Source organism: Physella acuta, unplaced genomic scaffold (assembly GCF_028476545.2).
Source record: "Physella acuta isolate Inbredline_101_S28 unplaced genomic scaffold, ASM2847654v3 ptg000004l, whole genome shotgun sequence".
Lineage (NCBI taxonomy): Eukaryota > Metazoa > Mollusca > Gastropoda > Physidae > Physella > Physella acuta.
The window spans coordinates 459,615-526,214 of record NW_026731524.1 but is presented as its reverse complement, the minus strand read 5'-3'; the positions used below and the strand labels follow the sequence as shown (position 1 = coordinate 526,214).

Sequence of the window (66,600 nt, the reverse complement as noted above, 5' to 3'; positions counted from 1 at the left end):
ATATATGTATGTATGTATATATATATATATGTATGTATGTATATATATATATATATATGTATGTATATATATATATATATATATATATATATATATATATATATATATGTATGTATGTATATATATATATATATATGTATGTATATATATATATATATATGTATGTATATATATATATATATATATATATATATATATATATATATATATATATATATATATTTATATATATATCCTATTAACTCTTCAGGTTCTGAATAATGTTTTAAAAGAGATGCTGAGACCTTCCTGTTTGCCTAAGCTCAATACATTATGAAATGGATGAGACAACTCTAGATCCAGAATACTTGAAACACTTGAAGCCTTCCTTTCTTCATCTGTTTATTAACTTTGTGAAAATATGTAATGTCATTAGTTTGTTTCATAAGTACAACATCAACGTATTGACAGAAATTGATGTGGTAAGTATTTAAATATTTATACCCTTAATACAATAACTAGTGAAAACAGTATTGAGATAATGTGTCTTTATTTATAATGTTTTTTTTAACTCCTAGGAGAACATTCAAAAATTATCTGATAAGAAAGGAGACAGAGAAGGAAGCATGTTGCTGTTTGAAAGACTTGTATTGTACAAGGGATGGTACGATTGTCTGCTACAAGTTCTTTGTGATAGAGATGTACGTCTGTCTCATGTAGCTCATGAAATGGAAGTGATCAAAGGTATAAACTTTCAGCATTTTAGAGTTTTATGGGTCATTTAAAATCTTTTAAAGTCATGTTGTAGGTCAATAATAATTATAATGTACTTTGCAATTAAAATTTGATCAAAGTATTTTAAATGTAAAAATTTGAAAAATTGCAGGTTTATTAGATGAAAAGATTTTGAGTGAGGAATCGGATGATGAGGTAACATGACATCTTAAATCGTGAATTAAAGCATTTTTATTAGCTATGTTTATTATTCTTTGTTGACGTTGCTACACAAAAACAAAACTCTTTGACATGTCTTGTTTTATAAGACAAAAGGCACATTCTTAACTCTAATTAATAAGAATCAAGTTGATGTGCTTAATAGATACTCTATTTTTATTGTCAATATTATGTATTACCAAAATATATTTGTTTAAATAAAATCCATACTTCGGCATGCTAATAATTTTGCTTCCATAAGACTCAAACTACAGTTGAATGGTTAGCTGGTATGTCAGTGTTGACAAGTGGATTAACTACAGTGTTGCGTGTTACTCCACACACAACAAATCTTAACAAATTAAGAGGTAACAGATAACAGTAAAGAGTTATAAACATTATAAATTAAATAGAAAATGGCATTGGACATCAAATATGAAAAATAATAACTGCATATGATTCATTATTTTGAACTAGAAATCATTAATATTCAATAAATAAAAGAGAAATAATACAAGGTCATATGTGAAAACAATTTGATTTGCTTAGTCTCTACATCCAATATTTAGTTCTACATGTAGACTAAAGAGATTTTATGTTAACAACAACTAGCTACCACTGAGAAATCTGATACATTATATTTATGAATCTGTATGTTGTGCTTAAAGACAAATTATTTTAATCTTATGTTTTTTCAACCAATAGTGGATCCAATTTTAGAGATGAGATCACTTAAACTGAAAATTGAACTAGGTAGGTGAAATAACATGTTTTTTTGGATTATTTTTTATTTGCATTTCTACTTATCAAATAATTATGATGAGTGTAAATATCAATGTTTGAATTCACTTGCCCAAACACTAGGCTATATAGAAATAAACAAATGGCTTGGATGTTTAAAGATAATTGAAATCAGATGGGACAAATATGGAATTAGTAGAACAGAAGTATTATGTTGCTAGAAAATGCTATTGGTTAATTAACCTTAGTATTTTATGCCTAATCTCATTTTAAAAGACTAATCCTTATCTTAGCATTATAATAGTTTACTTTAAAAGAAGTCATTCATTTGATATTTTAATTTACTAAACAGAAAGACTTAAAAAAGAATTAGAAGAGGTAAAACAAAATCTAATCGAACAAAACCAATCTTATGAACAACAACATCTTGAGGCAAACTCTGTTCTATCTAGTGATTCAAGTCATGTTGGTAATAAAAATATAACTCTCTTAAATTATAACTTTTGGACTTAAAATTGCATCTGTCGATTATCATCAATTTGAACTTTTTAAAAAAAAATTATAAATAGTTTTTTGTAGATTTTTTTTCTGATCTAGATATTTTTCCATAACGATTTGTCTTGGAAAGTCTAAAAGTTTGTGCTAATATGTTTGCTGTTTGGATGAATAAAAAACGAACAAGTACATCAATTACCCAATTTTAATATATATATATATATATATATATATATATATATATATATATATATATATATATATATATATATATATATATATATATATATATATATTTATATTTATATTTATATATATATATATATATATATATATATATATATATATATATATATATATATATATATATATATATATATATATATATATATATATATATATATATATAATATATATTAACATTTCAAAATGTTACAAGTACATTAAGAAGAAATAGTTTTTCTTTAAATTATTGTTCACAAATGTTAAATCTTTTATGACAAAGTCTGTTCATATACACATGTGATAACCATTCAAAAGTATTTAATTATTATTATCATCCCATAAACTGTTTATTTCAATTATTAAAAACACTTTTTGCTTATTAACTTTACAAATATTCAATTAAGAAAACAAATAATAGATCCTACATATAAGAAATTTCTAATAACAAACAACTACCCAACAGATCAATTAGCAGGAAAAATGTGTGAACTTTGCAAAAGTAGTAAAGCAATGCTCAAACAGAATGGTAGGTCATCAAAAACTTTAACACTATTTTACTATTTTTTAAAAGTTACTTATTTTTTTAGTTAAACATGAAAATTTTTCCTTTTCATTTTTTTTTAAATTTAATCAAACTGAATGAGAATGAAATACCTATTATTTTACAAGATTAGAAAAGTTATCATCAATTTTTATAAAAACAATAGGCGTAATTCATTTCTTTGTAATACTTAAATAATTCGTCATTTTCATTTTGATTTTTTCTAACATTGATAAGAGATACTACAAACTGAGCTCAGAGAAGCGTATTCTGATAGTAAGGCATTTTGTGAAAAACTCAACCAGGAAAAAGGGAGGCCTATAGAAAATTAATAAATCATATAAAATAAACATTTGTGTTTGTTACTTTTAAAACGTTTTTTCATTTCGCACATGTATGCTACTATTTTACATTCTACTTCAGACACTCATTAATTAAATTCTCACAAGTCTCTAATTTAAATTTTTTATTTTCAATTTACCTTGCAATTTTTTTTATTCTACCAGAAGTGCTACAAACTGAGCTTGACCATCTCAAAATGGAATGTTGTGATAGAAAATATTCATATGAAAAGCTCCACCAAGAAAAAGGTATGAACATATCATATTTAGAATATAATAAACATTAGTTTTGTGTTATTCCTTAAAATTCTCATTACTTGAAAATGTTAAACTAATGAATATATGTTATATTCTACTATTAATAATGTGTTTCTTAAAAATTCAGATTGGTTTAATTGTCTTTGTTTGTTTTTACAATTTCGACACATTTTACACATTTCTACAAATTTAGTTAGTATACAATTTGAAGCAGGTACATTTCAAACCAATAAACGTAATGTAAACAATCCGCAATAGCTGTCATATCATAGTAGTTTAAATATGTATCCATTCTGTACATTTATGATTGTCATTGTTGTGTATCAAAACAGAGAAACTACAAACTGAGCTTGACAATCTCAAAATGGAATGTTCTGATAGAAAGGACGCATATGAAAAGCTCCACAAAGAAAAAGGTATGAACATCTCATATTTAGAATATACTAGACTACCCGTCATCCGTTGGATAACTGTGGGTTTCGGGGGTCATCCATAAAAAACATCACGTCTAACACTCAGAGGGGTAGCGACCCTTCCCGGTGCCCGGGGACAAACTTTTCGATTTGACCCCCCCCCCCCCCGGAAGATTTGATTTGCACAGCCCCCCCCCCCTCAAACTTTCGATTTGCACCCCCCTCAACCATTCAATTTATTTTTTCAACCCATTTTGGCGCCCCCTAAGGTCGGCGCCTGGGGACATATGTTCCCCCCCCCCCCTCTTCCTCGCTACGCTACTGCAGTGTCACTTATCGTCACAAAAAACAGACCCCACATTCAAAAATATGTTTTTTATCTTTTAAAAACACCGAAAACACCGATTTCAGACTATCCCTTCATATACTGACTTCATAGGTGACCTACTCAACTCTACTTCACATGCCCAGTGTCCCGCCAAGTCTCAGACAACATGTTTTTATTGTTTAAAAAACGATTCCAGCCGAGCATGTCTCTGACCACACTATCCTTTCATATGCTTAGGACAAAGAAACAGATGAACTCTACTTCACCTGCCCTGTATCTTGCCAAGTTCAGATAGGCAACTTTATCATTCACATCTAAAAAAAAAATTGAAAAAAAAAATCATTGACATATTGGTCTAGAACCTATGCCACCCGCATGAGAGCCGATTACACTACCAACTTAGCTATTTACTCGTGACGTCACAAGTGAATTTTTATACTATACTTTGAGTCTCCTTATGCAACTTCATTTACGCGCATAGATCTAGAACTAAGTCTAGTAGCAGTAACTTTCAAATTAAATTTTATCTTAAATTAGCCAAACAAAGATTTATATAAAATAAAGAAGGTCTGAAATTATCTAGATCTAGATAGAATTATCTAGATCTAGATTCTACGACTCGTTTGCTTAAATCTTAAGTTTAGTTTTTCTTGCTAGATCTAGAATCTAGATCTAGATCTAATCATTAGCTAAGCTAATAATCCCGGAGCCAGCATTTCAAAATTACCATATTCCAAACAAAGATTTATATAAAATAATAAAGTCTAAAATAGTTTAGTATATAGAAAATCATTATTGACTAAATCTAGATAGAAAATTATCTATATTTTAGATCTACGACTGAGCTATATTTAGAATTTACGTTTATAATTTAGCAAAATTACCGGCATCGAAGCCGCGTATGAATCTTAAGCTACGCCAATAGGCCCGGGATCGAGCATTTCAAAATTACCATATTCCAAACAAAGATTTATACAAAATAATAAAGGTCTAAAATAGTTTAGTATATAGAAACTCATTATTATCTAAATCTAGATAGAATTATCTATATTCTAGATCTAAGACTGGTTTGCTTAAGTCTCGTTTTTTTTTTGGATTGTATTTATAACTAATAAATCTTTGATTTGACCTAGATTCTAGATTCTAGATCTAGATCTATAAATAACTTTCTTGGACAGATTGTAGATCTAGAGAAATTTATCGTAAAACTAAATGAAAAAGACAGTTGAAAATTGATATAAGTGTTGGAACGTATTGTTAAAGTTATGACCGACAGAAAATTAGATTTAGAACGCGTTTAACTTTTGAATGGGAACACAATTTTCTTCGATAGACGCCACCATTTTATTGTACTAAAGAGTAAACAAAAAACTGTGACGTCACGGTCCCGCCGAGTGTAGTGGTCGTTCTAATCTTTTTAAAAACATAGGGTTACTCTACCTATGAATAAATCAATAAATTAATTAACGTCTTTAAATAAATGTGTGATTAACAGTCTGTCTTAAAACAAAAATTTTTCTCTACCTACATACTATTTTACAGCTCTCCACGATGAGTGCAACCATGTACAATAGTCAATCAGCCAAACAAACAAACAAAAAAATAAATATTCAAACATGTAAACAAACTTGAGTTTTAGTAGTATATAGATGTAGATAATGACATTCATTTAAAAAATATTTCTTCAATATTTTTTTTTCAAAGCAAGTAATAAAAAAATTAAATAGTTAGTAGTATGACAGTTTATTATAACTGATATAATGACTGACATGTTGAGAATAAATATATTACAGAAAAAGAGGAGAACAAAAATAAACAGCAAGAAAATATTATGAGAGAAATGGAATGCGCGCTTCAACAATGTAAGTGTGTAACTTATTATTGGCAATTGTGTTAATTAAATTTGTTCAAAATTCTAAATTTAAATTAATACAGTTTATCAAATCTTAGGAAATAAGTTAGTACCTTTTTGGTTTGTCGAATTGTAAAAATATTGTGTGTTTACTAAAATCGAGAATAATGCTTATTTTTTATAAGATCATATTTAAATATATAAACAACACTTGTGCGTAAAAAATCATTGATACACTCCTTTAGAAAAGAACAAAATATACAAAGGATGTATAAACATGTATATAATAGTAAATGCAGTTCGATTTAAACATTCAAAATAAACCTTATAAAAATGATTGCTTCTTAATATAATTATTATGTTAATTATACTCTAAGCCACTTTTGTAGAGCAAATAAATAATTCTAAATTTTCTTAGATATTCTTTTTAAATAGATTGTATGTGTTTAAGGTGCAGTGAAAAAAGAAAAGTTGGAAGAAAAATTGAAGGCCTATCGTCAAGGTATAAAATATGAGTATTTTAAATTTAGCTGTATATGAGGGCTCAAAACATAGGGTATTATTACTTTTTAAATATTAACATACCCCAAGCTATGTTAGTGTATTATGTTTATCCTTTTAAATAAATTTATAATATTTTATATTTTCATTATTGGTATTTTCCATTTGTAAAACTATTTTATTCTATATTTTATACTTATATAGACATAAATATGCTTCCTAATTGTTTTCATACTTATAAAGATTTTTAATTATTTTTAAGAAAGCGCAGAGTTGCAAAACAAATTAGAAGCCTGCCATCGAGGTATGTACCTTGTATATTCTGTTTTTGACAAATAGAGAAATTGTGATTTTTAAAGGCCTGGGGATTCAGTATAGTACTAAATTTATACTAATTACCACTTTAGGCCCCAAATAGTAGAAGAAAAAAAGCACCAACAAATACAGAGATGATATTTTTACCACTAACCTTTCAATTTTAACACAGCAGTTGGACATTGCATAGCATAAATAATCACAAAGGCTATAGTTCTACAGAAAAAGTAGCCAAATTAAATGTGACCTCTGATTGTTCAAATTTTGGAGGTATCAAAATTATAAAATTTAAGTCTGAGGTAGTCTAAACACAAATTGTATAATTATAACAGGTAAAACTAAAAGCGTGGTTTTATACCAACTCTGGTTTAGAAAACTTTCATTATGCTGTAATATTTTAGCATTATGATGACAATATATTTAATTCTGAATGTGGTCAACATATTATTGTAAAAACGAATAGAGTATAGCTACGATATTACATTCTAAGCATTTATTGGTCTGTTTTGACATTTACAATAAAATGTGTTGTCATTTTCATATCTATATTAAGAGAGTAATTATGTCCCGTAGTCCTCTTGACTTAATTATTATTCCAGGAATCATTATGTCACATTTTTTACAAGGATTATCTAACACATTGTGTTGCGTTTATTGCTTTTTATTGTAATGTATATATATATATATATATATATATATATATATATATATATATATATATATATATATATTGTTAAGAGTAAGATTATTATTTGTTTTGTCGACCTACATTGTGTGCTCTTGTTTCTTCAGAAAACTACTACCAATTTATTTTACATCATAGCGAAGCAATGACACACAACTAATATATATATACATATATATATATATATATATATATATATATATATATATATATATATATATATATATATATATATATATATATATATATATATATATATATATAGGATGCAGTTTCGACCCCGAGTCGTAGCAAGATAAAACACATGAGCACATGCAGAAAAAAAAGTTAAATGAATACCTGTTGTTATCGAAGGGATTAATAATGTGCACACATTTTAAAAAGCCTCAAGAAAGAGGTACATTAAATTCAATAATACATACGTTTGTCTCTTATTGAAATTTGTTTTTTAACACACAGCTCGTTGTGCAGCAGAAAAAATATTATCAGACCTCAAAAAAGAATTAGGTAAAGTATGCAGATATATTAAAGTCGTATATTTCGTTTCCACATTGTAAACATGTTTATTAGAAATATGAATATATTTTATTTTTATACTGACGTTTTTCGTACACCTTTTTAAAAATAGTTTTGTTTTATTTCTAAAGGAAAAAAAAAGATAGAAAATAAAAATATTAACCGCCTAAATTTCGTTGACGTTTTACCTAAACGCTTGAAGCATTTACTAATGCTTTGTATATTATATATATTATATTATATATATATATATATATATATATATATATATATATATATATATATATATATATATATATATATATATATATATATAATACTTAGTTAATCCTGTTGATCAAGGAAAGTAGAGTTATTCAGGGCATGCAAAGTAGTCGAATCTATGGAATTGTTATGTAGGGGTTATGCCGAAATCGACGCAACAGGGAACTTGGGCGGGATAGTGAAGCAGGGATTGGCGGAGTGCACGGCACTTTGTGACTATGAGTGGCAGTTGGAATAATAATTTAATATGTGATTTAAATTGTACTTTTTTAAAGCCGTAACCAGTGTGATCAGTTAACTAAATTATGTAATTCAATGTAACAAAATATTTTAACTTGCGTATTTACAAAGACTATCAAAACCTTGACACAAATTATTTTCCATCGAATTGTTTTATTTTTGTTCATTCATTCAGCAACAATTGATATTCCATCTGAAAAAAAATGGCAGCTAAAGGCCATACTAGATCCTAATCTACCTTGTAAGTATCGTCTGTTGTTAGTTATTGTATGGGTAAATTGACATTTTAGATAAAACCATTTTCACACATGCATAATTTATTTATATTGTTTTACTATTTAACAGTATTTATCTTGTACAATACACTTTTCATCATAAAACAATACTAAAATGGGCTGGCATTTTGGGAGTCGGAACGGAATAATGGCATTTTTATTGCTTTCAACTGAGAAAATTGCTTTCAGATACGAGCATCTGGCATTCGCGTAATGTTAGGGAACGCATTAAAATCGTATTTCGAGGAACAACTGAATCGCGGTGTGCTATTCAATGATCATAAAATTAGGTTTTAAGCATTTTATAATTGTGATATTTTCACAATTATGTTTATGATAAAGATTAAGATTATTTAATTGCTTTTATGTTTATTTAAAACATACATAATATTAAAGTGTCTGAAAATAAACTCTTACTATGTGTAGTTTTATTTTTGTAAAGCGTTTACAGATTACTAGATCGTCATTATCATTTGAACAACTATCTTTATTAAATCTAGACTTTGAGCTTCATAAGTTTATGTTACTTATCCTTCGCGGCTCCTTATAATCAAATATTAATATGAGCCATTTTCGTCAGCTCTATAAAATAGAAACCACTAGATGTTTTTACTGCTTTAAAATATTTATTTACTATGCGAAGTTTTGCTTTAGCAAACTATTTACAGATTACAAAGAGAACCGTACAACTTAAGTATTAATCCGTGTAAAGCTATTCAGGCATAGATACTGATATTTAAACTCTAAGTTTTCAAATTTTCTTTGTCAAAAGCACGACTACGGGTTCCATATATAGCTTTGAAAATTGTATAATCCTTCAGAAATCTCTAATGCTAATAAATGTCCCTATCATACAACTTGCGGAATATGTTACCTTCATGAACCTACATTGTTTTTTAACAAATAAACAATTAAAAACAACTCAGCAATTTTATTGTATAATTTAGAATCTTAGCACGTCAATTTTTATTATATTTACTAATATTTAAAATAGTAAGACTAAAATTGATTTTTTTACATTTTTCAGTTTCGGAAAAATTTAAGTAAAAATTAGCATTTTAATGTCTTCTTTAATTATAAGAAGTTTTGTTTTCGAAAAGATTTTGCAGGTTACTAATAAAACAGTTTAATACAGGCATTAATCTTACCTAAAACTATTTTGGTATTTTTTTAAAGTTGGTCTTGCGTTGTCGATTTTTATTATGTTTACTAAAATTGTTTATTTTATATTTTTCAGATTTAGAATTGCGTAAGTAATAGTTACCATTTTATTATCTTCTTTAATTATTAGCAATTTTGTTTTCGAAAAGTTTTTGCAGATTACTAGAAGGACAGTTTAATACAAGAATTAATCGTAGCTAAATCTATATTAGGATTTGTTTTAGCTGGTCTTGCTTTTCCTTTAAGACTCTATACGACAACAGAATAATGAGAACCATTTTTATGAGATATATTTGTGGAAGTCAAGAGATATATGTAACCATACGAACTAGGACATGCTAAGTATTTCAATACATACTAGGAAAAAATTGCTTTTTGCAGTTAAATGTTTACACGTCAACTTTAAAACCATGCGTTAGTTAACATCATCTTACAATATTCTACCTTTAACACTAGATCAAAATTCGTATTGCAATAACATAATGGTCATATTTAATATTTTGTTACAAGACAGCTAAAACTCGGCAAATTGTTAACATCGTACTATACACAAGAAGAATGAAAGTAGTCTTATTGCCATTTCTTCGTCAAAAAAAACGACAACATCGTCCAGATAGAGCTTAACCAAATGTAGGGTCCTCATGGAAACGTGAATGCTGATCAATATCCCTCTTAATTATATTCGATATTAATTAAAATAGTTACGGATAAACCAAAGTCATTGAGATTTACAGTAGACTATAAGGATTGTAACATCTAGTTCTATTTAACTACGTTAGACACCGATTTTATGAACCTATAGTCGTGGTATTTTCGCTATGAATTATGTTTATCACTTTAATATAGCATTACGTTCGAAACAAAATAAAACCTTACGAATGACTCGCCTAGAGAAATGATGGCAACATAATTTTGTCTTAGTTTGTCCCGACTTGTGATTGTAGAATGTGTCCCTTACGTTTGCAATAACAGGATTTTGTAACTAGTAAGCAAAATAAAAAAAACTCTAATGTTTAAGAGAACAAAACATGTGTATTCACCTTAAATTAGTCACCAAGAAGATACCAGATTGTCTATTTTAACTTAGATTCGTTGTATTTCGTTGTTTTCTCTTTTAATGTAGTATTGCCTAGGAAAATAAAGAAAGCTTTAATCTAATAATACTTAAACACTTTAGCTTTGTAGACGTATTTTTTAAACTAATATTTAACGAGTCCGACCAGGGCCGGCGCTACCTATAAGGCGAACTAGGTGGGGGTTGGCGCAAAAAAGTGAAATCGACAATATAAAAAATTACCTATTAATTAATAACTTCATTATCTTAGACTATACACAGAGGCGTAGCAATAAATTCGTCCAAAGACGAACTATCAACTTTGCGCCCCCTCTTCAAATTAGATTAATATTTAAGTATTCGCGTAGGTAAAAATGCGCCCCCACCTCCCTCATTTAAAAAAGTCGGGGCGCTTTTTACCATTCACTTGCCTTTTTATGTTGGTGTCACACAATTGCTGTAGATTACAATTAAATAAGTCCGTAACAGAGGCGTAGCGATGGGGAGGGGGGGGGGGGCAGGGGGGACATATGTCCCCGGGCGCCGACCTTAGGGGGCGCCAAAATGGGTTTTAAAAACAAATTAAAATGTCATTTAGCTGCATTTTTGCAGTTTGCTGGAAGGGGGGGGGGGGGGTGCAAATCGAAAATTTGATCCCAAGGGGGGCGCCAAATTGAAAGATTGTCCCCGGGCGCCGGGAAGGGTTCCTACGCCTCTGGTCCGTAATGCAAAGAAGCAGTCAACATTCTTTATTTCGACTGTACATAATTCGGTAATGAGCTCTTTATTTTATTGCCTATCCCGTTTGGCGCCCCCCCCCCCCCCTCACCACACCTCTGGTAACATAATATTTAATCTAGATCGTTTAATTTCGCACATTTCAGATTATATCTAATTTTGATTTTTAATAGGGCTTGTAAGTCTCGTTTTCTCTCAGTTTGAATTAGAAACCTCGTTATCCAGGGAGAGCTTTAGATTTTCAAACTAAGCGAATTTTTGGTAACCAGATATCCTAAACAGAATCTTAAGGTACAATGCTATAACACTATTTTGGATATGGGTATGCAGACTTTGAAAGAGAGGTTCTGACAATTAGCACAACATAACATTCTGGTTGGCTTCGTTTATGATATATCCAGTATCAACAATAGGACACCTGCGGATATACTTATTGACAGCAAACATTTAGAAATGTCCATGACGCTTAACGCAGGCCTTTTAGGGAGGGGGGAGCCAAATCCGACACACAATTATATTTTTTTTGCAACTTGATAGAATACTGGTTTTGTACAAACAAAAACAAGAAAACAAATCGACTGCGGCAGTGATTGTTCTACAGTAATTAACACACACCGTTGCGTAGAGAAAAAAGCTACACAATTTGTAGTATGAAATATAGGCAAACTTATAAGTCACTCATATGACTTATTGCTCTTCTTTAAATAGTGGTACCAATAAAGCTAATTAAAACAGTTCTGTACTAAGTGAATTAAAACAAATTTCTTCTCTTAATAATTATTAAAAGTAAATATCCTGACGAATGACTACGGTATAAAAAGGAATTATATATTTATATAACTATATATATATATATATATATATATATATATATATATATATATATATATATATATATATATATATATGGCTGTGTTTGTGTGTATATATATATATAAATATAACATTAGATGACCACATGTATATATATATATATATATATATATGGCTGTGTTTGTGTGTGTGTATATATATATATATAACATTAGATGACCACATGTATATAAAAATATATATATATATATAAATATATATATATATATATATATATATATATATATATATATATATATATATATATATATATATATATATATATATATATATATGTATATATATATATGTATATATATATATATATATATATATATATATATATATATATATATATATATATATATATATATATATATATATATATATATATATATATATATATATATATATGGGGACCCGAAAAAAATGCGGGGGGGGGGGGGTTGGCGTTTTAATTATTTTGCCTAAGGTGCTAAATAACCTGGCGCCGGTACTGAGCACGACTAAATTTGATTTTTTTTACATATGTTAGATGTTAGTGATAAGTAAATTTTGTTGTTTAATCCTTTAATTAAGTATGGCGTAGGGAAATAACTAAATTATTACGAAAGACTTAAAACTTTTTATTTAATTATAATTAGAAATTTTAGCATTGGAGATGGGTATTGTTTTACTAACATATTTACGAGTACGACTAAAATTGATTATTAAATTTATTTATTTTTCAGTTGATGAATGTAAGTACATTTTTAATCTAATCATCTTTAAACCCCGACATATAATGGCTCGATGTTATATTTTAGCAAATTCCTAATGATCACTTTAATGTAGGGTTTTGTAAGAAACCAAACAAAGCCAGACGAATGTTTGCCAAGAGTACTGAGCGCTACAAAACCATGCCTTAACGTGTATCGACTCACATTTTACCTTATATAAAACTAACTCACGATTCCGAAATGGATCCAGTATAGTTTGCATTAACAAGGTTTTGTCACGAGAAAATAAAATAGCTCCCATGATTAGATTTACTAATTGTGTTTTTCACATTAGATACCAAGAGAAACGGAATTATATACTCTATAAACATAAATTCGTGGTAACTTTATCCGGAAATATGTTTATACCTTTAATGTTGGATTACGTTCGAAACAAATACAATTTTACGAATTACTCGCCTAGAGCAATGAGGGCGACATAATCTTGCTTTCGTTATTACCGACTGACACTATACCTCATATAATAGTTACGTGTAATACCGATATATTGCCCGCACAGTTTTCAGTAACATGATAATGTACCAAGTAAAATGAAAACTCCAATCGTTTAGCAGAACAAATTGAGTTTATTCACCTTAGATAACAAGAATTGAGTATTTATGTTAACAACTTACATTCGTGATATTTCCAGAAGAAAGTTGTTTAATTCTTTAATGTAGGCCTAGTATTGCATAGGGAGTTAAATAAAGCTTTAATTTAATAATACTTACACATTTTAGCATTGTCTATGTATTTGTTTACTAACATTTTAACGAGTACGACCATAATTGATTTCTTTTCCATTTTTCAGTTTTATCTGGTAAGTCAATTTTACTATCTAGTTACATATTTTTTACTTTTTGTTTATATTACTACATCTGTTTTTACATTTGAAACATTTATAACGGCGTTTGAATTTAATTTAATGATAATTAAAATGGTTATCTGTTTAAGTTTTATTTTGATATTACGTTTTTGAGGTCGACTAATTAAATTTTTTCAGCTATAATGCCAGATAAAGAATGTGTACGGATTGAAAATATTCTCTAATTATTGCTAGTTTCGATTTAGTAAAGTGTTTGCAGGTTACAAGTAGGACAGTAAAATATAGGCAACAAACTAAGTTAAAACTATTTTTTGATTTGTATCTGTTGGTCTGGCTTGTCGTCCTTGGCTCTATTTGACCATAGCATAATATTAACAACTTAGTCAGCACCGTTGCCACTGTGAGAGGTTTGAACAACTTGTTCACTACCATGCGATAATATCAGACACTCTAGGTCGTCATTGTGCCATTTCACACCCAGACGACCAGGTGACAACTTATAGATAAGACGAACACATGATCCTCCATCTTCGAATTTATTCTGGTTTTTAACTTATACTAGAGTACCCGTCATCCGTTGGCTAACTGTGGGTTTTCGGGGGTCATCCATAAAAAAACATCACGTCTGTCACTCAGAGGCACAGCGACCCTTCCCGGTGCCCGGGGACAAACTTTTCAATTTGAACCCACCCCCCCCCCCCCGCAAGATTTCGATTTGCAACCCCGCCCCCCCAAACTTTGATGTGCACCCCCCCCCTCAAGATTTTGATTTGAACCCCCCCCCCCACCCAAACTTTCGATTTGCACCCCCTTCAACCTTTCAATTTATTTTTCCAACCCATTTTGGCGCCTTCTAAGGTCGGCGCCCGGGGACATGTGTCCCCCCACCCCCTCCTCGCTACGCTACTGCAGTGTCACTTATCGTCACAAAAAACAGACCCCACATTCAAAAATATGTTTTTTATCTTTTAAATACACCGAAAACACCGATTTCGGACTATCCCTTCATATACTGACGTCACAGGTGACCTACTCAACTCTACTTCACCTGCCCAGTGTCCCGCCAAGTCTCAGACAACATGTTTTTATTGTTTAAAAAACAATTCCAGCCGAGCATGTCTCTGACCACACTATCCTTTCATATGCTTAGGACAAAGAAACAGATGAACTCTACTTCACCTGCCCTGTATCCTACCAAGTTCAGATAGGCATCTTTATCATTCACATCTAAAAAAAAAATTGCAAACAAAAATATCATTGACATTGGTCTAGAACCCGTGCCACTTGCATGAGAGCCGACTACTCTACCAACATAGCTATTTACTCGTGACGTAACAAGTGAATTTTTATACTATACTTTGAGTCTCGTTATGCAACTTTATTTGCGCGCATAGATCTAGATCTAACTTCTAAGTCTAGTAGTAGTAACTTTAAAATTAAATTTTATCTTAAATTAGCCAAACAAAGATTTATATAAAATAAAGAAGGTTTGAAATTATCTAGATCTAGATAGAATTATCTAGATCTAGATTCTACGACTCGTTTTCTTAAGTCTTAAGTTTAGTTTTTCTTGCTAGATCTAGAATCTAGATCTAGATCTAATCAATAGCTACGCTAATAGGCCCGGAGCGAGCATTTCAAAATTACCATATTCCAAACAAAGATTTATATAAAATAATAAAGTCTAAAATAGTTTAGTATATAGAAAATCATTATTATCTAAATCTAGATAGAATTATCTATATTTTAGATATACGACTGAGCTATATCTAGAGTTTACGTCTATGATTTTGCACACTTAGCGGTATAGAAGCCGCGTATGAATCTTAAGCTACGCAAATAGATCTAGGCCCTGACTCCAGCATTTCAAAATTTGCATAGGGGCCTAGTCAAAACAAAGATTTATACCAAACAATAAAGGTCTAAAATATTTTAGTATATAGAAACTCATTATTATCTAAATCTAGATAGAATTATCTATATTCTAGATCTACGACTGGTTTGCTTAAGTCTCGTTTTTTTTGGATTGTATTTAGATCTATAACTAATGAATCTTGGATTTGACCTAGATTCTAGATCTAGATCTAGATCTAGATTCTAGATCTATAATAAATAACTTTCCTTCGACAGCTGATCTTTAGATCTAGAGAAATTTATTGTAAAACTAAATGAAAAAGACAGTTGAAAATTGATATAATTGTTGGAACGTAATAAATACAGCAAACGGACGTATTGTTTAAGTTATAGCCGGCAGAAAATTAGCTTTGTAACGCGTTAAACTATTGAATGGGCCACAAATTCTATGATGGAGTCCGCCATTTTTATTGTACCAAAAAGTAAACACATCAAGGGACGTCACTATCCCCACAAAGTTTAGTTAATGTTTTAAAATTAAAAAAAAAAATATGGTTAATTTAACTATGAATAAATCAATAAATTAATTAACGTCTTTAAATAAATTTGTGATTAACAGTCTGTCTTAAAACAAAAAATTGTCTCTACCTACATACCATTTTACAGCTTTCCACGATGAGTGCAACCATGCGAGATAGTCAATCAGCCAAACAAACAAACAAAAAAATAAATATTCAAACATGTAAACAAACTTGACTTTTAGTAGTATTAAGATATCTACATGCACATCTCCCTCTCCCGACTGAGTCACACCGGTCAATATACATACTCTCACCACGACAATCACATACGATGCACAGCAACCACGTTTCTACACAAAACGTCCATATCTCTCCCCCCGCATCATCTTTTCAACAAAAAAACATTCGCACAGACATTTCCTCGCAACAGTCTTTAATTGAAACATGCATCAAAACATTACCCCCCTCTCCCTTCAAGTTAATAACATTAGCTTCTACTAATTGTAGCAGAGTCCAACATACTATATCTAGTAACAAAGAATAGTCAAAAATAGTTTCAACCTAACAGTATTAAATAGGTACTGTATACATGAAATATCATTCTATTGTCAAATCCTAATTAATTCCTACATTAAATCTTGTAGCTTTACTCCCACACAACTTTATTTCAATCACTAACATTCAACTCATGTTAAAAGTTTATCCTGGAATCTCTGTAGGCCTGCATCAGATATGGTATTTTTGGTTCTTGGTTTATTCTACATCATCACATTCAGAAGTTCTATGTAGGGTGTCATATTAGCATTGTCCATCTCTTCCCAAAAGTTTCTATAATAAAAATATAACCAACACCATATTAGTTCAAACCAAAACTCAGGCTCCTCTTCTTCTTCTTCGATACCACCTGATACGGCCGCTAGCACTGGATGTGTTTTGGACTTATCTGAACTCTTCCTATGGTGGTACAGTATTATGCGGTTTACGTGGAAGACTTTTGTCCTCTCACCGACTCTAACAACACAGTCTAGGTCTGAGATTTTGTTAACAACTTCGTAAGGCCCTGCCCGTCTAAGCTCTAACTTGTTCAGCAGTTGAGGCTTTAAGACCAGCACATGGTCGCCAATTCTAATGTCTTTTACTTTTGTTGATTTGTCATATTACTCTTCTATTTATCTTTACTCATATCTGTCTTTCTCGTAGCGTACCTACACGCAGACTGTAATTTTTATTTAAGTCAACTAGGTAGTCATATGCTAACCTAGTCTCACAGTCTCAGTTCCTTCACCTGTAAAAATGGACCTGAGTATGTTCATAGGTCTCCTAACTTTTCTACCGAACATGAGTTCGAAGGGTGAATAGCCAGTGCTTTCATTTGGGACTTCCCTATAGGTAAACAGAGCTGCCGGTATAAATTCGTCCCAGTCTTCCTGTCTATCTGCTGTAATTTTTCTCAGCATTTCCTTGAAAGTACCATTCCATCTTTCAACTGCACCATTTAACATGGCGTGGTACGCTGATGATTGCACAAGTTTAATACCGAGCTGCTTTGCAACCTTTTTGAAAATTTTTGACGTAAATTGGGACTCATTATCCGACAAGATAACTTCAGTGAATCCCATTCTAGTAAAAATTGAGACCAGAACATCTTGAACTTCCGATGCTGTTATATTTTTAAGAGGTACCGCTTCGGGCCATCGTGTACATAGATATATAACCGTTAGGATAAACCCATTTCTCTTCTTAGTAAGCCTTAAAGGTCCTACAATATCAACGGCTAACTTGATGAATGGTTATCAAACCACTTGTGATCTACCTCGCTGCGCTTTATTGCCGATGTTCTTCTTGCGTTTCTGACATGTGTCACAACTGTAGCAGTACTTTCTTATGTCACCAACTGCGCCTGGCCATCTAAACTCTGAGAAGATCCGGGCTCTGGTTCTAGCCAACCACATGAGGCCGGCCATGGGTGTGTCGTGGCCTATTTTTAACACAGTATCTCTAAACGAATTTGATCTTCCCCTCTAATGTGTCCAAAGACTTTGAACAACACGCCGTCTAAAATTGTGTACTTCGTATCGCCTTTTTTGCAGACTTCCATTAATTTTTTACCGTATCAGCGTTGGACTGTTGTTTCAGCCGATACAATTTTGCCTAGGATGTTGTAAGTTTGTTTCCCATCTAGTTTGTTTTTATTTCTGGCTTGCCCTCTTGTTTCTACAGCAGCGATAATACCAAGGTCTTCGTTAGATGGAGGCTTGGCTCCCCCTACATTGCCGACTATAAGGTCTGCAGGGGGGTCATCTAAAAGGACGGCTAGAAACTCTCCAGTAAGGTAAGGAGTTTCAATGCTCACCAACGCTCTAGGCACTCTCTTGCTGTCACCGTTGGCTGTCTTAATCGTCATCCTACCACTATTCCATCTACTTCTGTCCACTAACTGTTTCCTACACGCTATGACTACAGAGCCTGTGTCGCGCAAAACAGTAACTGTCTGGTTGTCTAATTTTCCAGAGACGATGGGTAGTTTTCCCTTAAAACGTTTTTCCCACTGATCGCTAACAATGTTCCCTATGGGTAATGTAAACTTCATTTGGTTGATACACCGTTCGCAAGTATCGCACTCTCCGATAAACTCCGGGACTAGACATATTTTGTTGTTTCTAAAACTGACCTTCTGTTTGTTTCGGTTCTTATCAACCTTAGGTGATTTATTACGCCCCTGTCGTTGCGTCCGCTGAAAACTGACATTACAATCAGCTTCTATATGGCCTTTTAAGCCACATGAAAAAAATTAGTTTGTGGTCGAGTCGAGTTTTTCAAAGTCCGTGTAGTTGGTCTAGCTGGACTGGGTGACTGGACATAACTATCACTGTTTGAGTCAGAATTCTATCTATATCTTGTGAATTGTGATCGACGAGGTCCAGAGTTGACCCCAGGATGATGTCTGTATTGCGGTGATTTCAAGCTACGTGTGTTGTGTCTATAGCTGTGTCTAAAATGCGGTGAATTTGATCTACTAAGACGTCGGTCATCTTCTGAGACTGATTGCATTGGTTCTGCTATTGCAGCTATAAGTTCTGTCGGTGCATCTGGAGAGTCGCCTAGCTGTTTTGTCGGGAATATAGCGAAATAGTTGTCACTGTTTCTCCACCTCGTCAACAGTTTTAGGGTTGTGTATTAGTATAAGTTGTCTGATGTCTTCACTTACTGTCCTTGAGATTTTGTCTTTAAGAATCAGATCAAACAGACTGTCATAAGTTTTCTCTATCCCGCTTAGTTCGACCCATCTCTTCAAATAATGTCTAGTTCTCCTAATGTAGCTTCCTGGTTTGTCCTTAGAGTTGGGTTTGGATGAGTTAAATCTATTGCTTTAGCCTGACTCTGTCAGCCCAAAATGTTTCAGAACTTCTCGTTTTAATTTGGTGTAGTCTTCTTCTGCTCCTAACTCAGTTAACCAGGCATCACAGCCTCTGTCTAACAGGACTTTCCTGAACTCATGGCGCCAATATCTATGATCTAACCCTAACTCTAGCTTGTTTTTCAAAAATATCAATCACTTCTTCCATGTCACTGGACCACCGTTACCTTTTAAACCAATCACTTTAACACTTGGGACATATGATTTTGTTTGTTCAACTACCCGTTGGTTGCTCAAACTTTGTTGCCCAAGTTCTAGTTTGAGGGTTTTTAGTTTAAGCATTTCTTCTGATTCCATTATCAGTTTTTCTAACGCTCTCTTAGCCTCTCGTTCGGCTAACGCCATCTTTAGTTTTGTTTCCTCTGTATGTTTTTCTTCTGCTTCTGCTAGTTTATTTTCAGCCCACTCTAATAGTTTACTCCCTGGGCAAATTTTATACTTCTGGCCCAATGCCAAATAGTAGCCAAGCGACATATTATCTTCACCGCTCATTGTGTTTTTCTACTTCAGTCACAGTGGGCGTATCGGGTAGTTTCTATTGGTCGAAATCAAAGACGAACAATGTCAAGTAGTGGTCAGTGAAAGTCCAGACACGCAACTACGCGTAAGGGTTAATTGCGGAGGGTGTACGTCTGACACGTCTTATTCACATGTACGACCTATTGCAACTACAGCGGTTAGGGTTACGCCCAGTACAACACTGGCAGGTAACAACTGTTTGTTACGCTTATGCCGAAACTGCCATGTATGCTTCATCTTAACGAAAAATTCCCAACTAGCCTACCTACAAACCGCAGTAATGGCGCTCTGGAAGTTTACTTTTCCTCTACGACTATATAGAATTTTACGCGGGTATATCTAAACCCAATGGTAGAAGAAAACCAGAGTAAGTTGCTTGCCGAGAGCACCGCACGAGGGCTGATACAAAAGGCACTTACCCCAGAGTGTGATTGTAGGTAAGGAGTGCTGGTCCAATATATCAGCAGGCTGCTGCACCTTCACACGCTCACACACAAAATGCACTGGGCTTCTGGGTTGGTAGACTAAAGGACATCAACGATGAGTTCAGTGGACATCAGCGTAGTCTTCACACGGTTCACTTCGTGACTTGCTGGACTCTGGCCAAGGAACACTTTGTAGGGGAACGTTGTTTACGGACGTCTGTTGCAGGAACAGCTTCTGACACCGACAGCATCTTTCGGGAACAGTTGTTACGCCACAGCGCAGTTTAGTTTACAGGAACATGCTATACAGGAACAGCGGTTACAAGAACAACTTCATACAGGATAGCTTGATACAAGGCCAGGAACGGCTTCTTACAGGAACAACTTCTTACAGGAGCACATTCTTACAGGAACAGCTTCTTACAGGAACATATCTTACAGGGATTTTTGCAACAGCGATAACTTGTGCAGGAAAAAATCATACGGGAAGCTTCGATCTTGTGAAAGGCCATTGTGTACAATAGGACGAGTCCTCGGATGTTGCAAACCGGACTACGATGTTGCCGTCCGGTTACTTAGTCGCCGGCCGAATACGTTGCGGGCACTAGCCAATAAGGCCGTCGTTGTCTAGGGGTATTTAATAATTCTACCCGAGTCAGCTACAGTAAAATATACAACGTGACAGGAGACCTTCTTAGTTTATGTTGTTTATTAATTCACTAAAAGCTTGTTCCGCTGAGCGAGACTTCTCCTAACCGCTAACGTCCGTACCGCTTGTGTGTGTGTGTGTGAGAGAGAGAGAGAGACTAACTAGCCTACCTGTATTTATACCCATGTTCTATTCACACGGGACAATGGGCTCAGAACTTGTGACACAACAAATTATCCCCCCTGGCGCTAATAACCCCGGCTACTGGTCAGTATAAAGTCTACTATTGTCCTGTCAGAGCGGTCAGTCGCTTTGAACGCGTCACCTACTGTCCATCCCTACGGTGTACCCTGTAATTATCTAGTGCATGGATGCTTGTGGAATTCTAACCCAACAAGTTCTATATTCTTTCATCTCAACTTCTGTTAATCCCTGGCATGCATCCAATCCCTTACCTCCTATCAGTACCAATAACTGTGTCCCACTCTGTGACTCATGAAAGTTTGTGGTTCGTGCGATGGTTTCAAACCTCTTAATGTATGAGTCAAGGTTGTACTTGCACTCATCAAAGTTTGGAATCTTACCTAGTATGTAACTTTCATAATGGATACTCCCCTTCTTAGCTTTATGTCTACCCAAGTTTTTTTTTAATTTTACTAATTCAAATTTCGCTTAATATTCCAATTTTTCTATCTCTATTCTAGCCTGTTCAGTAGCCTGCATCCTAAATTTCTCTATATCTAATTTTTGGTTTGCAAATTCACATTATTGGCACTGGTAGATATTTCTTTCATTAGTTTCATTTGTCTAGTTACCCAGTTTTCTAAATCCTCACACTTATATTCTAAACTTTGCCCTAACTGATACATTTTTCTTATCTCTTCTGTGTCCATTCTAGCTCTAATAACAGTATCGAATAGATCTAAATCAAACCAGATTTTAGATTCAGTTTTAGTGACTGATACATTTCCTACACACAACAGTTTTAGATGACCCTTCTACTTCTGTACCCATCACCATTACGCCTAGATCTAAATCCAATTTATATCTTACGTACTTAATACATATTATAGCTTGTACAACAATAGTATAATATATGGTACAACAAACTAAAGATGTTAGCTAAATAGAAAATTGTGGCACTATCTTTTGTAACGAATACACAGGTTCTGACACACTAGATTACATTGACTTGCTCCAACACGTCACACACAGGTTCCTGTTGTATTTTAGTTCTACACAAATGAAAGTAATTCACGACGATACAGGATCCAATGTTTATAGAACAGTCTGATGAATCCACGAGTTTTTAATTTTGTCCTGCCAGCGCCATGTCACTAACGGTTCACGGTTAATACTACGTCAACGTCAGAAATCAGCTGATCACAACAGAATAAACCCAGCGGTTGAAATGTTCGTTATTGAATTATTCTTTGTACGATCTAGAGGAAAGTTCCAGCACTAGAACTATCCGTCAAATAAACTTGTGCTGTACTGAAACGTTCCCACGATGTAGATATGTATATATATATATATATATATATATATATATATATATATATATATATATATATATATATATATATATATATATATATATATATTTATTTATTTATTTATATATATATATATATATATATATATAAGGTCATGTTTCTATTTTTCTACTGGTCCTTAAAATATTGGTCTTCCAAGCTCGGGACTTCAGCGTACGATTCTTCTTTTCAAGTCTCTTAACTCACGGGTTTTAAAACAGAGTTTCTTCCAGGCATCTCTTCGGGTGGTGGGGGGGGGGGGGTAAAAGATTTTACCCCCCCCCCCCCCCCCACCAAACAAAATGAAATTTATATAATTTATATAGAAAATATATACTTTTAACAGTGTCCGGCCCCCAGAAGCAAGTCTACCGCCCACCCCCTCCCCCGGAAATTCCAAGTGCCCCCCCCCCGGAGAAAAAAGTCTGGAAGAAACACTGTTTTCAAATATCTTCAAATACGAATCTTCATACCACGGTCGTTAAGGCTTGGTTTCTTTGTTTAGCTGACCCACCAAATGTTGAGACACTCTAGGCTAAGTCATGGGTTCCCAAACTGTGGGCTTTCTGGAGGGTCGCCAACTGGTAGACTAAACCCTAACAACGAAAACAAAACATACATATTAGAAGAATATTAGAAAAGCGGCTTTACTAACATCACTAGAAACGGTTTAAAGAAGAAACAATGCGTACTGTGCTGAGTTGTTCTTAGTAATGAGTCTTAAACCTTCGAAACTAAAACTCATTTTGAGACGAGCCATTCGGAAGAAGACAAAATATATATGGAGTTCTTTCGTCAGCAAGAAGCAAGTTTCAAAGGTCAGAGACCTGATTGAAGAGTAAGTTTTCACCAAGGAAACATGGCGATAGTGCAGGCCTGATGAGGTAGCATTAGAGATTGTCAAGCAAAAAAAATGTGAAAATATCATCAAACTCGGCATGTTGAAGATGGTAAAATTATTTTTGGGGATTCCTGTGCAGTAAAGATACAACAAATATCTCTGTCTAATAATACTATTCATCGGCTTATATCAGATATGTTTGTAGATGTATTACATCAAATATTGAGTGAAATCAAGCTTTCACCATTGTTTGCTTTCCAAGTTGATGAATCAACAGACGTGAGTTCGTGTCAAAAGTTGCTTGTCTTTGTGAAAGTTATTCATTTAGATTATAGCAAAGAAGAGTTGCTATATTGTGAAGATATCGTGGAGAAAATGAATACCTTTTTTTAAAACTGGATAATCAAAATGGAAAAAGTGGCTGTGGGGTTTGTACTGATCGTGCCCATCTATGTTTGGTTTCAAAATAATACTTTCAGAAAACAGTAAAATATTTAGTTCCATAACCAAGTGGAATCTCGCTACCGGTAAGCCCTCTTCAGCAAGACTCTTCCGAGTACATTGCTAATAAAAGCCGTAAATTATACTAAATCTGGGGCCTTAAACACTTCTCTGTTTAAAGATCTGTACAAAGACATAAACAAAGACCACGAGGTTCTGCATTTCTACTCTACTTTCCACGGGCTGTCAAAAGGAAATGTTCTGAATCGTGTTTTGAATTGAAAGATGAAATCAAGTAGTTCTTGGAAGTGCCAGAGTAACAAGAACTTTTGCTATACTTTAACGACTAAGAGTGCTTGGTGATAGTATCATACCTAGCAGATATATTCGAACATCATCATAAGCTTAACCTGAAGATTTAGTGAAAATTAATGAATATTATCTCTTTTCATAATAATTTGGGAATTTTTATCAAAGCTGCAAAATTAGCGAAGGCAAATAACTTTGGAAATATTGCCATGTTTGAGAAAGTCTGCAGTGCGGTAGATGAATCTGAATGAGAGCTAATAAAAATTTTCTAGGCATCTTGAATCTTTTGAAAACGAACTGCTGTGTTATTTTCCCTGAGCTGAAAGAAGAAGAATCAGCATTGACACGTAACACTTTTTCTGCTTCCCTTAATGTTGCCAGCACTCCCGGTGAGTTACAAGATGAATTCTTGCATTTGAATTTGCGGAACGGTTCCGCGTCAGATGAAAAGAAAATGCTCACACAACTCATGTAAACCATGTTGTTGACCACATACATTATAACAAGATATATGATAAAGTATTATCAAAGTTGTCTAGTCCTTGAAAAAAAACTGTTGTAATATTTTGCTGCCGTTTATTATTTGCTCTTCAGCCCTCTATAAATCGTTAACTAACATGGTGTTACGGAATATATTTTATTGATACAAACGTGAGCTATTTTGAAATTGGGACACGTCCATTTCAGCTAAGTCACGTTACTTTTTACTTACTTACCTTTAATTATTACATCAAGAGATTTTTTCATCGTGTATAACCAGACTCTCACTATCATAAATTCGAACAGTCTTAGTCAAAACGAGTATAGCTGTTCATATACAAAAATAATTTTAATATAAACTGTCTTGCACATTTATAGTTTGAGTGCTTTCTTCTTTCTTAGGGCTTTGAAGAACCAAAGTGTCGCTTTTATCTACCAATCCAAAATTCCATTTATAATGATGATGCAAAGTTCCTAAATTGCGAAGATGTTTGCAATTTAAAGTAGGACGTTCTGCTTTCATATTTTAAGAGCTCATTGTTTTCCTTACAACTTTCATTCAGTCAAATAAGCTACTATCCATAAAGAGAAACAGCATCTAATAACTATTCCCAAACAAAAACTTCCTGTATTTCGACTCAACATTAGAACCACTTAATAGCATGTTCTTCATCGAATAATGATTTTAAATGTCATACATTGGACAAGGAAGGTGATGTTTTAAATATTAGCTTTGACAAATGAAGTAAACACGTTTTTGCTAAGTTTTCTCAATTAATCCTTAATTTTGCCGGATGCTGATTCCGTTTCTTTTAACAATGTTTTTAGTTGCTTTGTCTACTTTAAATACGAGCTAGCCTTAACAAATACTCAAAACTATATTAACTATTACTATGAAGAATGCAAATAAAAGCTGAAATAATAAAAAAAAGGGTGGCACTGGATTTGTCAAATGTTATGAATAGGCCAGATGATGTCGCAGAAATAGCTGTTAATTGGACACCTTTAGAAAATCAACAACAGGAAGACAGGAGAACATTAACGCTCAGCGCAGAAAAGCAACTAACAAAGCAGGACTATCTTGAGGACTGCCGATAAAATGCCACATACCGGCGAAGTTTAAATAAAAGTTATGTAGCGGCCCATTGTGTCCTGGGCAATAAAAGAAAAATATGATGATAACAACACCAGATTCATTTTATAATACAAATGATTCAATTTTCTAGCAATATAAAAATAAAAAAACACGAAATACAATTTTAAAACGAATAACACGAATTTCATCTTACAACCCAAGCGTTACAGAATATATCACATTCATGGACATACTTTGACATGGATCCAAGCTAGGTAACATAAAATGCTACACATCTCACAACGACTCTCTGGCTATCTACGTTTATTACAAACTTGAAGAAAAAACCTCTGGGATATTGTGTTCCGACTTGTGTGATGTTTACTTTAGATTAAACAATCTGTCGGAAAGGTTTATTGTTGATACAGAAGTTTAAACCAGTGAAACCTGATGTCATGTCCATTTGAATTCTGGGAGACACGGGAGCTACAGAGGAGCCGAGTCTTTCTCTTCCGCCAAGCATCAGCAACAGCAGACTGACTGATCATTGCGATGGGCCGGGTCCTCCTCTACGTCTACTCGTTTACCCCAAACATCACTGTAAGTACTTAGGTTATTCATCCTCGCTGTCTACTTAGATTGTGACTCCCAAGCGGGGAGTCATTCGATAAATATGCCCGCTCCCCCCAACTCTCATATGCCCTAAACATCACCACCGGCAGTAGAATGAGCCATCTTTGAGGCGTGTCATACTACATATAGCCTTGCTTCCCCAAAACTGAGCCTCCATACCATCCCTAATAGTTTTTATGGTTCATGCTTACTTTCTACCTATGCCTATGCCCATAACCCATGATATACCGTTAGACATGTTTTATTAAAATTAACAACTTTGCGAAAAAAAATAAACATTTGAATGATTATGTGCAAGATTTCATTATTATTATCATCATCATCATTATCAGCCCTTAAACCTTATGTGGGTCGTTGGGTCACCATAATAGACCTTATAATTATTCGCAAACCATCTGTGTCCTCTTCCATACAGATTAGTTCTTAAAAAAAAAAACCCCGTCCAGTCCTGATATCCGTTCAGTGACGTCTTTCTCTTCTTCTCCCTCCTGGCACAGTGCCTTGCAATATTTTTGGATAGTTATAAGCAATGCTTTTTTTTTGTAGCGGTACGCACTAGTACCGCACACCGGAACTTTTTTTCAATTTTTGTGAAATATTATTACCTTTCTTGTGTTTTGACTTTTATTATTAATTTTTTTTTATTTATTGGTTTAAATAGATTTATTTTAAATTGCTCACGGTAAGAATTAAAATATAAAATGCCAACTGTTAGTAAAAAGTTAGGCAATCCATCACTTAGTACCGGCACCTTTTTTTTTTTACAAATAAAGCACTGGTTATAATCTTGTGACATGCCCATACTAACTCAAACTTCCACTTTTGAACTATGCTTAGTAGACTCTCAAAGTGACCAATCAAATGAAGGGTCATTTCCCAGACTTTGTTAGTTATGTGATCTCTGAGTTCCCCTGGAGTTTGCTTAGACATCACATTTCAGGGACTGGATTCCTCTCTATAGGTCTGCTCGGATGGTCCGTGCTTCGCATCCATACAGAAGAACAGACACCAGTATTGAAAGCATGAGTTTCATTTGTGTACCAATAGATGTGTTGTAGTCATGCCAAATGTTTCTTAGGTTACTGAATGCTATTGTTGTTTGGGCCCAACTAGCAAGTATTTCATTTTTCTTACTATCATCGGATAGCATGGTGCCAAGATATATCATTTGAATGAGCATTCTCCAATACTTGTTAATTTACACGTATGTCTGCCAATATACCATTTGAGTTGTTGGTCATAATCATTTACGGCATTTGTTGTTGATGTTCTGTTCTTTCAATTTACTAAGTATATAAACTCGTCTTCACTGCCCCCACCCCCAACCCCCTCCCCCTTGTCGCATTTATGTCATCAGCGAATGTTTCAGAATTAGAAATGTCTTTAAGATTATTGTTTTTTCTAAATCCAACAACACATCAAGCTTTATAGTAATCGCTCTTTGACATGCTAGTCTTGTCAGCACGGCTTCGCTCAAGCCATAAGAAAAAGTGTCAAAATGAAAATGCTGACTGTTACGTGTAAGTTTTTAAATATAAAATCAAAATATTACAACATTTCTCTTTGAAACCGTAAGAAACATTAAAAATCTTAAAAGCAAGAGTTAACTATAGCGTGTTTTTTTACATTTTCCTCCCCATTTATTTGTCCTACAACATAGCAAGATTCATATGATATTCTGAAACCATAATTGAAAATTAATACACTCGTGTACATACACACAAAACGTTATATCCCAAATTGAAACGAAAGCCGAAATCTAAGTTAACCTTACACTACACTACTTTCTTATAAAAGCTAAAACTTTAATTAAAGCATAATATTTTTTAAACTAATCTAAAGCCGTTGTATTATGCTTTATATTCTGACAACAAATATGCCTACTAAAATAGTGGAAGAAAATACATCATTTTTTTAGAATTTTTTCTTCCATATTACGACGTTTACTTAATTACTCATACAATCTATACACGTATATATAAAACAACGTTGTTGTTAATTATACTATTGAAAAATAAACATGACTTAAAGATGATGTTGTTGTCTGGCGTTTTAATACAAATTAACCATTTGTGTTTTGAAATTGATACCACATATGTAGGCTACATTACTCTTTCGGTCTAATTTTCAGGTCCAATGATGGTACGTATCTTTTATTTTACAAATTTATACAATAAATTAAACGTATTAAAAAATAACTACATTTTAATTAACCCTCTATTTTGTCTTCACACATTATTTATCCATTTATTGCTTTAAAACCTAAATTACTCGAACAAAAGTATGCTTCAATGGCATTTATTTGTTTTTATCATTTAGTAGTATATACACTAAAAGTTAATTTAAGCTTTTAAAATTGATGCCAATTAATAAAATACATATTAAAAGTTTTGTAACAAAAGTTTAGTACGATTCATGTTCTTATTTTAATACATAAACACCGAAACTCATTTCTGCTATAAAATTTAAAGTATATGTTTAAAGTTCTTCTTTAAAAATATATGTCCTTACAACAGCAAGCTGTTTTTTTTTTATTTATTTTTTTATTGTCAACGCTTTTTAAAAATCACCTACATAGTTTAGGTAATCAACCTAAATAGTTATAACAAAGAAGAGTTAACCGCTTTAATATGACGTTTTCTGAATTAACAATCCCTTGTTTCTGGCATTATTTCTTTAATTAACAATATCTCTAAACCAAAAGTTTCAATAAAGGGAGACTATTAATTACCCTACTTATTAAAAGACTTATCAGATTTTCGGGGGGGGGGGGGGGGGGGGCGGGGGACGACTTACTATTTTTCCCACGTTTTCTTTAACTTGCATTCGCGTCTGTTTATTTGGTTCTCCAATCAAATCTTGCGATCGAAATTTCGGGCACTTCCCAGTTAGCTAGCGCGCTGAAATTTTCAGGGAAGCTTTGTTTCCGATGACAATAGAATATTCAATTGTTATTATTACTAAATTGATCCATGGAAAATTTTTATTGATCATTTAAACCCACATATATTTGTACAAAAAAGGGGACATAACCTAGTAATTGTAATTTGATGAAAACAAGGTTCGGTACTCTCACTCTTTTGGCTTACTGAGTAGTGGTCACGCGGTGTTTCTGTACAAACAAACGGAACGTAACAACTGGTGGCCTGTATGGGGGAAACGATATGGTCGAGTGGTTGGGCACACGATTGCTAACCCACTCGACACGGGTTCAAATCTATGTGTTCTAGTCAGTAACGTATTCACACGACAAAGCCATAACCCGCCCATTGTAACAACAACGCTTCCAACTTTTATTCCGTCTTAATTCTTTACACACAACACACCAGCCCTCGTCCTAACCGCTATCAACTAACCCCTGACAATCATTCACTCCAGCTTTTATACCGCATTCGACCTTGGGATAACAATACACAAACACACCGGGGTTACAACAGTACTTTCCCTCTTCTGGCTTACTGAAGGAGCAAGCACGCGATTGGCTGAATAGTGGTCACGCGGTGTTTGTGTACAAAGGAATTAAAATGGTGTTGGTCGAATGGTTTGCACGCGAGGGCAAAATGGTGAAAGAAACGTCGATTGGAAAAGTCACGTGTTTTTTACGAGTTGTCTTCGTTTACCCAAAAAAAAGTGAATGCGAGAAGATAAAATCGATAGCAAGATTTGAATGCAAACAAACAGACACAAAGACTAAAAAGTAGAAAATAATTATCATTAAAAAAGTTAAAAAAAAAACCCACGTGTTCTGATTGAACTAAAAAGTAGAACATAAATGCTATACATCACAATAATGCAACGATCACTCTACTATAAGCGATGAAAAACGTGGGGCGCCGTGATTTTCTTACAGTTTCTAATACTGTTGACTCTCTACAAGCTCCCTAATAAAACTCAATAGTATTATCTAATCAATAGTAATATAACTTTTACAACTTATATTAACAATGACCGATAAAAAACTTTTACTTCGGCGCCCCACGTTTTTCATCGCTTATAGTAGAGTGATCGCTTGCCTTATTGTGATGTATAGCATTTATTTTCTACTTTTTAGTTCAATTAGAAAACGTGGGTTTTTTAAAACTTTTTTAATGATAATTATTATAAGATTTAAAGTAATATTTCTAACGTGAATAAATACTTACCTCTACTTTTGTTCAAATGTACAAATCATGTGTATTTTATGAAAATTGGTCGTCCTAGATTCAGTGTTATGTTGTATGACAATAAAATTATTTTTATTTCTTGTACTTATATATCATCCTTCTTTGCTTTATATTTCTTAGAGGCTCTTTCAAGACGCGTAGGCGCAAGAAGGGGAAGATGCTGGCAGAGACACGACTGTCATAAGAAACTGCTAAGAAAATTTCCGGTGACCGACAAAAGTGGAGTGAGATTTCTGTGACGGCCCCATGTGTCTTTGGCACAAAAAGTGCGCAACTCTTATCTGTAGATCAGTCTTCTGAGATTCAAGTGATTTTAAACGTTTTGTTGTTTCCTGTGTTAAATCGCAGCCATCGTTTTGACTAATAACATTGAAAAAAATTAGCTTTATGAATACGTGTTATTGTAAAAACAAATTGTCACCGGTAAAATTGTAGTTAATTATAACTCTAAATTATTTACTGAACATGCGGATAACTAGGTTGGACTTTCCTCTTTCAAAATACATTACCCAAGGCGATTTTACAGAGATTGTCGTTTGTTCAATTATTTAGTGTGAGTTTGTACTAAAAAAATCAATTTAAGTTAGTATACTGCTCTGTGTTAAATATGTATATTTCTTATCTGTCAAATAGTTCTGTTAAAGTATCAGCCTTATTAACTCTGGTTGTTGCGTTTTCTTTAAAACATAAGTTAGTTAAATTATATACACTAATTTTAATAAAGCGGAAGTGATCTCCCTTAAACTTTATCGAATATTTTTATATAAAACTACTGTGATGGCAACTCGGGATATAGATGTGATTTCAAATTAGTTTTTACTTACTTAAACTTTTAAGCATATAATAGATTCTCGTAGAAAAAGAATTGCGCACCTTGTGAACGGCAAACAATATGTGTGTAATAGTGCGGCATGCTAGTAATTTGTAAATTCCTAAGCGAAATTTTGAGAAATTGAAAGTAGCGTAAAGTTCTACTTCCGGTCAACAGAAATTACTCAAAATTTGATAGAATTAGATATTTTATTTATACGTAAACGCGAATGACAATTGATGTATTGGGTTCTTCTTTTCCATGAAATATATTAAATATATTATTTAAGATAAATCAATCATGTACACATAGACATACACCCACACACACACACATATATATATATATATATATATATATATATATATATATATATATATATATATATATATATATATATATATATATATATATATATATATATATATATAAGTTAATGTATGTATAGATCTACATAATATATTTTGTATTTTCATTTGAGAAAAAAAAAGCATCTAGTTAAATAACTAGACATTTTATTTAAGTCGTTGTGTTTTGTGGATGTAGAAATATCACATGAACACCACACGAGCTAAACCACAGATGACCACCTATTGAATTTTTTAGTTAGCGCCCTTTTCGTGTAGTGCTAATGCATATCTATCCTGTATAAAGATGTGAAAGCAAAACCACAGCTCAATACCACAGTATTTAGGTGTTTAAAAACATGCCACAATGGTATAAAAAGAGATGTCCAAAACAAATCCGCGAAATCCACAGAAGTCCAAGTTATTTTTGTACCAGATAATCAAAGAAAAATCAACACATGTCATCAGCTAATACACGAGCTGGATTAAAGTGATTTGACATAATTTCTAGTTTAAGGATATTTGTATATATAATGTAATTAACACATGGCCAGTGTTAATCAAAAGCTTCAAGATGAATAGCTAGCATTCTGCAACCATAATTACTACACCAGAGACACAAAACAACACCACTGATATGACAAGCAATATGCTTCTGGAATTCACAAAATTACAAATTGCAAACCACATTTTATCATGCACAGAGAGAGCTGGAATCAATATCTATTGCTGGAATAATCAATTCAGCTCTATGCCTGGTACTACCCGAGTCGCTCCCTTGTCCAACATCCAAAACAAGCTTACACAGCAATTCTGTCTAGTTTAAAATTTAAAGACATTCAAGCTTAAACATTAGGTATGTAAACAAAACAAACCATTCACTAAAAAAACTGCCAAAAAGTCGACCTGAGCAACCCTGGATCAGAAGCAGACCAAAGCCAGAGCGCGAGTCAGAATGTGAAACAGCCTGAAATTTTGACATTGACCATCTGATTTTTTAAATACGATCAGTCCATGACTATTAGTATTAGAATAATAAACGTTTTTCAAGATAAATTGTGTGATTTGCAATGATTTAACTTGAATTAAGTAGTATTCTAAGGGAAAAAGAAGATTGAAATCGGTATGCATATTTTTTAATGTATTGTGTACATGTGAACCAATTTTCATAAAAAAAATAATTTTAATTAAAATTGTAACACGTTTGAGGCTACCAGAGTCTGCAAACACTACATTTCGTTTTTCTCGATAGTGAAAAAGGGTAACAACTGTGGTTTAGCTCCTGTGGTCTTCATATGTTTAACACGCAATATTATTTTTTAAAAGCTAATTATATACTGTGATTAATCACACACATAAATAATTATCCTTTTATCTCAATTGCAATGTATACAAGATGGTTTATTAATATATACAAGATAGTTTATTTTTGCGTTATTTATCTGTTGATCCTTCCCACAGTTAAGATTTACCCTTTAAATCGTAAGCCTGAAACTATAACCAAATAGAGAATGATACGTATTCATATTTGTGTTTGAGACGATAGTGCAATACTGTGAAATTCATGTATTTTTTACAATAAATTTAAAAAAAAATTATATATATATATATATATATATATATATATATATATATATATATATATATATATATATATATATATATATATATATATATATATTATATAGTGTAGTAAAAAAATAGCGTATTTCAGTGGCGGAACTAGAAAAAGAGGGCCACCCCGCAAATAAAAATTCTGCCCCCCCCCCATATATATATATATATATATATATATATATATATATATATATATATATATATATATATATATATATATATATATATATATATATATATATATATATACAAACACAGAATACAAACATGGATACTCATTTCTGGCCTTATCGTGTTTTGAGAAAAAAAATGTTTTTTTTTTCAATTTAAACAAATTACATGTCGTGTGTGTTTCCTGCTTTTTTGTATTTATATTATTTGTTTTAAATATGTTTCCTTTTTATCATTTTATGCTATGTCATTCTTTAGTATGTTTTTTTTTACAAATAATAAATAAGCGAAGTAATTGCTTTTTAATTTTTTTAATACAAATATATCAAAAGGAGCTTATGAGCACCCCTATTTAACTATTTAAAAAAAGGGAAATAAGTCTTGGAAGTGTTTCGAACGTTTGCCTATCTTTCACACTACAGATCAGGCTTATATGTTTTACACAACAGCACGTGTTAGCTACTTTATAACAGCACTACTGTAGTAGATCTGTTTGTTATTTACAAAATCTTTTATTCTCAAGTTAAGAATGCAAGAAAATTAATTTTTTTAACTATAAAAAATGTATTATGGTCGGCCATGGGCCCCTAAAAAGCGTGCCCCCCCCCCCCCCCGTAATGCGGGGTCTGGCGGCACTGTAGTTCCGCCCCTGGCGTATTTGATTGTCAATAAGGACAAGGTCAACGCCAAAACCAAATTTTGGATAACTAGTAGAAATTACCAACGCCACAGTTGAAAACAACGTAATAATTGTCTGTCAACAAAGACCAATGCCAGAACTGAACCGAGTTATTATAAAACTGCTATGAGATAGGAATAGTTGTTGTGACGCAGCTGGTGTGAATAATAGCATTAGAGTTGTCAACTTGAAGACAAATGGACAAACTAATAATAAACTTTACGTAATGGTTGTTGCCAAAATAGAATAGTTAGACCTTTTTGACTACACCTGAACTAACATCTGTGTGTGAAAGAGAGACGTCCAATGTCTGGGTGTGTATATAAGCAGCTATACTTTTGGGTATGTGTCTAGAAAAACTGATAAACAATCGGAGACAGAAAGGCCGAGATAATGAGATTGGATGGTGACCGGGAGTATCCACTAGAAAGTTCGAGAATGAATTGAACGCAGAGACAAGTGTGAGTAGATCGCGAGGGACGGATTCATACAGGTTATGGACCTGTGTTGACATTTACCTAATTATCTGAACCGTGATTATTCATAAAGAAATAATGTGTTGTAATCTCGAACCTGCAGAGAGTGTCAGAGTGTGCTTCTATATATGAGTTGTATATGTTAGTGCCAAATGAGTTGTCTGCAGCCTAGGGGCGGAATTCCTCAGCCGTGAACAAATACCTACAGACAGGTTGTTATACGCCTCTGTCGCATTTGGGTACTGTGATAAGGGGTCGCAAGATAACTTATTCTGTAAAAAAAATATTTTAATTTCGCAAGGGTGGCGCCCCGGGAGGATGCAATTTTTCTCAATATACAACATAAAAAAAAGAAAGTTGGACGCGGTTCGACACCGTTTACCTGAGTGCCATGAAACTTTAGGGAGTTAATGAATACTGCCAAGGTTTCTGCTGGGGGGGGGGGGGGCTAATTTCGCACGGGCAGCCCCCGGCAGGATGCAATTTGGCTTCCTGGTCATTCCCGTGAGCGCTATGGCGACTATGTTTGGTCTAAACAGTTTGGTCTAAACAGCGTGATAGACAATGGATATGATGGGGTGTTACAAACGTTCACTAAATTGAATCAGGCGTGACCGCCGGCGCCCTGGTAGTGTGCGATTTGGCTGCAAACAAAAATTTCAGTTTCTGCCCCCAAAGGCTAACATGGGCCGCTGAGGGCCATGTAATACATTTTATTTTACCAATCAGAAAAATTAACCAAGGTTAGATGATTATAAACTGGTACGTTTCTTTTTGTCCTTAAAAAAATCCAAACAGTTTCCTCACTTTGCGAATGATGCAATTAGCATCTATTTTAGAAAATTCAATTATAAATTGATATCGAGCATCTAATAATAGACCATTAGTAACTGTAACATATTGCATCGGTCACACTGATGTTTTTAAAACACGTCAAATATTTTTTTTTACGTGTTAAACAAAAATCCTGTTCATTTGTGTCACTTTAGCGAATGACGAAATCTGCATCATTATTAACAGGATGCTATTTGGCACGATGGCGCCTGTTAGTTTTAAGGAGCCATGGGTCGTACGCCGTGCCTATGCGGTAGTGTAATCGGAGGGTGGGGGCCCTGAGAGCGCCCCTGTACGTCTCTGACACATGGGCGGTCACCGAAGTGTGTTCTACCATATTATTTCGGTGAGTGATTAATGTACATTCAATGTTTTCATGCGGTAGTGTAGGTAAACCAGAAAAGACGGTCACGCGTCAAAGAACATATGGTTGGTAACTCGTTGGTTGAATCCTTCTAATACATTTCGTCAAACTAAGTAAAAAGCTGTACTAGATTACTATATTTATTAAGAATAATTATCATTAAAAAAGTTTTTAAAAACCCACGTTTTCTGATTGAACTAAAAAAGAGAAAATAAATGCTATACATCACAATAATGCAAGCGATCACTCTACTATAAGCGATGAAAAACGTGGGGCGCCGAAGTAAAAGTTATATTACTATTGATTAGATAATACTATTGAGTTTTATTAGGGAGCTTGTAGAGAGTCAACAGTATTAGAAACTGTAAGAAAATCACGGCGCCCCACGTTTTTCATCGTAGATAAAACAGTGAATTAAACATGAAAGAGAAGGGGTTTCCTGTTCAACTGATTGGAACGAATCTCAGCATTTTTTGTGAATGGATGTTGCAATATGATATCACGTGCTCTCAATATTGAGAGACTACTGGTCGGCTGAACTGATGGTTGCAACTGTGATGCCAAAATAAAGATTTGAAGTCAGATGGTATTTTATTTGTAAAAGAGACAAGAATTCCATTCTGACAACAATGAAGTATCCCATCATCTATAGGCCTACATCAAATGATAGGCAGAGCTCGAATGTTGGGTTTAATGAAAGAAAATCATCTGAAGTCGTGTTCGTAGATGCAGGAAGTTCAAATCGATCCCATAACCTGAACACAAGTCGATACACCAAAGAAGAAAAACGCATTAGGCGTGTGCAATGTGCAAGAGAAAAGATTGAGAACAGGACTGACAATATGTGCGATATCTGCCACGTTAACGTATGTTAACAAATGCATCACATAACTGCTTCTAGAAGTTCCATTAATGGATCACAATACACGCATAATTAAAATAAAATAAATGTGTTCTAATCCCTGATATTATTTGTTTAATGTTCTAGACAACTCATAGAGTTTGAACACTTTTAAAATCAATATTATGAATATATCTCACACTTTAAACTATTGTAAATACATTTTCCTGTCTGCCAATAGGGACACATTTGTCTCACGCCACATCTCGGAATCTATTAAAGATATCTGCAAACCGTCACCTTTTTAAATAATATCTACTTGTCATTTTAGTGTTAAATATACGCCCACGTATATTTGAAAGTACGCATACAACCCTGACGGTCCGTGGAGGGTAAGTGTTTGAATTGCAAGCGTATTTAAATTTGTTTTAAATACATAGTGCATACAGTAATGCGTAAATATCAGCAATCATTACCTCATTCACATACATTTACTATTTGAAGCCGAGTGCTGATTAATGACAATTAAATTGGTTTATTTTGGGGTTTAAAAAAATAAAGTAGCAGAAATCTGAAAAAAGACTTTACAATTCAATCCAATTAAAAAGGACATCAAGTAATAGCTCTCAAATATATTCAGCTCTGTTTCTCGCTAAAATATAAAGACACGCTTGAAACCAAAACATTCCTACCTCAAATATCACAGACAAATGGTTATTGATTAAGAATAATGCTTTAGTATCTTGATTCGTCAGCGTGACTGAATTAGTATATGTAGGTTATAACTTAAATCCGCATCTGATGGAGTAATTACATTGTCTCTGCTAAATAAATTAACATCAATACTGTTTTCGGGACGGGGGGGGGTTATATGCCGATAAGTGACGTAATTTAAGAGCCTGGCTTTATCAGTAAATAAAAATGGGAAAAATCGTCAAAGGGGTCATCTATAAATGACGTCACGCTTTTTTTGACGATTTTTACCACCCCCCCCCCCACCCTCTCATCCGTCACACGTCGTCACAAAAAGCCAGCCCCCCCCCCCCCCCCCCACCTAAAATGACTTCCAAACTCAACCTACAACCCCCATCAAAATTGCAGTTGAATTTTTTTTTAAACATCGATATTTTTCTAAAATCTTGTCTAAACTATTACGATTTATTAAAACAGTTATCTAAAACGCAAAATAACGTCTAAAATTCGTTTTCTAACATTGCTTTTTTATAATCCAAAAATGTGACGTCGTAACATCTGAACCTCCCCCCTCCCCCTCATCACACATCGTCACAAAATTACGGACCCCCCCCCCTCCCCCCTACGAGTGTGACGTCATTTATGGATGACCCCAAAACAAATTTACATCGTCTAGGGATGAAACCCGATGACAGCTAACATCGACGGAAACTCCAAAGATAAATATAGACTGGGTTTCCCAGTCAGCCATATTGTTCGGGAAATCCCAATATGAACTCGTTAAACCCTAATAAGTAATAAGTGTTAAATCACTGAAGGTACTGGTAAGTCAAATGTAATTTTTTTAAACAGTAACAAAATAGCCTAAGATTAGGATGAATCAAGGTTAGGTAGTGGACTATTTAGTGTAGTTATTTGTATAATAAAATGGGCCAATGTTGAGAATTGAGTATATGTAGGCCCGTAGGCTATATTTTTTACTTATGATTAGCCTATTTATTATTTATTTGACAGCATACTGTTACATTTTAAATTAAAAACCATCTCGCTGAATAACGTAAAATGTGTTTTTTTTAATATTTAGTTATTTTAGTTGCTATTAAATTCTTTATTGGTATGTATCTGTATGTCTAAGAATAAAAAAAAGAAAAACTAAGCCATTTAACATATAAATTTGTCTTATTATTTTCCAGCATGATCTATTTTTAATACCCTTACTATAATACTATTAATATAAATTTCATCTTAACAACTAATTCTATAAGCATTAACATCATACTATACCCCAAAAAAAAAAATAGCTACAAAAAAACCTTGTCACACTTAATGAGTAATTTATTATTATTATTATTATTATTATTATTGTTGTTGTTGTTGTTGTTGTTGTTATTATTATTATTATTATTATTATTATTATTATTATTATTGTCATAGCTTTTTTATGAGTAAAAAAATTATAATGGAACATTGCACTCTCTGGCTGTTTTTCCAGGTTGCAGTAAAGTACCTAGTGTGTTTCACAGACATGGATTATAATTAATATAATTTCAAAGTGTATCACCTTGTATTAAAAAACAACATCCAAAAAGTTCTACCATACGTGAAATAAATGCTTTAATTATAGTATTGTGATTAATACATTAAGCACATTATAGTCAGTTGCAGTTAGCACTAGCTACACAATAGTACATATGTTAATACATGTCTAAAGCCTATTAAATTATATAGGATATATTTACTTTATATATATATATATATATATATATATATATATATATATATATATATATATATATATACATACATATATATATATATATATATATATATATATATATATATATCCTATTTACTCTTCAGGTTCTGAATAATGTTTTAAAAGAGATGCTAATACCTACCTGTTTGCTTAAACCCAATACATTATGAAATGGATGATACAACTCTAGATCCAGAATACTTGAAACAGTTGAAGCCTTCCTTTCTTCAACTGTTTATTAACTTTGTGAAAATATGTAATGTCATTAGTTTGTTTCATAAGTACAACATCAACGTATTGACAGAAATTGATGTGGTAAGTATTTAAATATTTATACCCCTTAATACAATAACTAGTGAAAACAGTATTGAGATAATGTGTCTTTATTTATAATGTTTTTTTTAACTCCTAGGAGAACATACAAAAATTATCTGATAAGAAAGGAGACAGAGAAGGAAGTATACTGCTGTTTGAGAGACTTGTCTTGTACAAGGGATGGTACGATTGTCTGCTACAAGTTCTTCGTGATAGAGATGTACGTCTGTCTCATGTAGCTCATGAAATGGAAGTGATGAAAGGTATAAACTCTCAGCATTTAGAGTTTTATGGGTCATTTAAAATCTTTTAAAGTCATGTTGTAGGTCAATAATAATTATAATTTACTTTGCAGCTAAAATTTGATCAAAGTATTTTAAATGTAAAAATTTGAAAAATTGCAGGTTTATTAGATGAAAAGATTTTGAGTGAGGAATCGGATGACCAGGTAACAGGACAGGTTAAGTCGTGAATTAAAGCATTTTTTATTAGCTATGTTTATTATTCATAGTTGACGTTGCTACACCAAAATAAAAAACAGTTTGACATGTCTTGTTTAGATAAGACAAGTTGCAAATTCTTAACTCTGATTAATAAGGATCAAGTTGATGTGCTTAATTATGACTGTATTTTTATTGTCAATATTTTTTTTTACCAAAATATATTTGTTTAAATAAAATCCATACTTCAGCATGCTAATAATTTTGCTTCCATAAGACTCAAACTACAGTTCAATGGTTAGCTGGTATGGCAATGTTGATAAGTGGATCTACTACAGTGTTGCGTGTTACTCCACACTCAACAAATCTTAACAAATTAAAAGGTAACAGATAAAAGTAAAGAGTTATAAACATTATAAGTTAAATAGAAAATGGCATTGTACATAAAATATGAAAAATAAATAGAAATCATTATTATTCAACTAATAAAAGAGAAATAATACAAGGTCATATGTGAGAACATTTTGATTTGTTTTGTCTCTACATCCATCCATTTAGTTCTATATGTAGATATTTTATGTTAACAAAAACTTGCTACCACTGAGTGAGAAATCTGATACATTATATTTATGAATCTGTTTAATTGTGCATAAAGACCAATAATTTTTATCTCATTTTTTAAAACCAATAGTGGATCCAATTTTAGAGATGAGATCACTTAAACTGAAAATTGAACTAGGTAGGTGGAATAACATGTTGTTGTGGATTATTTTTATTTGCATTTCTATTGACAAAATAATTACGAGCCGACCCGGCTTTTATTTTCTACTTTTCAGTAATTCATAATTTGTGAATTCGACCGTATCAATGCTGTCACTGAAAATATTTGCTTGAAAACACTAAAGCCCTCATTTCCCCCAACCCCCCCCCCCCCTCCCCGTGAAAGCAGCCTCCTCTTAGTTACCTCCCCTAAGTTTAAAATAGTTTCAAACTAAATTATCTGCCCCTAATAGGCGTCCTTAAACCCGACTCTACGATTGTAAACATTTAGCATGAACCACAGCTCACCCGACCATGTGGGTCTAGAGAGGAAGAGAGAGGACTGCTAGGCACGCGTACAGCTTGTTTTCTAACGTCTCCAAGAAGAGAATTATTATATAGATGATGAGTGTAAATATTAATGTTTGAATTCACTTTCCCAAACAATATGCTATATACTAATAAACAAATGGCTTGGATGTTTAAAGATAATTGAAATCAGATGGGACAAATATGGAATTAGTGGAACATAAGTATTATGTTGCTAGAAAATGCTATTAGTTGATTAACTTTAGTATTTTATGCCTAATCTAATTTTAAAAGACCAATCCTTATCTTACCATTATATAAGTTTACTTTAAAAGATGTCAATCATTTGATATTTTAATTTACTAAACAGAAAGACTTAAAAAAGAATTAGAAGATGTAAAACAAAATCTAATGGAACGAAACCAATCTTTTGAACAACAACATCTTGAGGCAAACTCTGTTCTATCTAGTGATTCAAGTGATGTTGGTAATAAAAATATTAATCTTTTAAATTATAACTTTTGGACTAAAAATTGCATCTGTCGATTATCATCAATTTAAACTTTCAAAAAAAATTAAATTTTATAAAAAGCCAGCCCCCCCCCCCCCCCCCACCTAAAATGACTTCCAAACTCAACCTACAACCCCCATCAAAATTGCAGTTGAATTTTTTTTTAAACATCGATATTTTTCTAAAATCTTGTCTAAACTATTACGATTTATTAAAACAGTTATCTAAAACGCAAAATAACGTCTAAAATTCGTTTTCTAACATTGCTTTTTTATAATCCAAAAATGTGACGTCGTAACATCTGAACCTCCCCCCTCCCCCTCATCACACATCGTCACAAAATTACGGACCCCCCCCCCCCTCCCCCCTACGAGTGTGACGTCATTTATGGATGACCCCAAAACAAATTTACATCGTCTAGGGATGAAACCCGATGACAGCTAACATCGACGGAAACTCCAAAGATAAATATAGACTGGGTTTCCCAGTCAGCCATATTGTTCGGGAAATCCCAATATGAACTCGTTAAACCCTAATAAGTAATAAGTGTTAAATCACTGAAGGTACTGGTAAGTCAAATGTAATTTTTTTAAACAGTAACAAAATAGCCTAAGATTAGGATGAATCAAGGTTAGGTAGTGGTCTATTTAGTGTAGTTATTTGTATAATAAAATGGGCCAATGTTGAGAATTGAGTATATGTAGGCCCGTAGGCTATATTTTTTACTTATGATTAGCCTATTTATTATTTATTTGACAGCATACTGTTACATTTTAAATTAAAAACCATCTCGCTGAATAACGTAAAATGTGTTTTTTTTAATATTTAGTTATTTTAGTTGCTATTAAATTCTTTATTGGTATGTATCTGTATGTCTAAGAATAAAAAAAAGAAAAACTAAGCCATTTAACATATAAATTTGTCTTATTATTTTCCAGCATGATCTATTTTTAATACCCTTACTATAATACTATTAATATAAATTTCATCTTAACAACTAATTCTATAAGCATTAACATCATACTATACCCCAAAAAAAAAAATAGCTACAAAAAAACCTTGTCACACTTAATGAGTAATTTATTATTATTATTATTATTATTATTGTTGCTGTTGTTGTTGTTGTTGTTATTATTATTATTATTATTATTATTATTATTATTATTATTGTCATAGCTTTTTTATGAGTAAAAAAATTATAATGGAACATTGCACTCTCTGGCTGTTTTTCCAGGTTGCAGTAAAGTACCTAGTGTGTTTCACAGACATGGATTATAATTAATATAATTTCAAAGTGTATCACCTTGTATTAAAAAACAACATCCAAAAAGTTCTACCATACGTGAAATAAATGCTTTAATTATAGTATTGTGATTAATACATTAAGCACATTATAGTCAGTTGCAGTTAGCACTAGCTACACAATAGTACATATGTTAATACATGTCTAAAGCCTATTAAATTATATAGGATATATTTACTTTATATATATATATATATATATATATATATATATATATATATATATATATACATACATATATATATATATATATATATATATATATATATATATATATATATATATATATCCTATTTACTCTTCAGGTTCTGAATAATGTTTTAAAAGAGATGCTAATACCTACCTGTTTGCTTAAACCCAATACATTATGAAATGGATGATACAACTCTAGATCCAGAATACTTGAAACAGTTGAAGCCTTCCTTTCTTCAACTGTTTATTAACTTTGTGAAAATATGTAATGTCATTAGTTTGTTTCATAAGTACAACATCAACGTATTGACAGAAATTGATGTGGTAAGTATTTAAATATTTATACCCCTTAATACAATAACTAGTGAAAACAGTATTGAGATAATGTGTCTTTATTTATAATGTTTTTTTTAACTCCTAGGAGAACATACAAAAATTATCTGATAAGAAAGGAGACAGAGAAGGAAGTATACTGCTGTTTGAGAGACTTGTCTTGTACAAGGGATGGTACGATTGTCTGCTACAAGTTCTTCGTGATAGAGATGTACGTCTGTCTCATGTAGCTCATGAAATGGAAGTGATGAAAGGTATAAACTCTCAGCATTTAGAGTTTTATGGGTCATTTAAAATCTTTTAAAGTCATGTTGTAGGTCAATAATAATTATAATTTACTTTGCAGCTAAAATTTGATCAAAGTATTTTAAATGTAAAAATTTGAAAAATTGCAGGTTTATTAGATGAAAAGATTTTGAGTGAGGAATCGGATGACCAGGTAACAGGACAGGTTAAGTCGTGAATTAAAGCATTTTTTATTAGCTATGTTTATTATTCATAGTTGACGTTGCTACACCAAAATAAAAAACAGTTTGACATGTCTTGTTTAGATAAGACAAGTTGCAAATTCTTAACTCTGATTAATAAGGATCAAGTTGATGTGCTTAATTATGACTGTATTTTTATTGTCAATATTTTTTTTTACCAAAATATATTTGTTTAAATAAAATCCATACTTCAGCATGCTAATAATTTTGCTTCCATAAGACTCAAACTACAGTTCAATGGTTAGCTGGTATGGCAATGTTGATAAGTGGATCTACTACAGTGTTGCGTGTTACTCCACACTCAACAAATCTTAACAAATTAAAAGGTAACAGATAAAAGTAAAGAGTTATAAACATTATAAGTTAAATAGAAAATGGCATTGTACATAAAATATGAAAAATAAATAGAAATCATTATTATTCAACTAATAAAAGAGAAATAATACAAGGTCATATGTGAGTACATTTTGATTTGTTTTGTCTCTACATCCATCCATTTAGTTCTATATGTAGATATTTTATGTTAACAAAAACTTGCTACCACTGAGTGAGAAATCTGATACATTATATTTATGAATCTGTTTAATTGTGCATAAAGACCAATAATTTTTATCTCATTTTTTAAAACCAATAGTGGATCCAATTTTAGAGATGAGATCACTTAAACTGAAAATTGAACTAGGTAGGTGGAATAACATGTTGTTGTGGATTATTTTTATTTGCATTTCTATTGACAAAATAATTACGAGCCGACCCGGCTTTTATTTTCTACTTTTCAGTAATTCATAATTTGTGAATTCGACCGTACCAATGCTGTCACTGAAAATATTTGCTTGAAAACACTAAAGCCCTCATTTCCCCCAACCCCCCCCCTCCCCGTGAAAGCAGCCTCCTCTTAGTTACCTCCCCTAAGTTTAAAATAGTTTCAAACTAAATTATCTGCCCCTAATAGGCGTCCTTAAACCCGACTCTACGATTGTAAACATTTAGCATGAACCACAGCTCACCCGACCATGTGGGTCTAGAGAGGAAGAGAGAGGACTGCTAGGCACGCGTACAGCTTGTTTTCTAACGTCTCCAAGAAGAGAATTATTATATAGATGATGAGTGTAAATATTAATGTTTGAATTCACTTTCCCAAACAATATGCTATATACTAATAAACAAATGGCTTGGATGTTTAAAGATAATTGAAATCAGATGGGACAAATATGGAATTAGTGGAACATAAGTATTATGTTGCTAGAAAATGCTATTAGTTGATTAACTTTAGTATTTTATGCCTAATCTAATTTTAAAAGACCAATCCTTATCTTACCATTATATAAGTTTACTTTAAAAGATGTCAATCATTTGATATTTTAATTTACTAAACAGAAAGACTTAAAAAAGAATTAGAAGATGTAAAACAAAATCTAATGGAACGAAACCAATCTTTTGAACAACAACATCTTGAGGCAAACTCTGTTCTATCTAGTGATTCAAGTGATGTTGGTAATAAAAATATTAATCTTTTAAATTATAACTTTTGGACTAAAAATTGCATCTGTCGATTATCATCAATTTAAACTTTCAAAAAAAATTAAATTTTATAAAAAGTTTTTTGTAGATTTAGTTTTGATTTAGATATTTTTCCACAACAATTTGTCTTCGAAAGTCTAAAAGTATTTGCTAATATGTTTGCTGTTTGGATGAACAAAAAACGAACAAGTAATCAATTACCCAATTTTAATATATATATTAACATTTCAAAATGTTACAAGTACATCAAGAAGATAACCATTTCAAAGTATTTAATTTTTATCATCCCATAAACTGTTTAATTCAAATATTAAAAACACATTTTTTGTTTATTAATTTTAGAAATATTCAATTAAGAAAACAAATAATACATTCTACATATAAGAAATTTCTAATAACAAACAACTACCCAACAGATCATTTAGCAGGAAAAATGTGTGAACTTTGCAAAAGTAGTAAAGAAATGCTCAAACAGAATGGTAGGTCTTCAAAAATTTTAACACCATTTTACTATTTTTTAAGTCACTTATTATTTTATCTAAACATGAAAATTTGTCCTTATAATTTTTAAAAAATTTTTCCAACTGAATGAGAATGAAATACCTATTATTTTACAAGTTTAAAAAAGCTGTAATCAATTTTTACAAAAATAATAGGCGTAACACATTTCTTTGTAATACTTAAATAATTTGTCATTTTCATTATGATTTTTTTACCTTTGATAAGAGATACTACAAACTGAGCTCAGAGAAGCATATTCTGATAGTAAGGCATTTTGTGAAAAACTCAACCAGGAAAAAGGTATAGAAAATTAATAAATCATATAACACAAACACTTGTGTTTGTAACTTTAAAAAAAAAATTCATGTCTCACATGTATGCTATTATTTTACATTCTACTTCAGACACTCATTAATTAAATTCTCACAAGTCTCTAATTTAAAATTTAATTTCAAATTTCCCATGCATTTTTCTTTTTATTCTACCCGAAGTGCTAAAAACTGATGTTGACCATCTATTCTGTACATTTATCATTGTCATTGTTGTGTATCTAAACAGAGAAACTACAAACTGAGCTTGACCATCTCAAAAAGGAATTTTCTGATAGAAAGGACTCATATGAAAAGCTCCACCAAGAAAAAGGTATGAACATCTCATGTTTAGAATATAATAAACATTAGTTTTGTGTTTTGCCTTAAAATTCTCACATGTATGAACTTTTTTTATCTGCTGTAGACATTTTAAAAATATTATTTTTTAACAATGTAAAATTTCTAGACAATATTCGTCATTACTTAAAAATGTTAAACTAAAGAATATATGTTATATTCTACTATTTATAATGTGTTTCCTGAAAATTCATTTTGGTTTTATTGTCTTTGTTTTACAATTTCAACACATTTTACTAATTTCTGCAAATTTAGTAAGTGAACAATTTAAAGCAGGTACATTTCAAACCAGTAAATGTAATTTTAACAATCCGCAATAGTGGTAAGATTATAGTAGTTTGATTATTTATCTATTCTGTACATTTATCATTGTCATTGTTGTGTATCTAAACAGAGAAACTACAAACTGACCTTGACCATCTCAAAAAGGAATTTTCTGATAGAAAGGACTCATATGAAAAGCTCCACCAAGAAAAAGGTATGAACATCTCATATTTAGAATATAATAAATATTAGTTTTGTGTTTTTCCTTAAAATTCTCACATATATGAACTTTTTTCATCTGTTGTAGACATTTTAAAAATATTATTTTTTTAACAATGTAAAATTTCTAGACAATATTCGTCATTACTTAAAAATGTTAAACTAAAGAATATATGTTATATTCTACTATTTATAATGTGTTTCCTGAAAATGCATATTGGTTTTATTGTCTTTGTTTGTTTTACAATTTCAACACATTTTACTAATTTCTACTAAAAATTTAGTAAATGTACATTTTAAAGCAGGTGCATTTCAAACTAGTGAATGTAATGTAAACAATCTGCAATAGCAGTCAAATCATAGTAGTTTGATTATTTATTTATTCTGTACATTTATCATTGTCATTGTTGTGTATCTAAACAGAGAAACTAAAAACTGAGCTTGGCCATCTCCAAAAGGAATTTTCTGATAGAAAGGACTCATATGAAAAGCTCCACCAAGAAAAAGGTATGAACATCTCATATTTAGAATATAATAAACATTAGTTGTGTTTTTCCTTAAAATTCTCACATGCATGAACTTTTTTCATCTGCTTTAGACATTTAAAAAATATTATTTTTTTAACAATGTAACATTTCTAGACAATATTCATCATTACTTAAAAATGTTAAAGTAAAGAATATATGTTATAGTCTACTATTTATAATGTGTTTCCTGAAAACTCATATTGGTTTTGTTGTCTTTGTTTGTTTTACAATTTCAACACATTTTACTAATTTCTACTAAAAATTTAGTAAGTGTACAATTTAAAGCAGGTACATTTCAAACCAATAAATGTAATTTTAACAAACCGCAAAAACGGTCAGATCATGGTAGTTTGATTATTTATTTATTCTTTACATGTATCATTGTCATTGTTGTGTATCTAAACAGAGAAACTACAAACTGATCTTGACCATCTCAAAAAGGAATTTTCTGATAGAAAGGACTCATATGAAAAGCTCCACCAAGAAAATGGTATGTTCATCTCATATTTAGAATATAATAAACATTAGTTTTGTGTTCTTCCTTAAAATTCTCACATGTATGAACTTTTTTTATCTGCTGTAGACATTTAAAAAATATTTTTTTAACAATATCATATTTATTGACACTATTCGTCAGTACTGCAAAATGTTAAACTAAAAAATATGTTATAATCTACTATTTATAATGTGTTTCCTGAAAATTCATATTGGTTTTATTGTCTTTGTTTGTTTTACAATTTCAACACATTTTATAAATTTCTTCTAAAAACTTAGTAAGTGTACATTTTAAAGCAGGTGCATTTCAAACTAGTGAATGTAATGTAAACAATCTGCAATAGCAGTCAAATCATAGTAGTTTGATTATTTATTTATTCTGTACATTTATCATTGTCATTGTTGTGTATCTAAACAGAGAAACTAAAAACTGAGCTTGGCCATCTCCAAAAGGAATTTTCTGATAGAAAGGACTCATATGAAAAGCTCCACCAAGAAAAAGGTATGAACATCTCATATTTAGAATATAATAAACATTAGTTGTGTTTTTCCTTAAAATTCTCACATGCATGAACTTTTTTCATCTGCTTTAGACATTTAAAAAATATTATTTTTTTAACAATGTAACATTTCTAGACAATATTCATCATTACTTAAAAATGTTAAAGTAAAGAATATATGTTATAGTCTACTATTTATAATGTGTTTCCTGAAAACTCATATTGGTTTTGTTGTCTTTGTTTGTTTTACAATTTCAACACATTTTACTAATTTCTACTAAAAATTTAGTAAGTGTACAATTTAAAGCAGGTACATTTCAAACCAATAAATGTAATTTTAACAAACCGCAAAAACGGTCAGATCATGGTAGTTTGATTATTTATTTATTCTTTACATGTATCATTGTCATTGTTGTGTATCTAAACAGAGAAACTACAAACTGAGCTTGACCATCTCAAAAAGGAATTTTCTGATAGAAAGGACTCATATGAAAAGCTCCACCAAGAAAAAGGTATGAACATCTCATATTTAGAATATAATAAACATTAGTTTTTTTTTTCCCTACAATTCTCAGATATATGACCTTTTTTCATTTGTTGTAGACATTTAAAAAATATTATTTTTTTAACAATGTAAAATTTCAAGACAATATTCGTCATTACTTAAAAATGTTAAACTAAAAAATATATGTTATATTCTACTATTTATAATGTGTTTCCTGGAAATTCATATTGGTTTTATTGTCTTTGTTTGTTTTACAATTTCAACACATTTTACTAATTTCTACAAATTTAGTAAGTGTACAATTTAAAGCAGGTACATTTCAAACCAGTAAATGTAATATAAACTATCCGCAATAGCAGTCATATCATAGTAGTTTGATTATTTATCTATTCTGTACATTTATCATTGTCATTGTTGTGTATCTTAAAAGAGAAACAACAAACTGAGCTTGACCATCTCAAAAAGGAATTTTCTGATAGAAAGGACTCATATGAAAAGCTCCACCAAGAAAAAGGTATGAACATCTCATATTTAGAATATAATAAACATTAGTTTTGTGTTTTTCCTTAAAATTCTCACATATATGAACTTTTTTCATCTGTTGTAGACATTTTAAAAATATTATTTTTTTAACAATGTAAAATTTCTAGACAATATTCGTCATTACTTAAAAATGTTAAACTAAAGAATATATGTTATATTCTACTATTTATAATGTGTTTCCTGAAAATTCATATTGGTTTTATTGTCTTTGTTTGTTTTACAATTTCAACACATTTTACTAATTTCTGCAAATTTAGTAAGTGTACAATTTAAAGCAGGTACATTTCAAACCAGTCAATTTTAATTTTAACCATCCGCAATAATCGTCAGATCACAGTAGTTTGATTATTTATCTATTCTGTACATTTATCATTGTCATTGTTGTGTATCTAAACAGAGAAACTACAAACTGAGCTTGACCATCTCAAAAAGGAATTTTCTGATAGAAAGGACTCATATGAAAAGCTCCACCAAGAAAAAGGTATGAACATCTCATGTTTAGAATATAATAAACATTAGTTTTGTGTTTTGCCTTAAAATTCTCACATGTATGAACTTTTTTTATCTGCTGTAGACATTTTAAAAATATTATTTTTTAACAATGTAAAATTTCTAGACAATATTCGTCATTACTTAAAAATGTTAAACTAAAGAATATATGTTATATTCTACTATTTATAATGTGTTTCCTGAAAATTCATATTGGTTTTATTGTCTTTGTTTGTTTTACAATTTCAACACATTTTACTAATTTCTGCAAATTTAATAAGTGTACAATTTTAAGCAGGTACATTTCAAACCAGTCAATTTTAATTTTAACCATCCGCAATAATCGTCAGATCATAGTAGTTTGATTATTTATCTAATCTGTACATTTATCATTGTCATTGTTGTGTATCTAAACAGAGAAACTACAAACTGACCTTGACCATCTGTATAAAGAATTTTCTGATAGAAAGGACTCATATGAAAAGCTGAAACAAGAAAAAGGTATGAACATCTCATATTTAGAATATAAAAACAGTAGAATAATATAATTAGCAAACTGTGAATGCAAATTATGCAGACGTGTAAGAGGATATTATTGTTGTAATATATTAATTATCATGGATTTACAAAAGGCTATCTTTTTTTTTATTTTATTCACTAAACGTACTGTTCGCTTATTATAATATTTAATGAACTGTTACTCACTATTATACACGCGTCATCACCTTCATTAGGTACGCAATGGTTTTAGTCATGAAACTTAATTGTACATTTTAAAAAGTTTTGAAAAAAAGTGCTTGAATTAATAATGGTGAATATGGTCGGTAAAACACGGATAATTTAAATACTGCCTTTTATTTATTTTATACACTGAACGTACTGTTTGCCCGGTTTGCGGACAAGCTAGTGAATTTATAGTCCACAGGCGCTTAGACAGGGTGCGATTTAGCGCCACGGGTTAGACTTTGAGCACTGGGCGTTCATGATTGCATTTAAGTTGTGTTTGTGTTAAGAGCTTGTGTTTTTTTTTTGTTTTTTTTTGCGTTTGCATTTGTGTTTGCATTGTGTTTGTGTTTTCGTTTGTGTGTTTATTGCATTAGTTTTTTCTTTGTTTTTGTATGTTGCGTTTGTGTTTTTGTTTGTGTTTGCATTGTATTATTGTGTTCTTTTGTGTGTGTGTTGTTTTTGTGTTTTCTTTTTTGTTTGTGTTTTCTAATGTGTTTATGTTGTTTGTGGTGTGTTTGTGTTGTGTTTAGTTTTGTTCTGTTCCCAAGATGCTTTATTTAAAAAAAATATACCGTGGCGGAGCACGGGTATATTATACCTAGTATATTATACAAGTTTAGATTGAGTAACTTGTCGCATTCGGGCAAGTGTCCAATCGGGAGAAAGGTCTTTGAGCTAACGGTATTTAGGAAAACATCAAGCTTTCGTTAATATGACTACAGCTGACGGGAAACTAATAACCTAGCCATTCCCGTAATGGTTTTGCAATAGGTTAAATAACATAATTATTGCCGTTTTAATTTCTGTAGACTGTAGGTACTTTTTGTATTTGTAGCAAATGCTATCGAATATATCTTTCCATTTTCGGATAAATTTCTTAAGATAAGGGTTCACTTTTCTAAATACGCGATATCGGGCTAAAATAGAAATTAACATTTCCGCAAATCTCCGCATTTTATACCTTTCTTAGTCGGAAAAACTTACTTTTGCAATTTTGTCGGTATGTCTGTGTGTGCCTATATGAACATAAATGAGTACCGATTAATTCACGTTGACTAATTAATTTCACATAGAAGTAATATATTTATACTGTAATACTTTTTTACCGTCTGAGCGCGTTGCGCTAATCGGTAGTAGTATTTTAACTTTAATTTCATTTTCCCAAAAATCGATAACTTGATACCGCTTTTGTTAGGGGAATGTAATTTCACATATGATAGTATGCGCATGTATCAACGTTTAACAATTTCCAGTAACCGGAAAAGGTACTCTACTCTATTTCCAAGGGAACACCATAACGAGTACTATTTCAGTAGACAACGTTTATAAAATAGCTATAAAATATTACACTAAGATATTTTTTTTACTTTAGAGTAACTTTGATATAAGGAAATAGTAATTTACGCTATTTTCGGTTGCGAAAATATCAATACAGTGAGTGCCGTTTTTCGTTAGGTGGACGAAATTTTATAATCGTATTAGCTCTTATATTTAGATTTCTACCAGCTTTTGAGTGATTTTCGTTAAATTGAAGGAGTACTTTACTCTATATACAGTTTTCATTAACATATTGAAAATTATTTTTAAAACATTGCGCCCGCCTGAGATTTTTCGACAAAAAAGAGAGGTTTTGTAAAAAAAAACTTCTATATTTTGGGGGAAAAGGGAATTACACCCACCCCCGTCAATTACACCCCTCCCGCATTTACCCTCTAAAAAATTACCACCCCCAACCCTTGTGTTTACTGTCCCCTTCCGCGTTCGTCGAAAAATAGAATTCCGAATTTTCTTTTTTTGAAATCGAAAAGATAAGGAAAACTTGCATACATTCCAAATTATATATACGAGCCGGCCCGCGGCATAACATACGCCGCTATTTAGTTGTTTCTAATTTTCAATAATTCATAATTTGTGAATTCGACAGTACCAATGCTGACACTGAAAATATTTCTTTAAAACACTATAAGTAGCTCGTTAAGGACCATAACCCCCCCTTCCTTCCCTCCCCCCCTCCTCCCCCCCCCCCCCCCCTACGTTTAAAATCGTTGGCTCTGCTTGTAAACATTTAGAGTGAACACAGCTCACTAAAACCATGTAGGGGTGGGGAGGTGGGGAGAGCGTTTGCAGCTTGTTTTCTAACGGCTCGAAGAAGAGAATGATATATATATAGATATATAGGGGTCATCCATAAATGACGTCACGCTTTTCTTGACGATTTTTACCTCCCCCCTCCCCTCCGTCACACTTCGTCACAAAAAGCCAGACCCCCCCTAAAATGACGTCACACCTCAACCTACAACCCCCCCCCCCCTCAAAATTGCAGTTGAATTTGTTTAAAACATTGATATTTTTCCAAAATCTTGTCTAAACTATTACAATTTATTAAAACAGTTATCTAAAACGCGAAATAACGTCTAAAATTCGTTTTCTAACATTGTTTTCTTTTAATGCAAAAATGTAACGTCGCAACATCTGACCCCCCCCCCCCCCCCCCCAATCCACCTCATCACACATCGTCACAAAATTACGGACCCCCCTCCCCCTTACGAGTGTGACGTCATTTATGGATGACCCCATATATGTGTGTATGTGTGTTTGTATATATATATATATATATATATATATATATATATATATATATATAAATATATATATATATATACATATATATTATATATATATATATATATATATATATATATATATATATATATATATATATATATATATATATATATATATATATATATATATATATATATATTGATTGGGCGTTCATTCGCGGTCTTGTAACCAGAAGTAACCCAGTCATCTTGGCCCCTGCATTTATTCTAAAGAGCACAACACAAACGAAAAAGCAATTTTATCTTCTTAAACTAAACAAGACGACAAATGCCACTGAGATATTTTAAACGGTATCTTGGACGAGCGTTCCACGACACCCCTTTATACCCGGGTAGTTCACGCGAGCTGGTTTACTTTTCCTTTGCAGAGGCTGATTAACATAATCCGAATAATTTTTTTCTGGTACAATATGATTCTATTATTTTAAAAAAAACTTATCTTAGTGCAGTTTCGACCCCGAGTCGTATCAAGATAAAACACATGAGCACATGCAGAAACATTTTTAAAGTTGCTAAATCATCACTAAGCCCCTACAAACATATCAAACGTTGCTGAACAAAAAAATATATTTATCATCACTTTATGTCAGGTTATTCACATTCATAGCTAAACTACCCACACCTCAGATATAATAATAGACCACACTATAAGACCATACCAAACAACTAACAACTGACCGCGGGTGGATACGTGCTGATATGAAAAAGACAATAATTTTGTTACTCAAAGCCAGAATACCCCAAATATAGGAAAGTAAAAAAAAAATAAGCAATAGTGAGAATATAGTTCATAGCATAAGTCTAATACTATGGTAACTTTTGGGCAGCAGCTTAAGTAAGAACGGAACAGCGGGAAGTTTTTACATGTTTAGTGGGTATAGTCTATATACTACTAAAAGTCAAGTTTGTTTACATGTTTGAATATTTATTTTTTTGTTTTTTTTTTGTTTGTTTGTTTGTTTGGCTGATCGAGTATTGTGATATGTTCGACTCTATCTGGAGAGCTGTAAAATAGTATGTAGTTTGAGAAAAAATTTTGTTTTAAGACAGACTGTTAATCACACATTTATTTAAAGACGTTAATTAATTTATTGATTTATTCATAGGAAGAGTAACCCTATTTTTTTAAAAAGATTAAAACGACCACTACACTCGGCGTCACAGGTTTTTGTTTATTCTTTAGTACAATAAAATGGCGGCGTCTATCGAAGAAAATTGTGTTCCCATTCAAAAGTTTAACGCGTTCTGAATCTAATTTTCTGTCGGTCATAACTTTAACAATACGCCCGTTTGCTGTATTTATTACGTTCCAACACTTATATCAATTTTCAACTGTCTTTTTCATTTAGTTTTACGATAAATTTCTCTAGATCTAAAATCTGTCCAAGAAAGTTATTTATAGATCTAGATCTAGAATCTAGAATCTAGGACAATCTAGGTCAAATCAAAGATTTATTAGTTATAAATACAATAAAAAAAAACGAGACTTAAGCAAACCAGTCGTAGATCTAGAATATAGATAATTCTATCTAGATTTAGATAATAATGAGTTTCTATATACTAAAATATTTTAGACCTTTATTATTTTGTATTAATCTTTGTTTCGACTATGCAAATTTTGAAATGCTGGCTCCATGGCCTATTTGCGTAGCTTAAGATTCATACGCGGCTTAGATGCCGGTAATTTTGCTAAATTATAAACGTAAATTCTAAATATAGCTCAGTCGTAGTTCTAAAATATAGATAATTTTCTATCTAGATTTAGATAATAATGATTTTCTATATACTAAACTATTTTAGACCTTCATTATTTTATATAAATCTTTGTTTGGAATATGGTAATTTTGAAATGCTCGCTCCGGGCCTAATGATTAGATCTAGATCTAGAATCTAGATCTAGCAAGAAAAACTATACTTAAGACTTAAGCAAACGAGTCGTAGAATCTAATCTAGATCTAGATAATTCTATCTAGATCTAGATAATTTCAGACCTTTTTTATTTTATATAAATCTTTGTTTGGCTAATTTAAGATAAAATTTAATTTGAAAGTTACTACTACTAGACTTAGATCTAGATCTATGCGCGTAAATCAAGTTGCATAAGGAGACTCAAAGTATAGTATAAAAATTCATTTGTGACGGCACGGGTAAATAGCTAAGTTGGTAGCGTAGTCCGCTCTCATGCGGGTGGCACAGGTTCTCGACCAATATGTCAATGATATTTTTATTTCAATTTTTTTTTTAGATGTGAATGATAAAGTTGCCTATCTGAACTTGGCAGGATACAGGGCACGTGAAGTAGAGTTCATCTGTTTCTTTGTCCTAAGCATATGAAAGGATAGTGTGGTCAGAGACATGCTCGGCTGGAATCGTTTTTTAAACGATAAAAACATGTTGTCTGAGACTTGGCGGGACACTGGGCAGGTGAAGTAGAGTTGAGTAGGTCACATGTGACGTCAGTATATGAAGGGATAGTCCGAAATCGGTGTTTTCGGTGTTTTTAAAAGATAAGAAACATATTTTTGAATGTGGGGTCTGTTTTTTGTGACGATAAGTGACACTGAAGTAGCGAGCGAGGAGGGGGGGGGGGGGGGTGGGAGGGGAGGCGAGGGGGGGAGGGGAGGCGGGAGGAGGTGGGGGGGGCGGGGGGGGGACATATGTTGGGGCGCCAAAATGGTTTGGAAAAATAAATTGAAAGGTTGAGGGGGGTTCAAATCGAAAGTTTGAGTGGGGGGGGGGGTTGAAAATCGAAATCTTGGGGGGGGGGGGGTTAAAATCAAAAAGTTTGTCCCCGGGCGCCGGGAAGGGTCGCTATGCCTCTGAGTGACAGACGTGATGTTTTTTGATGGATGACCCCCGAAACCCATAGTTATCCAAGGGATGACGGGTAGTCTAGTTAACATTAAAGCTAAATATTTTTTATTATTATGTGAATTTTTTTTTTTAATTTCGTTTAAAAGTCCATACATGTTTTGAAATTATTACCTCATACTAAATTTATTTAAAGAAATGAATTGTTTTTAATATATTAAATTATGTTTGTATATATATATATATATATATATATATATATATATATATATATATATATATATATATATATATATATATATATATAACATATTATTTATTTTAAATATTTACAGAAAGCGAAGAAGCCAAAAATAAACAGATGTTACTACAAAATCACACCCTTGAAAATAGCGTTAAAGAAAGTACGTTTCTAAGAAAGTAATTGCTTTTGTATGAGCTAAATTTGTTTTGGGTAATGTGAAAGAAATCCAAACTAAATCATAATTTGCGTATAGTTTTCCTCTTCTTAATACATCACATTTACTTGAAATAACGATGTACAAATAAAACTGTAACGCACGAATAACACAAATGACATTCATTTAGTTTATCTCGTAATAGCTTTTCAAGTGTAAAATAAAATTAAAAAAAACAAATCTTAACTTCAAAATGTATATTTATTTACTGTCGATGCACATTATCATCTTTTTCCCTCACCCACTTTCTTTCCACATTTTCTAATCTCTGTCAACTTTTTTCTACAGTTACCATAGCCCCAGCTCTTTCTGCTCTGCGCCCCATGTTTCATTGTCTTTCCCTGTCTTTTCCTTGCGGCGTCCTATTCTGAGCTTTTGTGTAAGTGTTATGAAATCTAAAACTTAACACATGGACATTCTAACCTCACATCTTTTAAAATAGATTTTAAATGGCTTATCTGTAAACGATTTCAATTTTTGTTTTGTTACAACTATGTTAAACTATGTATTTATAAAAAAGGGCTAATTTATTAACGCACTTTTTCTTGTGTGTTGTATGTAGTTTTCATTTAACTCTTATAGTAAAGAACATTATCCTGACATCAGCTAAACATTAAAAATTTAGCTTTTTGTGTGCGTCATATTTTAATGGTTTTGATTCTTATTTGAAGTTATACTGGAAAGATCAAATTTGGATGAGAAATTGAAAGGCAGTGATCAAGGTAAGAAACAAATGCGTATTATGCTAATGTTTATAAATGAATACCTGTTGTTATCTCAGGGATTAATAATGAGCACACATTTTAAATAGACTTGCGAAAGAGATGCATTAAATTCAATAATACATACGTTTGTCTCTTATTGAAGCAATTTTTTTTTAAACACACAGCTCGTTGTGCAGCAGAAAAAATTGTATCAGATCTAAAAAAAGAATTAGGTAAAGTATGCAGTTGTATTAGAGTAGTATATTTTGTTTCAATATTTTAAACATGTTTGTTGGAAATTTAAATCTATTTTCATACTTACGTTTTTCATATACCATTTTTAAAAATAGTTTTGTTTTATTTCTAAAGGAAAAAAAGATATACAAATAAAAATAGTAACCGCCTATATTTCGTTGTCGTTTTACCTAGTTTTACCTAGCATTTAGTTATGCTATGTATATTTTTAATATATATATATATATATATATATATATATATATATATATATATATATAATACTTAATTAATCGTGTTGATCAAGGAAAGTAGCTTAAAAGTAGTCGGATCAATGGAATTGTTATGTAGGGGTTATGCCGAATTCGACGCAACAGGGAACTGGGCGGGATAGTGAAGCAGGGATTGGAGAAGGGTACGGCGTATGTGACTATGAGTGGGAGTTGGAACAATAATTTAATATGTGATTTAAATTGTACTTTTTTTAAGCCGTAACCAGTGTGATCAGTTAACTAATGTATGTGATTTAAGGTAACACAATATTTCAACTTGCGTTTTTACAAAGACTATCAAATCCTTGACACAAATTATTTTCCATTTTCCATTGAATAGTCTTATTTTTTGTTCATTCATTCAGCAACAATTGATATTCCCGTTTCCAAAAAATGGCAGCTAGAGTGCATACTAGAGCCTCGTCCACGTAGTAAGTATAGTCTGTTGTTAGGTTTTGTATGGGTAAATTGACATTTCAGATAAAAACATTTTCGCACATAAATAATTTCTTTATATTGTTTTATTATTCAACAGTATTTATCTTGTACAATACACTTTTCATCATAAAAAAATACTAAACTGGGCTGGCATTTTGGGGGTTGGAACGGATTAATGGCATTTTTATTGCTTTCAATTGAAAAAAATCGATTTCAAACACGAGTATCTGACATACGAGTAATGGTAGGGAACGCATTAAAATCGTATTTCGAGGAACAATGGAATCGCGGTGTGCCATTCAATTATCATAAAATTTGGTTTTAAGCATTTTATATTAGTAATATTTTCACTATTATGTTAATGATAAAGATTAAGATTATTTAATTGCTTTTATGTTTATTTAAAACATACATAATATTTAGTGGCTGAAAATCAACTCTTGCTATGTGTAGTTTTGTTTTTGTAAAGCGTTTACAGATTACTAGCTCGTCATTATCATTTGAACATCTATCTTTGGTAAAACTAGACTTGGAGCTTTATAACTTTATGTTACTTATCCTTCGCGGCCCCTTATAATTAGATATTAATATGAGCCATTTTCGTCAGCTCTATTAAATAGAAACCACTAGATGTTTTTACTGCTTTAAAATATTTATTTATTATGCGAAGTTTTGTTTTAGCAAACTATTTTTATATTACAAAAAGAACCGTTCAACTTAATCATTAATCTGTGTAAAGCTATTCTGGCATAGATACTAATATCTAAACTCTAATGTTTCATATTTTCTTAGTCAAAAGCACGAGTACGGGTTCCATATATAGCTTTGAATATCGAATAGTCCTTAAGAAATCTCTGATGCTGATAAATGTCCCAACTTGCGGAATATGTTACCTCCAGGAAGCTCATTGGTTTTTAATGACGCGCCTAGAGAAATGACGTCAACATAAATTTGTCTTAGTTTGTACCGACTTGTGCTTGTAAAATGTGTCTATTACGTTTGCAATAACAGGGTTTTGTACCTAGTAAGCAAAACAAAAAACTCTAATGTTTTAAGAGAACAAAATATGTGTAAATTAGACACTAAGAAGATATCAGATTGTCTATTTTAACTTAGATTCGTTGTATTTCCAAAAAAAGTTGTTTTCTCTTTTAATGTAGTATTGCCTAGGAAAATAAAGAAAGCGTTAATTTAATAATGCTTGGACATTTTAGCTTTCTAAACGTATTTTTTACTAATATTTAATGAGTCCGACCAGGGCCGGCGTTACCTATAAGGCGAACTAGGGCGCTATCCATAGGGGGGTGGGGCAAAAATGTGAAATCGACAATATTAATAAGTACCTAATAACTAATAACTTGATTATATTAAACTATACATTAAGCCGAATCAATCTATTTCGATGCCAAAACGCACTATCAACTTTGCGCCCCCTCTTCAAATTAGATCTAATATAAGTATTCGCGTTGGTAAAAATGCGCCCCACCTCCCTCATTTGGAAAAGCCGGGGCGCTTTTTACCATTCACTTGGCTTTTTATGTTGGTGTCACACAATTAATGCAGAAAACAATTAAATAAGTCCGTAATGCCAAGTAGCAGTGAACATTCTTCATTTAGACTGTATATATTTCGGTAATGATCTCTTTATTTTATTACCTATCCCGTTTGGCGCCCTCCCCTAACCACGCCTCTGGTAATATACTATTTAATCTAGATCGTTTAATTTCGAACATTTCAGATTATATCTAATTTAATTTTTAATAGGGCTTATAAGTCTCGATTTCTCTCACTTTGAATTAGAAACCTCGTTAGCCAGGGAGAGATTTAGATTTTCAAACAAAACTAATTGTTGGCACCCCAAGATCCTAAACAGAATTTTAAATTAGAACTCTAAAATACTATCTTGGATATGGGTATACAGACTTTAAACGAGAGGTTCCAACAATTAGAACAACATAATATTCTGGTTGGCTTCCTTTATAATATATCCAATATCAACCAAAAGACACCTGCGGATAACTCTCAGACTGCAAACATTTAGAAACGTCGTTGAAGCATAACGCAGGCCGTTTAGGGAGGGGGGGGGGGGGGGAAAGCCAAATCCGACCAAAAATTAAAATTGTTTGCACCTTGATAGACTAGCGGTTTTGTACAAACAAAAACAAGAAACCAAATCGACTGCAGCAGTGATTGTTCTACAGTAACTAACACACACTGTTGCGTAGAGAAAAAAAAGCTACACAATTTGTATTATGAAATATGCGCAAAATTTTAAGCCAGTTATAAGACATATTGTTCTTCTTTAAATAGTCAAATAGCGGTGCCCATAAAGCTAATTAAAAGAGTTCTGTACTAAGTAAATCAAAACAAATTTCTTCTCTTAATAATTATTAAAAGCAATATATATATATATATATATATATATATATATATATATATATATATATATATATATGTATATATAATATTAGGACCCGAAAATAAATTGCGGGGGGGGGGGGGGTAATAATTTTTGACTAGGGCGCTAAATAACCTGGCGCCGGCACTGAGTATGACTAAATTTGATTTGTTTTACATATATCATATGTTAAATATAAGTACATTTTGTTGCTTAATCCTTTAATTTAATATGGCGTAGGGAAATAAATAAATTATTACGAATGACTTAATACTTTTTAAGTAATTATACTTAAAAATGTTAGCATTGGAGATGGGTATTGTTTTACTAACATATTTATGAGCACGACTAAAATTGATTATTTAAAAAAAAAAAATTCAAAATGATTTTTATCACTTTAATGTAGGGTTTTGGAAGAAACTAAACAACGCCAGATGAATGTCTTGCCAAGAGTACTGAGCGCTACAAAACCATGCCTTAACGTGTATCGACTTACATTTTACTTTATAAAACTAGCTTACGATTCCGAAATGGACCCAGTACAGTTTGCAATAACACGGTTTTGTCACGAGAAAATAAAACAGCTCCCATGTTTAGATTAACAAATTCTGTTTTTCACATTGGATACCAAGAGAAACCGAATTATATACTCGATAAAAATAAATTGGTGGTAATTCAATCAGGAAATATGTTTATAACTTTAATGTAGGATTGCGTTCGAAACAAAATACAATTTTACGAATGACGCGCCTAGAGTAATGATGGCGACATAATCTTGTTTTGGTTTGTATCGACTGACTTTATACAATAGTAACTTGTGATTCCGATATATGTCGCGCACCGTTTGAAATAGCATGATGTTGTACCAAGTAAAAAAGAAAGCTCTAATCGTTTAGCAGAACAAATTGTGTTTACTCACCTTAGATAACAAGAATCGACCAGAGTATTTATTTCAACAACTTGCATTCGTGATATTTCCAGAAGAAAGTTGTTAAATTCTTTAATGTGGTATTGCATAGTGAAATAAATGAATCGTTAATATAATAACACTTACAAATTTTAGCATTGTAAATGGATTTGTTTACTAATATCGTAACGAGTACTACTAAAATTGATTATTTTCTATTTTTCAGCAACAATTTGTAAGTAAATTTTATTATCTAGTTATATTTTTTTTACTTTTTGTTTTTATTGCTTCATCTGTTTTTAACTTTGAATATTTTTAACAACCTTATATTTTAATTTAATGGTAATTAAAATGGTTATCTGTTTAATATTTTCTTTGCTAAGTTTTTACTTTTTGAGTTCGATTAATTAAAAGTTTTCCGCTTCAATGCCAGGTAAGTTATGTGTGCGGATTGAAAATATTCTCTAATTTTTGCTAGTTTCAATTTAGTAAAGTGTTTGCAGGTTACAAGTAGAACATTTGAATATAAGCATCAAACTAAGTTAAAACTATACTTTGATTTGTATATGTTAGTCTGGCTTGTCATTCTAGGATCTATTTGACTATTGCATAATATAAATAACATAGCACCGTTGCCACTGAGAGAGGGTTGAACTACCATGCGATAATATCAGACACTGTAGGTCGTCATTGTGCCATTTCACACCCCGACGAGCAGGTGATAACTTATAGATAAGAAGAACACACGATCCTCCTTCTTCTAATTTATTCTGGTTTTGGACTTATAAATCTACATGCACATCTCACTCTCCCGACTGAGTCCCACCGGTCAATATACATCGTCTCACCACGACGATCAAGATAAGACCATTTCACATACAATGCACAGCAACCAAGTTTCTACCCAAAACGTCACTAGCTCTTCCTCCGCATCATCAATTCAATGCGTTCAAAAAACCCTTCGCACCAACATTCACTCGCCCCAATCTATATTTGAAACATGCTTAAAAACATTAACCCCTTTCCCTCAAGGCTAATAACATTAGCTTCTACTCATGTAGCTAAGTCCAACACACTATTTCTAGTAACATAGAATAGCCCAATATAGTTTCAACCTAACAATATCAACTAGGCACTATATACATGAAATATCATTGTCAAATCCTACTTAATTCATACATTAAATCTTGTAGCTTTGCTCCCACACAACTTTATTTCAATCACTGACATTCAACTCATGTTAAAAGTTTATCCTGGAATCTCTGTCCATCATATAGTGTATTTTTGGTTCTTGGTTTATTTCGCATCATCACATTCAGAAGTTCTATCTCGGGTGTCACATTAGCATTGTCCATCTCTTCCCACAAGTTTCTATAATAAAAAATATAGCCAACACCACATTAGTTCAAACCAACACTCAGGCTCCTCTTCTTCTTCTTCGATAACACCCGATACGGCCGCTAGCACGAAATATGTTTTGGACTTATCTAAACTCTTCCTGTGGTGGTACAGTATTATCCGGTTTACGTGGAAGACTTTAGTCCTCTAACCGACTCTAACCACATAGTCTAGGTCTGAGATTTTGTTATTAACTTCGTAAGGCCCTGCCCATCTAAGCTCCAACTTGTTCAGCAGTTGAGGCTTTAGGACCAGCACATGGTCGCCAATGCTAATGTCTTTTACTTTTGTTGATTTGTTATAATACTCTTTGTATTTATCTTTACTCGTTTCTGTGTTTCTCGTGGCGTACCTACACGCTGACTGTAATTTTTGTTTTAAGTCAAGTAGGTAGTCATATGCTAACCTAGTCTTACAGTCTCTAGTTCCTTCGCCTGTAAAAATGGACCTGAGTGTGTTCATAGGTCCCCTAACTTTTCTATCGAACATGAGTTCGAAGGGTGAATAGCCGGTGATTTCATTTGGGACTTCCCTATAGGCGAACAGAGCTGCCGGTATAAATTCGTCCCAGTCTTCCTGTCTATCTGCTGTGATTTTTCTCAGCATTTCCTTGAAAGTACCATTCCATCTTTCAACTGCACCATTTAACATGGCGTGGTACGCTGATGAATGCCCAAGTTTAATACCTTACTGCTTTGCAACCTTGTTGAAAATTTCTGACGTAAATTGGGACTCATTATCCGACAAGATAACTTCAGTGAATCCCATTCTAGTAAAACTTGAGACCAGAACATCTTGAACTTCCGATGCAGTTATACTTTTAAGAGGTACCGCTTCAGGCCATCGTGTACATAGATATATAACCGTTAGGATAAACCCATTTCTCTTCTTAGTAAGCCTTAAAGGTCCTACAATATCAATGGCTAACTTGGCGAATGGTTGTCCAACCACTTGTGATCTACCTAGAAGCGCTTTATTGCCGATGTTCTTTTTGCATTCCTGACATGTGTCACAACTGTAGCAGTACTTTCTTATGTCACCAGCTGCGCCTGGCCATCTAAACTCTGAGAAGATCCGGACTCTGGTTCTAGCCAACCACATGAGGCCGGACATGGATGTGTCGTGGCCTATTTTTAACACAGTATCTCTAAACGAATTTGATCTTCCCCTCTAATGTGGAAAAAAAAACTTTGAACAACATGCCGTCTAAAATTGTGTACTTCTTATCGCCTTTTTTGCAGACTTCAATTAATTTTTGACGGTATCAGCGTTGGACTGTTGTTTCAGCCGATACAATTTTGCCTAGGATGCATTATAACAAGATATATGATAAAGTATTATCAACGTTGTCTAGTCCTTGAAAAAACCTGTTGTAATATTTTGCTGCAGTTGATTATTTGCTCTTCAGCCCTCTATAAATCGTTAACTAACATGGTGTTCCGGGATATATTTTATTGATACAAACGTGAGCTATTTTGAAATTGGGACACGTTCATTTCAGCTAAGTCACATTACTCATTACTTACTTACCTTTAATTATTACATCAAGAGATTTCTTCATCGTGTATAACCAGACTCTCACTATCATAAATTCGAACAGTCTTAGTCAAATCGATTATAGTTGTTCATATACGAAAATATGTTTAATATGAACTGTCTTGCACATTTATAGTTTGAGTGATTTCTTCTTTCTTAGGGCTTTGAAGAACCAAAGTGTCGCTTTTATCTACCAATCCAAAATTCCATTTATAATGATGATGCAAAGTGCCTCAATTGCGATAATGTAACACATGTTGTCTGCAATTTAAAGTAGGACGTACTGCTTTCATATTTTAAGAGCTCATTGTTTTCCTTACAACTTTCATTTAGTCAAATAAGTTTATCCATAAAGAGAAACAGCATTAACAACTATGCCCAAACAAAAACTTCCTGTATTTCGACTCAAAAATAGAACCACTTAATAGCATGTTCTTCATCGAATAATGATTTGGAATGTCATACATTGGACAAGGCAGGTGATGTTTTAAATATTGGCTTTGACAAATGAAGTAAACACGTTTTTTGCTAAATGTTCTCAATTAATCATTAATTTTACCGGATGCTGATTCCGTTTCTTTTAACAATTTTTTAGTTGCTTTGTCTACTTTAAATACGAGCTAGCCTTAACAAATACTCAAAACTATATTAACTATTACTATGAAGAATGAAAATAAAAGCTGAAATAATAAAAGAAAAAAAAGGTGGCACTGGATTTTTCAGATGTTATGAATAAGCCAGATGTCGCAGAAATAGCTGTTAATTGGACTCCTCTAGAAAATCAACAACAGGAGGACAGGAGAGACAGCGCAGAAAAGCAACTAACAAAGCAGGACTATCTTGAGGACTGCCGTTGAAATGCCACATACCGGCGAAGTTTAAATAAAATGTATGTAGCGGCCCATTGTGTCCTGGGCAATAAAAGAAAAATATGATAATAACAACCAGATTCAGGTTATAATACAAATGATTCAATTTTCTAGCAATATAAAAATAAAAAATACGAAATACAATTTTAAAACGAATAACACGAATTTCATCTTACGATCCAAGCGTTACAGAATACATCACATTCATGGACATACTTTGACAAGGATCCAAGCTAGTTAACATAAAATACTACACATATCTCACAATGGACGCTCTGACGCTCTACGTTTATTACAAACTTGAAGAAAAAACCTCTGGGATACTGTGTTACGACTTATTTGATGTTTACTTTAGATTAAGGGGGGACCAGTACTTAAAAATCGCATTTTCATTATCTTTTTGCCTATGTATATTTAATAGTCTAATGCTACTCTAACATCCCATCAATTACTTGAACTAATCTACTGTACTCAAAAAATGTGTTGAAATACTTATTTTAGTGTTTATAGATGCCTAGTTTTGATAACATTTTATTTTTTACAAAAATAAGCATTGACACTTTTTGGTCTACTCCAAATTTTCTAAAGAAGAAATATTAA

General features: G+C 32.1%; 3 protein-coding genes and 2 long non-coding RNA genes across 5 annotated transcripts; all 5 read left to right on the top strand.

The window, feature by feature from the left end:
- Window positions 1-273: 273 nt before the first annotated feature.
- LOC131935735 (centrosomal protein of 112 kDa-like) lies at window positions 274-6,946 on the top strand. Its single transcript, XM_059292399.1, has 12 exons — window positions 274-461; window positions 558-723; window positions 866-909; window positions 1,175-1,280; window positions 1,618-1,665; window positions 2,006-2,122; window positions 2,837-2,899; window positions 3,421-3,504; window positions 3,846-3,929; window positions 6,048-6,116; window positions 6,558-6,608; window positions 6,870-6,946. The coding sequence occupies exons 1-12, from the start codon at window positions 318-320 to the stop codon at window positions 6,944-6,946; spliced, it is 1,053 nt and encodes a 350-aa protein (XP_059148382.1). The 5' UTR covers window positions 274-317.
- Window positions 6,947-38,832: 31,886 nt separating this feature from the next.
- Window positions 38,833-43,020, top strand: LOC131935687 (uncharacterized). The gene is made up of 8 exons (XM_059292256.1): window positions 38,833-38,872; window positions 39,848-40,058; window positions 40,156-40,321; window positions 40,463-40,506; window positions 40,776-40,881; window positions 41,190-41,237; window positions 41,937-42,053; window positions 43,016-43,020. Exons 2-8 carry the CDS (start codon window positions 39,915-39,917, stop codon window positions 43,018-43,020), a joined length of 630 nt encoding a protein of 209 aa, XP_059148239.1. The 5' UTR covers window positions 38,833-38,872; window positions 39,848-39,914.
- On the top strand, window positions 42,668-47,599 carry LOC131935603 (desmoplakin-B-like). The gene is made up of 11 exons (XM_059292136.1): window positions 42,668-42,707; window positions 43,686-43,896; window positions 43,994-44,159; window positions 44,301-44,344; window positions 44,614-44,719; window positions 45,028-45,075; window positions 45,771-45,887; window positions 46,331-46,393; window positions 46,641-46,715; window positions 46,974-47,057; window positions 47,478-47,599. The coding sequence occupies exons 2-11, from the start codon at window positions 43,753-43,755 to the stop codon at window positions 47,597-47,599; spliced, it is 969 nt and encodes a 322-aa protein (XP_059148119.1). The 5' UTR covers window positions 42,668-42,707; window positions 43,686-43,752.
- Window positions 47,600-47,995: 396 nt separating this feature from the next.
- On the top strand, window positions 47,996-49,600 carry LOC131936117 (uncharacterized). The gene is made up of 4 exons (XR_009386018.1): window positions 47,996-48,073; window positions 48,500-48,583; window positions 49,007-49,090; window positions 49,517-49,600. It is a non-coding gene; the product is annotated as an uncharacterized LOC131936117 (long non-coding RNA).
- A 424-nt stretch (window positions 49,601-50,024) lies between these two features.
- Window positions 50,025-58,879, top strand: LOC131936075 (uncharacterized). The gene is made up of 6 exons (XR_009386012.1): window positions 50,025-50,107; window positions 50,534-50,617; window positions 57,122-57,190; window positions 57,916-57,966; window positions 58,134-58,181; window positions 58,820-58,879. It is a non-coding gene; the product is annotated as an uncharacterized LOC131936075 (long non-coding RNA).
- The last annotated feature ends 7,721 nt before the right edge of the window (window positions 58,880-66,600 follow it).

Excerpts from the sequence above, each read along its gene's own strand:
- LOC131935735 (XM_059292399.1), top strand. The coding sequence starts at position 318 with ATGGATGAGACAACTCTAGATCCAGAATACTTGAAACACTTGAAGCCT. Across the intron at positions 1,281-1,617 it reads AAATCTTAACAAATTAAGAG|TGGATCCAATTTTAGAGATG; the intron begins GTAACAGATAAC and ends TTCAACCAATAG. Across the intron at positions 2,123-2,836 it reads TAGTGATTCAAGTCATGTTG|ATCAATTAGCAGGAAAAATG; the intron begins GTAATAAAAATA and ends ACTACCCAACAG.
- LOC131935687 (XM_059292256.1), top strand. The coding sequence starts at position 39,915 with ATGGATGATACAACTCTAGATCCAGAATACTTGAAACAGTTGAAGCCT. Across the intron at positions 40,059-40,155 it reads TATTGACAGAAATTGATGTG|GAGAACATACAAAAATTATC; the intron begins GTAAGTATTTAA and ends TTTAACTCCTAG. Across the intron at positions 40,507-40,775 it reads GTGAGGAATCGGATGACCAG|ACTCAAACTACAGTTCAATG; the intron begins GTAACAGGACAG and ends TGCTTCCATAAG.
- LOC131935603 (XM_059292136.1), top strand. The coding sequence starts at position 43,753 with ATGGATGATACAACTCTAGATCCAGAATACTTGAAACAGTTGAAGCCT. Across the intron at positions 44,345-44,613 it reads GTGAGGAATCGGATGACCAG|ACTCAAACTACAGTTCAATG; the intron begins GTAACAGGACAG and ends TGCTTCCATAAG. Across the intron at positions 46,394-46,640 it reads AGAAATGCTCAAACAGAATG|AGATACTACAAACTGAGCTC; the intron begins GTAGGTCTTCAA and ends ACCTTTGATAAG.